The following is a 72089-nucleotide window of genomic DNA, read 5'->3' on the forward strand; positions in this document are numbered from 1 at the left end:
TTCAATAATTTTAATACATCCCCCCTTTCCATCATATTTTTAGTTACAATGTGAAATTATTCTCTGCAAATGTATGATCTGTGCTGAAAGCAATTTTATACAATTTTATTCATCATGTTCAAACATTATTTGAATAGGATAATAATTTAAAATAAAAAAAAATAAAACTACATGTATCAGACTCAAAAGTTACAAAAAAAAAGAAGATTTGGTTATGATCATGATGATTGCCAATGAGAAAATCACATGTACAGCTATCCTCCATATACACAACAGACCATACATGTCTCACTTTATTTATTATGCTTATCATTAATATGTACATGTCAGTAAGGTATGTTCATGTGCCAAAATGAATGTACATGTAGGCAAAATGCGACTACAACTGAATACATTTGCATGTACATGTACATGTAGAATAGATAAATGTATAAAAAGATGTGGCATGAGTGTCAATGATAGATCATGATACAACTCTCCATCCAAGTCACAATTTATAAAAGTAAAGACAATCCTACAGTTATCAGGATAGTCATATGTATGTTTATGTCAGATATACATGTAAACAGTAAGCTTAATTTGTTAAAAATCAGGAACGTCAAATTTAAATTTTCTGTAATTTTGATTACTACATATACAGTGTACCTATAATTTATGACATATGAAAGACACATATATATTGAAAAGTGGTTATCATGATTACATATATATATATTTATTTATAAAAATAAAACTTGTATATCAAATCTTAAGATAATTAGATTCTTAATCCACTATTTAGATGGGGTCTTTTGGGACAGCAATACCTTTGTTTCATAAAATTGTTGTTTATTGTCCTTCGTGTCCTTAGAAACTAAATTAGACATGTGATATATACATGATACAATTGCAAGGATTTCAAACTTTTCACATTTAGTTCAAAACTGAAAAAAATATTTTAAAATCAGCACATTTTGAGACATTGTCATTAGAATTTAGATACATTTGTACATGTACATGTGTGATCCTGAAGCGCATAACATATAAGGTTAATTTGACTCAAATCAAGTAAAGTTGTTTAGTAATAACTTAATCACAATTTACCTTTCTGCTTTAAAGTGTACATTTAGATCATTTTATACATTAACCTGTCCATTTAAAAATAGAATTAATCATACAAAAAAGTCTTGTAACTTTGAATGTTTTAATGTAGTAAGATGCTACAGCTCATTATATATTTTCCACTGGTTCTTAAGATAAGAAAATAACTAATTTGATTTTAAATACAATTTTCCAAATTCAATTCAAAGAATAATTGATCACCTTATAATCTGTTATTTCTTTAAACAGATAAAAGATACATCAGATGACAGACTTACATATAGAGGAGCCTATAATTAAAGAAATGGATCAACTTGATTTTGAAGTTAACCTACTGTATTAATATGAAAATTCATAAGTGAGTACCAGTATCTCTTAAAGTACATTTTTTACATGTTTATCTTTATTTTGATAAAGTACCATATGAGATAAAGTATGTGAAATCTTAAATCCTGTAAATATACTAGACATTACATCAGTACATAATGTAAATCAGAATAAGAATGCATAACAAATGAATTGTTAAACATTTTAATATGACCAGTGTCAGCTTAATTTAAGAACAAATTAAATCACAGACATGACAGATGACACACACATAAAAATTAATGAGACCAAGTGTGTATTTTCCAGATATGCAAGAAGGGTTTTTATCTCTCACTACAAATGTATTTGAAGTCCTGAATGTGAAATCTTCTAAAAAATTATACTAAACTTCAAATATGTGTACTGGAATATATGTATATAATATTAAAATTCATCTTATTTAATATAATTAATTTAAAACGTTTTCAAACAAAAAACTGATGTATAAATGTATAGCTTGACTATTCCTCCATTTGTTTTCAGGTGACTGAGCTTAAAGAAAATCACACATGAAACTGTAACCAGTTTGGGAGACTCATACAACAGAACATTTCAATACCTATTAAGTTTTTTATGTATATATTTGACTTTTGGTAATATTTTGGAAGTTACTTTAGTAATTGAGAGACCTCAATGTTGAAAATGACAATTTTGATAGAGGACAATTTTAAGAATATCAACTTAGTTGTTTATGGATCTTTATCTTTTAAAATATTACTGGGTGTCTAAAAGAATATTTCAAATTTTTCTGAAACTATTCAGATATTTATCATGTTTCATGTGTTTATATAGGCAAATATTTATACATGTCATTTATGTTATGCAAGGGTTTATATGAATTTCTAAAAAGATGTATATATGTGTTGATAAAATAAGATCCAAATTATTACAGAGTAACAGAAAATGGGATCAATTTATATTAAAACAAATCTGTTAAAAGGAAATGAAAAGTCAAAAATTGTATTTTTTAAAATGATTGTGTTAACATTTTTGTGCTATTTAGACATATGTACACCAAAAAAAATAAACTTTAATATAAGTATCAATGTAGTATGCCCTTGTTAGTTTTTGTTTTGTGCAGTACATGCATTTGAATCTTGATCAAAATTTATGGTTTGAATTAATAAACAGAATAAACTAATTATTATGTTAACACTGTAGCTAAGTATATCATGTAATGATGTATATATGTCAGGCCAAGTTATTCGTCTTATTAACAAATGAGATTTGATATGATTGCCAATTTCAAGGCTACATGTACCTATCACAGTTCTCTTTACTAAAGAGTCTTTAGGCCATAATCATTGTGACGTATAGGAATAATTCTCTGTTGTTATATTCTGACTTTTATACAAACCAAGTGATGAAGATAAAGGGTGCTTCTATTTCCAAAGGTTTTGAAGAAACTGCTATGGAACACAATAAAAATCAGAAGATGTAGTATAACAGTGGCGGATCCAGACATTTTCATAAGAGGGGGCCCACTGACTGACCTAAGGGGGCCCGCTCCAGTCACGCTTCAGTGATTCCCTATATGACCCCCCTGCCCCCCCCCCCCCCCTAAATCCGCCTCTGCATAATTGTAATCAGACAACTCCCCATTAAGAGACCATACAATGTTAAAGTTAATAGTAATAGGTACAGCCTTCAATGAAGAATTAAACCACTCTGCATAATCATATTTGATTTTGCAAAAACAAAGAGCATGCTTATTTATAGATTTTGTCACTATCAATTATATACGTGCATGTACTAATGTATTCATGTGGTGTCTGTCCTTGATTTGAACCCCCCCCCCCAAAAAAAAAATTATAAATGGACAAGATCCATGGTCATGATGGTCATGCCAGTTGGGAGTTCAAAATATATAAGGTTGAGAAATGAGGATCTAATCATTTATTATTCGACCGCAAACAATTTTTGGGAATGTATAATGGTATGATGTCGTCATTGTTGTTGTCTGAAGACACATTGGTTTCCGGACAATACCTTCAGTTTAAATTAATGGATATCTATGAAATTTTGTTATAAGGTTCAATTCCCCTAAAGGAAGGTTTGGATAAATTTGGGGATGATGGTCCTTGGAACACAACAGATTGTCTTGAGGTGCTGCACACATGTGCCAAATATCTAAAGATTTTGTCAAAGGGCAAACAGATAATGCTCCCGACACAAAATTGTAAACAAAAGTCATCTTTTTACTTTGAGGTCAAAGGTCAAAGTACAGCAAAAAATTGTATTATAGGTATGTGGCATTGACTTATGATCTAGATGCCAATTCAGTGAGAATTTTCTTGCATCTTCCAACTTAGTACTTTCATGGTGAAAATTTGTACAAAAAAGGCCTACAGGAAATGAAGTGTCCACTAAACATAGACAATGATAGTGCGAGTGGGGCATCCGTGTACTGTGTAAGTAGTAAGTCATAAATGTTGTTTTCCTCTGGTGATGGATAATTGAAAACGGTTAGAAACTGGCTTTTCTTAAATTTTCTCAATTTTTCTTATTTTAGCATTTTTTTACCTTATTTTTTTTTTAAATAAAAAAGATACCAAAAATTTCATTTATCATTTTTCACACCAAAATATTACTAGACTTGCATATAGGTAGTTGATTCATTAGTGTTGTTTTCCTCTGGTGATGGATAATTGAAAACGGTCAGAAAACGGCTTTACTCAAATTTTCTCAATTTTCCCTATTTTAGCATTTTTTTACCTTATTTCTTGAAAAAAATGAAAAAGATACCAAAAATTTTATTCTCATTATTTTTTACACCAACATAGTACAAGACTTCCATATAGGTAGTTAAGTCATAAAGGCTGTTTTTCTCCAATGGTTGATCATTGAAAACGGTTAGAAACTGGTATTTCTCAATTTTCCTTGGTTTGTTTGGCGGGTCACGCCACACATTTTTTAAACTAGATACCCCAATGATGATTGTGGCCAAGTTTGGTTTAATTTGGCCCAGTAGTTTCAGAGGAGAAGATTTTTGTAAAAGTTAACGACGACGGACGACGACGACGGACGACGACGGACGACGACGGACGACGGACGACGACGGACGACGGACGACGACGGACGACGGACGCCAAGTGATGAGAAAAGCTCACTTGGCCCTTCGGGCCAGGTGAGCTAAAAATGAAAATTATGAGGAGTATATAATTATGGATCCTAACTATCTGGAAATGCTGAATGGGGTTTATTGGTCAGATGATAATGATGATTTAAATCTGATAATAATGGAGGCAGATATCATTATTTTAGAACTTTTTGAAGATGAGGATGAGGGGTTCTATGAAATGAGCAAAGATGAAAGTGAGGAGGAGGAGGATATGGAACATGTGTGATTATCAGGTATGGTGAAATAATTAATCCTTAGTTTTTAGGAAACATGAACAGTTTTACTATTTAGATCTATACGATAATAAGTTCGGGAAGGCCCGTTTTAATGGGATATGTCTAGGACTTGGTGAACTAGATTTCATTTTATCAATCCGAAGAGATCTTGATTCCCTGAGCAGTGTCTTCCCGGCAGAAAAAGCAGCCCGTACGAGGTAAGTTATTGATTTGTTTAACTTCTAAACTTTTCTCCGTTCAATTGAAATCTTACGACCCTTTTTAATCTGTACAGAACCTTTCGCTCTTATATGTTTTTTTTTAATTAGGAGTATTCACATAGGATTCAGCAGCAGGACGCATCCAGTAAGGCGACAACTTATCAGCCTTCAAGTGCATTTGCCTACGCTTTTCCACCAGCACTTCTTCAGCCTCAAGCAGTTGCTTATAAACAATCAGCATCTTGTATACACCCTAGCCTGAATGGTTTCAGACAATCGCCGCCAAGTCCTGTTCATGTCAACGGATATATGAATGACTACGTCCAGCTGTTTCTTAAAATAAAACAGGAAGCCAGTGGTTTCCCCAACACTGTCGGACAGAGGAAGAAAACGAGAATACATTCGATGTTATAAAGAAAATGAAGGCATTAACTTAGATTACGACAGCATCAAGGTAAATCCAGGAGTAGTGTTGTAATGGGAGTTAGAGCATTGATGTTGCAATATAGTGCAATGAAATGTTTGGAATGTGTGATGTCACTTAAGTATGTGGTATTTTAGGAATGTGTGTCATCATTTTAAAATATGAAAGAAATGTGGTATTTCAGAAAGGTCATATAAGGTTTAATTATATTGCGTATCATATTCTACATAAACCATATCTTCCAACAACTACACATTATTCAACATGCCTTCAGAGAACTGTCAACAACTAGACCGTCTAGCAAGTGTAAGATCGGGTCTGAGTTCCATATACCGAAATTATGATTTCCATTTGAGTTTAGTAAAAATGACTGGGAGTGTGGTTCTCTTATCACTATTAAGTGCAAGTTTGGTACTGACAAATTCTATTAATCAAAAAGAGAAGGCAAATGTACGCAATAGATCAGAATGCATCACATCACAAGCACCAGAGGATACCCAAACACAATCGAATAATACATTATGCAGCTACCTGAAACCATTTCAACTCCCAGGAGAGTATTTTGTTACTGTTTGTTTGTATCAGAAAATAGTGAGACTTGATTTTCGGAAATTTTTAAATGGTAAACCAACAATACAAGGACTTTATTTAGATGTGAATCAGTGGAACTATCTAAAGAGACTTCAGAATCACATTGACACCTCAATTGAATTTGCATGGAAGAGAAACATTTAAAGTTGTATGTCAATTTTGTATCCATCATGACTGAATAAATATATATTTCCAACAAGTTAATTCATTTAAACTACACCTCACATTTGACGATACTGTCATTAAAAGGTAGTTTTCTAATAATTGAACAATTATTACATTTAAGTAAATGATGATGGTCAATTGACCATCTGCCATTAAATGGTTATTTTCAGATAATGGGTTATCAATCATTACATTAAAGCAAATGATGATGGTAATCTTTTAAACAGATGTGATTTTAAGAATTAAATTTCCCCCAAGCAATTTTTAGCTATAATTGAGCAATTGTTGCATTTCTTAGCGATGATGAAAGTAAAGCTGTGAATTTCACACGCCTGCAAATAGTTTGAACTTTGAAAATAATAACCTATACAACAAAACAAAGACATTATTTAGTTAACGAATTTTATTATCATTCAACAAAAAAACAGAATCAGAACAGTGTAATAAAAAGTACCTGTATGTAAAATTGAGGTATTTTGAAGGCTTGGTTAATAAGTGTCAATACTGTTACAAAAACATAAAAACATTTTAGACTTTTTACTTCAGATCAAATGCACACTTTCAGAAATGAAAAAAGCAGAGGAAAATAATTTTGATATATAACTGCAGTACAAATTGAATGAATTGCTAAGAACAGTAAAAACAACTACATATAACAGACTCTATTTTAAAAGAGTAAAATCCATTTTATTCCTTTTTCTAATCTTTTTCAATGTTAACCATAAATTGAATGCAAATTTCATAAAGAAACACACATTTTTTACAATATTCCATGTTTTTATTCTTAAAACTGATAAAATTTACATTTAATGCTCAGGAAATTTCCCAAAATATATGAAAGTTTCAAAATATTTGTAGTGAAGCTGTATGTGACAACTATTTTTTCGGGAAATATCCCGAAATCATTTTCAACATTATTATTTATAACACATATGTTGGCAGAGCGTTTCAACAAAAATATCTGAAACACGTTTCGGGAAATATCCCGACAAAAATTAACTAACTACAAAATATGTACACAGATGTCTTCAAATATTTCGGGATTTATCCCGAAAAATCAAGTGTTATGACTAATAATTTCTTTTCACATTTCGGGAAAAATCCCGAAATATTAATTTAATATCAGGCACTCACTTGTTACATAGATTTTTGTTACCCATTTCGGGAAAAATCCCGAAATAAAATCTACAAGCAGAAATAATGCATTTTGATTTCTTAAACATATTGGGGAAAAATCCCGAAAAACAAAATCTTTAAGATTTTACAACACAAAATGTTGATACATCTAAAAAAAGTTTTTACATAAATTAATTTTTTAAAATTTTAATTCATAAAAATTTTGATTCATAAAAATTTTGATTCATAAAAATTTTGATTCATAAAAAAATGTTTCTAACTGAAAAAAAAATGTATTTCATTTGTTTATGACCACATTTTTCCTTACTTTTCTTAGAAATATTAAGGTTGCTCTCTATTGCATCCCTTTTGTCATGCTTCGGTAATTTTCTAAATATAATATCAGGCCAATTTGTCCCACAAAAAGGGGGTAATTAGGCCTCCTCTAAATCCTATTTATAAGAGGTTGATTTTAAACTGGCCTAAGCATAAACTTTAACATGTAAACTTCAAAAGATTGCAAGTTATAAAACTATGATTTAAGGTTCAGGATTATTAAAATCCCCAAGCACATGTATTGTCCAAAAGCTTATTTAACTGCATATAAAATACCCCTGGGTCTCCTAAAACTGAACTAACCCGGTTATCACAAATATTTCAGTGTAAACTAAGGAAATTTTCAAAGTCAAAATTCCATTACTGAGAGGCTGGTGAGGAGGGCAATTGAGATATGCGTCCATAACACATTGTACCCTTCTTCCACAATCAGATTTCCATGTTCAGTAACTTATTTGTAATTGTTTAAAAAATACTGACTACATAATGAACACTTGAAAGTACAAAGTTTCAAATGTATTTGAGTGACCATAACATCATAGTAAACTATTGTACAAAAAACCTTTACCTACTGTACTGTTGTACATCTTGAAAACGAAATAATTGATAAAAACTAGTTTCAACTCATTCAAATGCTAATGAAATTTTAAAATAGGAATGAATAAAAACCCTCAAACTCAAACTAAAAAATATTCAATAATGTAGCCTCATTTCATTTTCCTAATTGCACAATTTTTTTTTGTCACAGAAAACATGGAAGAAACTATCTTTAATTATATTTTTCTAAATTTCTTTGATATTCTCCACAGCAAAATATAAAAATACATGTAGCAGTACTTTATAATATTACAACAGCATACAATAAAAGATAACTACAAATCATAGTATACATAGGAATAAATCTTCATAGCATGTGCAATGTTTGTAACTTTGTTTGTTTCAGTTGGAATTATTACATATCATTATAAATTGGTCTGCTTCTTTACTGATGCCTTGTTTTCTCTTCCTTTCACTCCTGCCTATAAGAACAAAGTAAATTAACATTTAATAAAAAATAACAAAAACATTCTATTCCGCTGAACATGCTAAAAGTAAATATTAACTGTGAAATCAACAATTTTGATCATGTTGATAGGTTGAGACTATAACCATTTGACATTTTTAACAAAACTTCTTTGCCCCCTCTGACCATTTTGATTGCCTTAATTGTCTGATGTTTAACACAATCACAATGATCATAATGTACATAATGTTTCTGAAATTTTTTATCACAGTCTGCACTGTTAGCCACTAGTCCAAATGCCCCAGACTAGTAAATATTGATTCGGACAATTGAATATTTTCAAAATTTTATATAGTTATAAAGGCACAAGTTTTGATATTTAGTGTCCGTACTAGTAGATGAAAACATTTTTGGCTCAGTCTGTTATCAATAAAGATAGTATAGGCAATAAGTTTTCAAAATTATTTAGTGTAAAGTTGTGTTCTTTCCCTTTCTTCAATTGAATGTTCCTGACAACCTGCATTCTTTTATGTTTACTTTTTTTCTTTTTAAAAAGACTGATCGAGATTTACAAGGGGAGCAACATTGAGTTTGCATGTGGCTTTCCCAAGTCAAGACCATTACTGTCACCTAAAGTTGTATCTTAAGGATGCATGAGGGTATAAAAATTCAGCAAAAATTTAAACATTTTTTTTTTTCATTACAAATTTTATTTCTTATACTATTAGAGGTAAATATATGATATATGGTACAAACATCAACTAAAAAATCTATTTGTTTTGGCCCCAGATGATATTTGAAATGTTTATACCACTGAAAAAGCTCTAAATTATATCCCTTAGATGAAAAAATGCCACTTTTTGGCATTAAAATTCAAACATCTTTTTCAACTCATGGGTGACTTATATTTTTCATTATTTTTTCTCAAAATAAGCTGTACTAAAACTCAACTATTGTAAAATTTAAGCAATTTCTGTAATTTAGTTTTTTATATTTTGAAATTACATTTTTTTCCTCTTACATTTTGTCCTATTACATGTTTTAGTTCTACAGTAAAAGGTACTTAGCAAAAAATACATGCTTCTTTCGAAGGCAGATTGTGAGCTTTAATGAACGGTGACCCTATACTTTTATTTAAGAAATAATTCCTGCATGTCATGCTCTATGCTCATTTTAACATGGGTAGGCATTATATTTGTCAATATTTTACACTGAGCGTTAGCTAGATGTAAAATGTGGTCAAATATAATGCCTACCCATGTTAAAATGAGCATAGAGCATGACATGAAGGAATTATTTCGATTCTAATAGGACAAATACAGTATTTTTATAGGTCGAAGCGTGCGAAATTACCGTAAAAATGTGTGGCTGTTCTCGTTTCCTCCTCAAGGCGTCTGTGTATTGCAGTTCATATTTGATAAGTTTAAAAACTACGAGCAGGGTAAATATGTGTAAAAATATATAATAATATATATTTTAAAGGATAACGATGGAAATAAAGTAAATACAAACAGTAAGTTTGTGCGCATGTGTCAAACATATTTTGTGCTCATTAGAACACGGCTTTGTTTACAAAGTGTAATAAGGACGTCATATTAGAATTTCTATTTAAGTATAGGATATATGAAGTTTATTTCTAGAAAAAAAATAGCAAAATTCTATGTTTAAAAACAAAAATTGTTTTATGCCTGCGATCCCCCTTAAAGCTTTTGTTTTGGGGAATTTGGTGTTGACAGTAGATGTTTGTGTGTTTTTGGTTATTCAATTCTACAATCACTTGTTGATCATTTCAAGACAGTTGACCTATACAAATATGATGAAACCTTTTCAACTGATTTTTATAGTTTGTTCTTATGTTGTGCTGTAACACCACTGTCTCAGGTTAGGGGAGGTTTGAGCAACCAAAAATTTGTTTAACCTGCCACATTCTTTGTGTGCCTGTCCCAAGTCAGGAGCCAGTAATTCCATAAGTTGTTGGTTTACTTATGTTATACATTTGATTTTCGCTACTTGTTTTGTTGTAAATTATATAAATTAGGCCTTTAGTTTTCTCAAATGTTTTTGTTCATATTTTTTCTTGTCGGGACCTTTTACAGCGGACTATATGTACAGTACAGGTTTTTATCATTCATAAGGATGTACAGTTACCTAAAACTGCTTATATCCACTTTATTCAAACTTTGGTGGATAGTTGTCTCATTGGCAATCATCATTATTGTTATATAAATATACATAATATAGGTCAAAACTGCATCTATGCTATTTAGTTATTTTTTGTGTTGTTCATGTTGTTAGAGTTTCGTTTCATCTGTAATAAACAGATAAAAATTCTTGAAACCATATGTTTTATCTATATGAACATCATGGATTATTTATTCCTTTCAAAATTCTGTGAATAAATAAATGGTGAATGGGTCCATGGGACACAGATTATGCCCCTGCTTGCATATAACATTTTAAGGGGTCGTAAATTAAGAATGGTAAAAGTGACACACAGTACCCAAATGAGTACTTGATCTGAGTTTTGTGGTTATAAGCATTGTGTATAAGTTTCAGTACATTTGGTTAAGCAAACTTAAGTTTATACATGTTTATAGTGAACTTAAACAAATAAACAGATTCCCCATGTGCACATGATACCTCCATCACATTTTCAAAGAATAAAGTTCAATAACTTCTTAATAAAATTGAGAATGGAAATGCGGGAAATATGTCAACAACCCGACCAAAGTGCAGACAACAACCAAAGTCCACCAATGGGTCTTCAACAAAGTGAGAAAATCATGCACTATAAGGGTTTCTCTTTTCTCTTTTTTATATAGAATAAACCTTTGGTTTAATGTTTCAAAGCTGGTTGCACACTAGTAATTTTTTGGGTCCTTAAATTAATAATAGCTTACTGTTGGGTGTGATCCAAGGCTCTGTACATGTGTTGAAGACTCTACTTTGACCTATTTATAATGGTTTTTCTTTTACAAATTGTGACTTGGATGGAGAGTTGTCTCATTGGGAGTCATACCACATCTTCTTAAATCTAATATTATGTACAAACATACAAGGATAAAACTAAATGCCCCACCGCTATGACGGGGCATAACAAAATGCATATACATTTGTATATATATAGAGCATCAGGACTCTTATAAAGACTGAACATGACAGTACCTTATTCTGTATTCTTTCATCTTATCCACTGATTGCTGACATGAATTTTGGCTCTTTATTTCTTTTACTTCCAGGCAATTTTGGTATGAAAGCACTATCTTTCAAGCTAAGTGTACCCATGGTTTGTCCTGGGCGTATTTTGATAAAAATGATAAATGTTGACTGCATCTTTTGGTGTCTTTCTTGTAAAACAATAATGCCAGCCTCTGTGTGTTGTTTAAATTTACACATGTTACAAATCATAGAAATTAACCAGTAACATACATGTATATTGTATTATAATTGCACTTCTGAAATAATCCTGACCAGTGACTGTACAGTTTCGGCATTTTTTCCTTTGTTCTTGATTTTTCTGATATTTAGCTGACTGCAGGATCAATGAGAGTATTCATGTGTGTGGCCAACAGGTACTTACAATCAGAGAACCTGAAAAAAAAATTATCTGTTGAGTTCTTGACTAGTTTCATTTATTTATCCATTAAAGAGATAGAGCTTTCTTAGAATTTTGAAAGGTCGAAGCAGTATAATTACTTTAATACACTAAAATATGTAATAAACAAGAAGTAATTGTAACAGGATGCTGTTACAAAATCTCCCAAACAAAGCTCCCATAATAAGCCATTTCCATGGTCCCATATTTTATTAGATTTGTTTTATTATCCCATACAAGAATATATAAGGTTTAGAGGTGGGGATCTCTACTGTTTACAAGTTTTCTAACAAAAGGGTGTGGGGTAACCCCATAGACTCCCCCTCTATTTGGTTTGATTTGTTAAATTGTCCCATTCAAGAATATATATGGTTTAGGGGTAGGGATCTGAACCGTTTACAAGTTCTCAAACAAGAGGGGGTGGGGTAAACCTGAAGGACTCCCCTTTTATTTCATTTGATTTGTTTAATTGTCCCATACGAGAATATATATGGTTTAGGTGTGGGGTTCTGGATGGTTAACAAGTTTTCAAACAAGGGTGGTGGGGGTGAACCCCAGAGAAATTCCTTTTATTTCATTTTATTTGTTTAATTGCCCCTTGCAAGAATATATATGGTTTAGGGGTGGGGATCTGGACCGTTTACAAGTTTTCAAACAAGAGGGGGTGGGGATGACCCCTAGGGAATTCCCATTTCTTTCATTTGATTTGTTTTATTGTCCCATGCAAGGATATATATGGTTTAGGGGTGGGGATTTTGATCATTTACAAGTTCTCAAACAAGAGGGGTTGATGGTGACCCCTAGGGACTTCCCTTTTATTTTATATTTGTTTTATTGTCCCATACAGGAATATATATGGTTTAGGGGTGGGGGTCTGGACGGTTTACAAGATAATAGCACATTCTCAAATTGAAGGGGGTGGGGGTTTCCCCCAGGGACTCACCCTATATTTCATTTGATTTGTTTTATTATCCTGTGATCATTTCTGAAGACTGCATGGGTTTATAATTATCACTTATAGTTTTCAAGTCATTTGATTTTTTTTTTAAATAAAACCCCAGTGTTCTAATGTTAACCCCTCCCCTCTTTATGCCCTTTAACAGAAGGGAAGCTTCTATAAAAATGCTTGTTTTGGCCCCTTTTTGGCCCTGAATTCCTAAACTTTGGCCCCATAACCCCTCAAATGAATCATAACCTTCTACGTGTGGTCTCAACATTGAGGTATAATTTCAGAGCAATTTAAATACTTGTACACTAAGTTATTATCCTGAAACTAGAAAAATGCTTGATTTGGGCCCTAATCCCTAAACAGTTGGGACCATCATCCACAAAATTGATCCCAACCTTCCTTTTGTGGTACTTTGAACCTTCTGAGAAAATTTCATAAAGATCTAATTACTTAAACTAAAGTTATTATCCGGAAAACAATGTGTCTTCTGACGATGACGACCACGACATCATACCATTATACAATCAAAAAAAAAAATTTGGGTCGTACAAAAACATAATAGATTTTATACCAATATATGTGAATTAAAATATTAAGGTACAATGTAATGTATGTGCCTGTTCCAAGTCAGGAGCCTTTAATGCAGTGGTTGTCATTTGTTGATGTGTTACATACATGACATATATTTGTTTTTGTTCATTTTTTGTACATAAATTAGGCAGTTAGTTTTTTGTTTTCTTGTTTTACATTTGTCATTTGGAGGCCTTTTATATGTGGTATGGGCTTTCCTCATTGTTGAAGGCAGTACAGTGACCTTCAGTTGTTAATTTCTGTGTCATTTGGTCTCTTGTCGAGAGTTGTCTGATTGACAATCATACTACATCTTCTTACAGGCCATTCATTAGGAGGCGGTACCCGGTACTTTTACCCTCCTATGCTATTGACAAGTACCGCCTAAATGTAGGAATTTTTATATAAGATATTCATGGAATAAATTGAAAAGTACCACCTAGAAACGTGGAAAGTACCAGTCATCATGAAAGATAATGAAACCCCTGAACTTCTTTGTATAAGCATAAATCAAATAAAGTTAAATACAACTTTTAAAAGTGTTGACAATGGTCGATGTTAATTACATTTCTGATATACATGTATCAGATTTTGTTGAGAATATCTAAAATACATGATTTTATGAGGGCTTGGATCCCGCTGACATGTTTAATCCTGCCATCTTCTGTGCTTGTCCCAAGTCAGGATTCTGGACAATCAGTGGTTGTTGTATGTTGCTGTGTTGCATATATTTGTTTTGAGTTATTTTATTTGTATATTAATATTAAGGTCATTAGTTCTGAATTGTTTTACAATTGTAATTTCAGGGCTTATATATATATGACTATGCAGTATGAGCTTTGCTCATTGTTGAAGGCTGTACTTTGACCTATAGCTAACTGACCGACGGAGGGACAGGTGTAAAATAATATGTCTGTCAACTTTTTCTTACAATTTCATAAATTTCCAATATCATTGACTATTTTATCATTACTTACATCTGTCCATTATTATACTGTCTTTTAGGTCACATTGCATTTCAAGCTGATGTTCAATACTTGCACAGTTGTACACCTAGATAAAAAATCTGTAAAATTAAGATAAAACAGTCTTGTGCAACTGTCACACTAATTTAGATAGACAGTCAAGTGAGTTTCTAACAGAAAATTTACATCACATCAATGAGAAATTGAAAAAAGTAAATAAAATTATACATTTGTCGCTGTCGTTGTTGAGGTTACATGAGTGATTTATCTGCCTTATTTTTACATGTTCACAAATCAGTATCAAGGAGAATGGTAAATATATAGAAGCTCTGCATCCTCCCCCTGAAAGTTTCTGCTCTTAAGGAAACCAGGTGCTTTTTCTAAGTAAGGAAAGAGTTTATAAATTACCCATCATGTCCTCACATCTAATTTATAAAAGATATATATGATTTTATTGATCTTTGAAATGTGTATCAGAGTGAGAACTTTTCAGTGTTCATTTTTTGGGGGAATATTATATTACCCTAATTTTATATTTTTATTGTCTTTAAGTAAGTAACTGAGACAGTACTGAGAATAAAAGTTGTATATCTCTTCATTTATATCCTGGGGGATTAAAACCCATGAAATTGAAATGTTTCACACATAATTGACTAATAGTAGTATTTGGGAATGTAAACATGTAATAATGTTTTCCCAGTAGGCAGTTTAATCAAACTTAAGATAGACAAGACATAATAAATCTATTATACTATATACACAGCATGCACAGGACATGTGCTCCTATCATAATGATGCACTGAGTCCATACTGTCACTGAGTGTCCCTTTAACAAATAATGCAAAGTTACAATTTTTCTATTTAGATTCTGTGACTTTTTAAAATTCTTAACATTCTTATAGTTTCCTTGAAATAGATATAATTGTTTTATACTTAATCATCTGTAAATTTTTTTATTAATGAAAAAAACAAAAAATTTAGCTTAACTGATGAATCAATATTTAGGTCACAAGGCTTTTTACCTTGATGATAGAAGCATGTCTAGAAATTGCTTCAGATTACTTTTAAGCAAATAGAACAGTTTTGAACATTAAAAAGGTCCCAAGTACATGTAAATATTAATGACACACATTTTTGATGATCTATAATGTATTAAGAAATTTTCAAAGAACATATATATATATATATAGCCAGTGGCAGATCCAGAACTTTTCCTAAGGGGGGCCCGCTGACTGACATAAGAGGGGGCCCTCTCCAGTAATGCTTCAGTGATTCCCTATATAATCAACCAAATTTTTCCCATGAAAGGGGGGGGGGGGGGGTCCGGGCACACGCTGAAATGTCTCGCCTTCTTTACTAATCATTGATATTATGTTGATAGACCTAAATATAAAGCTTTATTACAACTGTCACATAAACTCAACATTAACCAAAAAAACGAAACATTGATCAATGAACCACGAAAATGAGGTCAAGGTCAGATGAACCATGCCAGGCAGACATGTACAGCTAACAATTCTTCAATACAACCAATATAGTTGACTTATTGCTTACAAATTAAGAAAAACAGACCAAAACGCAAACACTTAACACTTAGCAATGGACCGTGAAAATGAGGTCAAGGTCAAATAAAACCTGTGTAACAAACATATAGATCATAAAATATTTCCATACACCAAATATAGTTGACCTAATGCATAAAGTATTAGACAAATAGACCAAAACTCAAAAACTCAACTTTGACCACTGAACCATAAAAATGAAGTCAAGGTCAGATGACACCTGTCAGCTAGACATGTACACCTTACAATCATTCCATACACCAAATATAGTAGACCTATTGCATATAGTATAAGAAAAACAGACCAAAACACAAAAACTTAACTATAAACACTGAACCATGAAAATGAGGTCAAGGTCAGATGACACCTGCCAGTTGGACTTGTACACCTTACAGTCCTGCCATACACTGAATATACTAGACCTATTGCTTATAGTATCTGAGATATGGACTTGACCGCCAAAACTTAACCTTGTTCACTGATCCATGAAATGAGGTCAAGGTCAAGGGAAAACTGTCTGACGGGCATGAGGAACTTGCAAGGTACACACATACCAAAAATAGTTATCCAATTACTTATAATACTTAGAAGTTAGAGAGAATTTAACATTACAAAAAATCTTAACTTTTTTTTCAAGTAGTCACTGAACCATGAAAATGAGGTCAAGGACATTGGACATGTGACTGACGGAAAGTTCGTAACATGAGGCATCTATATACAAAGTATGAAGCATCCAGGTCTTTTACCTTTTAAAATATAAAGCTTTTAAGAAGTTAGCTAATGCCGCCGCCGCCGGATCACTATCTCTATGTCGAGCTTTCTGCAACAAAAGCATGAAAAGTTGCAGGCTTGACAAAAATCACTTTATAAATCAAACATTATTTCTGTTAGCACTTTCACCGCATCTCCTAGAGTTCATCAGACAGAACTGTTATCGTTACTAGTAACAGCTTGTGACGTTACCTAATAGTAACATCATGTGGTAGTTTGTATATATTACCAGTCAGGGGACTTACTGAAATAAGTGATTTTTAAATCACTTATTTGAGTAGCAAATTTGAGGTTTTGTCACAAATTGAGATTTTGTAGTTTTTTTCAAAATTTTAAACAAATAGGTTTAAAAAATATCTTTTAATTGGTAAAATTAAAAAATATGAACTTTTTGCTTCTTTTTTAAAAGTAGCAAGGTTTATGCCTTTGATGCTATCATTTAGCTGAAAAATCTATTTTAGTTGAAAAAATGCTATAATAATGGCTTTTCATAATGCACTGATACTTTCTTAAAAGATTTTTCACAGCAGTGGGAGTATTTTTCCTGTGAAGTTCAAGGTTTCATCTTTCAGATTATGTAATAAAATTCTACTGTTCTCAATAAAAATTTCACTGTTTGGGGGGTGTTGAAATTAGTGGGAGTTATTAAAAGAATGATACTTAAAGAAGTGATTTTTGGGAAGGAAATTGAGGTGTGATACTTAAACAAGTGATTTTTATGTCATTATCCTAGATTCAGTACAAGGTCATCACCTGAAATGACCTGGTCATCCTAGACAACACAGATCTTGGTTCTGAATTCCGGTAAGTTTAGAAACATAATTAGTCCCTGGATCATTAGTATTCTATATTTAAAGCTACAATAAAATTAAATCACTTCTTCTAGCGATTAATTTGTACTACTTAAATAGGTGATTATTAAAGAAAGACAACTCTAACTTCCAACCTTTATGGAAATAATGTTACTTGAATCAGTTATTTAGAAAATCACTTGTTTAAGTAAGTCCCCTGACTGATTACGGAATCTTATTTACGGACCGAATTTCACTTCCTATTTAAAGTCAGCTTATACAGTTCAAGAAAATAGGGTTCCTTGGCTTCACATGGAATTTTATCTTCGGTCCACATCTTAAACTAGAGGCTCTAAAGAGCCTGTGTCGCCCACCTTGATCTATGTGCATAACATTATAAACAAAGGACACAGATGGATTCATGACAAAATTTTGTTTTGATGATGGTGATGTGTTTGCAGATCTTACTCTACTGAACATTCTTGCTGCTTACAATTGTCTCTATCTATAATGAACCCATGAATCTATCCCAGTAGTTAAAATATTTTGTAAAATTTTACAAGATTTCGTTACAAAATTTAGGAAAATTGTAAAAAATTGACTATAAAGGACAATACATGTAACTCCTTAAGGGGTCAAATGACCATTTTCATCATGATGTTGACTTATTTGTAGGTCTTATTTAAAAATTAGCTTTACATTATTGCTGTATACAGTTTATCTCTATCTATAATAATATTCAAGATAATAACCAAAAGCTGCAAAATTTTCTTAAAATTACCAATTCAGTGGCAGCAACCCAACAACAGGTTGCCTGATTAGTCTGGCAATTTCAAGGCAGATAGACCTTGACCCTAATGAACGATGAACAAATTGAACTCGTCAGATTTGCTTTAAATGCTTTGGTTTTTGAGATTTTAGCTAAAAACTGCATTTCACCCTATGTACTATTTTTAGCCATCTTGGTTCCCCGGGCCAGGTCATCGGACACATTTTTAAAACAGATACCCTAATGATAATTGTGGACAAGTTTGGTTAAATTTGTCTTAAAAGTTTCAGAAGAGATTTTTGTAAAAATTACAATTAAAAATTTATGAAAAAATTGACAAAAGTTGACTATAAAGGGCAGTCACTCGTTAAGGGGTCAACTGACCAATTTGGTCATGCAGACTTTTTTGTAGATCTTACTTTGCTGAACATTATTGCTGTTTACAGTTTATCACTATCCATAATAATGTTCAAGATAATAACCAACAACTGCAAAATTTCCTTAAATTTAACAATTCAGGGGCAGCTCAACGACGGCACAGACGATGAGAAAAGTACTCCATTCCAGGACCTTTTGTTTTCCAAATAATTAATATTACCAATAATTGATAAGTTCCAATTCGACGGGTTCAAACAGAAAGATTTGAAAGCAGAGAAAACTGTGTATCTTATAATCGGCATGACTTTATCAGATGACAATACTATTAATACTAAAATAAGGCTTGCACATATATACTTTAATTCAGGCATGGACCCACGATATCACAGGTGTGTTCTTGTTTAATTTAAAGTTCTGTAGGACTCTTTGTAAACAATAAATGCTGGCATAATTAACATAATACTTATTTTAGTGACTTAATCACAATGAAAATCTGTAAAAGATCAACCTAATTAAAAGTCTCTGGTTTTTTTTTACAAAAAACTAAGCTTTACTTGCATACAACCCCTATTTTCTATTCGTTTTTTTTTCTTTTTTTTCTACTCTATTCTACCATATAGTAACCGCCTTCAACAAAAGTAAGATGTCGTAATTGAGTTAATATTGATGCTTTGAAATTGAAGATTTGAAAGAGTCTACTGAAGTGCAATTTACAATGTTATCCGGTAGTTTAGATCAGACAAATTGAAAACTGTACCTACAATGTATACACCTTATTTTTAGTCCAGATTTTTAGTATTCGTATTGTTATCTTAGAAAGTCTTACTGATTAAAATACTACAATAGGTAACAATTTGACAATTTAGTAGTGTCAACCCTGTGATTATGACCTGTGTATATAGGTGGGGGGGTAGGAGGGGTCCTGATCCCGGAAATCCCGGACAAGTTAAAAAAACGAAATCCCGAGGTCCCGAATTTAAATAAAGTAAATCCTGACGTCCCGAAATCATAAAAAAAGGATTCCCGGATCCCGAAAGGATCAATCCCAAGCTTAAAAACACCCGATCCCGGAGTCCCGATAAAGGTCCTATCCCCCCTCTATATAGCATATTAATCCTGAATACACCGTTTGGTGGTGCACCTGTCAGATGCGGAAAGTACAGATAAGGTAATAGGTAACAGGTGAATATACTATTGGTATCAGTATCTGACTTGACCCGGAACTTCTTAATTAAGCCAAAGGTGTACTTGAATAGGTCTATATTTGGTAGTTTTAATGAATAACTTTATTTCTGAATTTTAAATTGTTTTTTTTTTAACTGTGTAAGAGAAATTATTGTTCTATTTAATAAGCATTGAACAGTTGACATTATTGTGGTCAAGCAAATGACAAAAAATATTCTGAATCCAGATTTTCCTCATACCTGTCACTGTCAGGTATTCGTAACCTGAGGATTTCCAAACCGAAGTGGTTCGTCTGAGAAAGGTGGAATTTACAGAATAGGTAACGGGTACCAGCTGGTCTGTGGATGAAACAAACATCCTCACCTTCAAACTGTTTTTTTAGTTCAAATTCTACAACTTACAGTCAGTGATCAACACATGCAACTTTGAAAACTTTGAAATGCAGTGCGATAGAAGAAAGTCTGTTATCCAAATGCAATCAGGGAACCAGTTCAGGTAAGACAAACTGGTTGTGACCTTGAACTTGAAGATGCAGAGCTTAAAATTCTGAATGAAAACTTGACAGTACGGCGGTAGCCTGTTGTTGAAATGATTTCAATATATATATGGTCCTACATGGTAAACATTTAGTTAAAACAAGTGTGAGAGTATAATTTACGTTAAACTTTAAAGAGGGACTAGTTTTTTTGGTTTTTGTTCTTTAGGGGGGGGGCTTACCTCCCACTTCACACTTAATGACCCCCCCCCCCCCCCAAAAAAAAACCAAACTGTTAGGGTGGTGGTGCTTGCACTGAATAAGCATGAAATAAGACATAATTTCACGTTAAAAGTGTTCTGTCATGAACGTTGCACGAAAAAAAAAATACTTTGGTGTGAACCTTTTTCTGACTGAGTCGCTGCTTCTTGTATATATTAACTTTACGTTTGACTTGATATTCCCCATTTAGTATACACATTTATGATTTAATTGGTTTACAGCTTTTAAAAAAGTATTTCTTGACAATCCGGCCCTGCCAATTTAAGCGTTTGAATTTTACAGGAGATTTAATTATGCAAAATTTATAAGCATTTGAAAATCTTGTAAGACAGAACGTCAAATAAAAAAGTTAAAACACAACATAGAAACTAAAATAAAACCGCGACAATCACTTCGCACAAAAATAACCATTTACAATCCTCTGTCTCAGAAAGGTATAGATAAGCGACCTAGCTACCAATTGGTTTTATGGGGGTCTAGGATGAAAAACTTTGTCTTGCATTCTATTAGTTGTTATGTATTTTTCACTCTATTCGGTCCTGCCTTTTTTGTATGAAAATTGAGAATGGAAATGGGGAATGTGTAAAAAAGACAGCAACCCGGCTACCAGAAGAGCAAAAACCATCAGAAGGCAACTAATAGGTCTTCAACATAACGAAAAACGAACGATGGTACACCTATATTCGTGTGGTCGGACCATATGTGTATGGTCACACCAATATTTATGAGTGTACTCGTACAGTCTAGTTAGGACTAACTGGCCCCTTTATGTATTTGGACCATAGGTATTAATTTTAGACAAACATTTATCCAGAAAAGTGCTTTGGACGCAATAAATTATTAAACATGTTGTTTTCAATTTTTTACATCACTGCATGGGTCGATACCTCTGCTGGTGGACTATCAGTCCCCGAGGGTATCATCAGCTCAGAAGTCAGTATTTCGGAACTGACATGATTTAACAAACTTTACTAAAATTGTCGGTCTACAAATTTTGAAATTATTAAGAAACTTAGGTTTTAACTCCCTCAGGCAAAGTTGGCTTTAGACATGTTAGATGAATTTGCCTACTAGTATAAATTTTAGGAATTTTTGACATATATAGCTCTTCGATGGTTTTGGTACTTATACATCTTCGGAGTTCAAATGTTTGGCTTTGAGTGTTCCTGATGAAGGTAAATCCAGAAAAGTGTTTTGGACGCAATAAATTATTAAAGGTGTTAATTGTTTTCAATTTTTTTTTATCAAAATCTGTTATTGAATATATAAACACACAAATTAATATTATGACAATTAGATGAATAAAGTGAAATATATCATCATATCACCAACCCTAATAATCTGGAAACAACTATTTAATATTTGAGTAACAAAGCTACCTTTATTTATTCTTGCACTAGTTTTTGATGCATTTTATTATATTTTCTTTATGTGTTTTCAAGGGATTTTGTATAGTTATTGACCAGTATCTGTGACGTTTTTGAAAAGTTCTTCTAAAATATTTTCTTCCAACTTTATGTTTATTCTGATAACTACAATTTCAGCCAGCATAATTAAACTGACATGCTAAATGCACAGGAGCTTAACAGAATAAAGCTGTGATTTATAATGATACTGTTCCTCAACATTTTAGGGTCAGACAAATTTAATGCTTGATTGGGAGCAATTATTTGTGGTCACTTAAACTGGAGAAATTTATTGGCTTTAATTGATTGACCATGTGCAGCTGGTAAGCACATAATCAGCTGATTTACTAAAACAACATTGATTACCTTGAATATTATTATGGATAGAGATAAATTTTAAACAGCAATAAGGTTCAGCAAAGTAAGATCTACAATTAAGTCAACATGACCAGAGTTATAGTCTATTTAAATATTTTTTTGGTAAATTTTTGTAATCTGAAACTACTGGTCCAAATACATGAAATACAATACAATACAATATACAATATGGAATCAAAGGAGTACATGTAGGGGCAATGAAGGTCATTTTTTTTTCGATCAAATTTTGCCTATTATCTTGAAAACTAAAATAGATAGAGAGAAACTTTAAAAAATGCAAAAATGATCAGAAAAAAATACTCTTTTGTGTTTGGATCAAGAGCTAAATAAGATCATGAAGATAGAGAGAAACTAAACAGACTTCATTGATCAGCAATATATTTATGATACATTTTTTTTTTTTATTAAAGATCTATTAAAAAACATACACATGTAAGATCATTTAAATCATCTGGAGAAGGTATGCACATGTATATATACAACTCCTCTAAATTTAACCCAACACTGTATCTGTGATAAAAAAGTTAAAGGATAAAATCGTGCATTCTTGATATCAATAAATCGAATGTTCAATGTTGACAAATCGTTATATTTGATCTGTCAACCTATAAATATTTAGGTATACTACATTTTGTACTAAGCAGGAAAAGGAAAAGAGAAATAAAATAATATTAGAAAATTTGCAAAATTGATATTAAAATGAGTGAAAGTTGTATAAATAAATGTACAACTATCCTAAGACCATCATAAGACACCTCTCGTGTAGTCCTAACTTTATGACCAATATAAAGAGATGTCCCAATTTAGGACCGCTTTGTGAAACCCACATAGGACTAATATATGTCGTAAGACCATCCTTAGACATGTCTTAGTCCTAAGACAGCTTCGTGAAACTGGCCCCTGCACTTTATCATGTTTATCTGACGCATTAGACCACTTGACCACCTGGGCTTCTCAAAAATAAAGCTTTCCGATGGCCGGGTCCCTGTGTTTCCTTTCCTCCTCAGTTTTTATTTAACGTTGTAATACAGTACATGATATATAATGCATGAACATGGGATATATATTTGTATTTTCTGTTAGTCAAATGGGTTTTGTTAAAATATACTTTTTCACTTTTTGGGTCTTTTGGAAAATGTTGTTTGTGCTTCTACAACAAAATTTGTTTTACATGCACACATATAAAAATTGCAGTTTTTATCCAACGCAATCATAGGTTTGAACGTAGTTTTCAATTTTGATTTGTATATACATGTCCATGTCCATGTATATATATGTCAAAATATTCACTTCAAACTATCCTGAACCATGCAGTTATTTCAAGACAGCATTACATTTCTATATAATATATAGTCATAATATGCATTAATTAGGGAATAATGAATTACTGTTAAACTTCAAACCCACTGTTGTTGAACTTTTAAAGAAATATTCGATAGAGAATTGTTGACATTATCTTTTTATATTATATTACTGTAACTAAACTTCAAAGTGAAATTAATTAACTTGCCATTTTATTCTTTGAACTGTTTTCCTCCACTGCATAATCAGGTTCTTCACAAAATCACCACCAAAACAATATTGTAATAAATTGAAGCGTTATAAGAGTAGCACAACTGTGTGTGATTTTCAACATAAATTTATTTTGCTCTACACATTTTATGATGTCCAAGTAATGAGGTCATGACATCAATATAAATCCATATAGTAACCAATGAGATAGAAGAGAAATTTATTTAATGTCTTCCTAAAATCTTTGGATAAAAACAGGTCACATTTACTTGTACATATTGTGTGTATGCTGTACTTAAATATAAAAACACAAGTAAATGTTATACATATATATATATATATATACTCTCACCACATTCAATGTCATCGATTCAATGGACTTAATTAAGAATAATGGGAATAGGTCTATTTAAGTGTAAATAAAAGTGAAATAATTAGAAGGATTAGAATACACATGCAGTATATGTTCCAATGACATACAGGGATAGAATTTTGAGAAAAAATTTATTGTAAGTAATAATTTCATACTTAATGCCAATAATTGTTTATTTCTATGTTTTGTGTATGGTCTCCATAAAGTTTTATTATGAGGAGGATTAAGGAGGTGGGGCTAATGGGTAATGGGCCCCCCTTTTAAAAAAAATAATTGTTTGATTAATTTATTTCGGGATCAAATCACTGAAGCATGATGATTTTAGCGGGTCCCTTTAAAAAAATTCTGGATCTCCCACTGCAGTACCACAGACATAGATACAGAATAAGGATGTTTTATAATTTAAAAAAATTCTAATATATCTATCAATTAAAAAAATATTTATATTGATATATGCATGCATGCATTAGTGATAAATTTAATAATCTGTCACCTAAGGATATTTGCCTATAGATGTTTTATGTCTCACTGTTGGGCATCTAAGGCTTTCAGTATCAAATTAGAGTTTTGCCCCCAATTTCATGGTCCACTGAACATAATTATAAAAATGATAGTGCTAGCTATAGTGGGTCATCTGTTTACTATGGAAACATTATTGTTATTGATTTAAGGTGGTACCTGACACTACAGGGAGATAACTCTGTAAAGTCAGCTATTGGACTTATCATTTTTTACCTGGGAGGGGGGGGGGGAGCTGGTCATTTTGAAATCAAACATACAAAATTTCTTGATCCCCCCTATTATATTTCATTTTTTTTATTTGATCCCCCCAGTAAAAACATTTAAAAAAAATGATCCCCCCCCCCTAATCAAACATGCCAAAATTTTAACATGCAAAACACTTAAATTATCATATTATTTCATGAAAATATTGAAAATGATATATTCTCAGTGGATTGAATCAAAAACATATTTGAGGGAAAATTGTCTTGAAATAGGGCACTTCCATGAGGCCTCTTCCATGAATATAAGCATGAGAGGTAGCGCAAGCCAGTGCTTTGAGTAAGTTTTTCTTGATTTTTTTTTCTAATTTCCTGTATTGTGCTATTGAAGAAAACTTGATTCTAGAAGTTACTCTAAAAGATAACTTTTTGAAACAGTAACAACACATTATTTACTAAATGGAATCTATTATATGGCCTTCTCTTGAACACTGCTTAAACTTGAGTTTTATGTAAGGCCTTATTTAGTTGCTAAACTTTTATATGGAGATTATAAGTTACTCATTTATTGTCACATTTCATTCATATTATGTGTGATAGTACATGTAACATTTTGATTTATTAGCCTAAAAGTACAAATTTTGCGGGAGTAAGAGGTATAAATAAATTAATGGACCCAAAGAGATCTTGTAATGAAATCAAAAAGTTACATTAGTAGTGTTCATCATCTTAAAATCATTTTGTATTCATACAACTGTTTGTATGCAGATTCTAAGATGAATATTCAATCATTTATTGGAGAATTAATTACTCTACACATTATTCTTTCATGATGCGGCATACTTCATTTTTTACTTTGTGTTTTGGGACAAAATTTTGCACAAATCGCTGTAGATTTCTCCTTAATTTATACTTAATTTCTCTCAAACTATTAAGCTGATTAAAACAAAATTTGGCAGTTATGCTTGTTAATTTAGTGATCAAAGTGAGTGAAATACATGTATAACGACTGAATTATTTGGATTATTAAGCACCTACATCACCAAATTCTTGTGGTGTCTTAATTAACTGTATACTGAATGGTGTTGAAAAAATATATTTCTATTTGACTGTTGCAATGTTCTTCTTGATGATGTTCATGATGTTGTTTCTTGAAGTATGTGAAATACTTATTTCCATGTGTAAAAAATATTGATCCCCCCACTTTGAATTTATAAAAAAATATGAACCCCCCTTTTCCACACACAGAAAAAAACTTGATCCCCCCTGTATTTTGACCACCCAACCCTCCCAGATAAATAATGACAAGTCCCTTTAAAAAAAGTGTTATAATTACGTTGTGTTGTCAAAAGAATTATCTAAGCTTCTTAATGATCAAAATTAGTGTTAAATGTCAAACTGCTATATAACCAGTGTAATTTTTCTGGCAAAACGGTTGGTTCAAAATTTTTTATATTTTTGTCAAATACTTTGAGAAATTTTATGAAAATTAAACGAGCTAAATAATGTTTAGTAAAAGTGTTGGGTACCACCTTAAATGATCTTAAATGCAAAGTATTAAGAATTAAGTTTCTGAATTTCACGAGTTGATAATTGCCTACAATTTAAAATTCAAGAATTTTGCATACAAGTATGCTACTTGAAAGTATATACAGTATTTGACCTGGATGAGAGTTTAGATGAGGTTTACAAAATAGAGAATAACAGGCAAAATGTACAGAATAAAGGGGAAAAAAATAATAAATAGGGAAAAGAAGGAAAACTAAAACTAAATAAATATTAGAGAATAAGTGCTGAAATGAAATTTATGTAAAGAATAGAGATTAAAGAAAAACAATCTAATATACATGTATTAAAGAATAAAGATACATGTAAAATTTGTATACATAACAGGCCCTTAGCCAGGAATTTCCAATGGGGGGTTATTTGGACTCATGAACTCAACTTTAACAGTCACAATTTGAACAGAACGTTGACTTTAACAGTGCTTATTTGGTTTCAACGGGGTTCATCTGAACCCCCCTTGCTACGGGTATGCATAACCCCTATCTAGACCTTAATAAATCAAGCCATGTTAACACATAAATGACAAATATTCTGATAATTGTGTTTAGGTCAGACAGGTATTTGTCTGCAAAAGACTCATAAGTAACTCGATCGATCTCCAATAAAAAAAAAATTAAAGGCCAAATAATTTACAAAATTTAAAACTTTGTCTTTGATAATCAAGAGAAAAATTGAGAAAGACTGAGAAAGACATGCATGATTCATACATAAAATACAAAACTTAGAACCTCAAATTAAAAAATTAGAAACAGACAGGGGTATTACTTAAACAAGTAATATTTTTAAGTTACTTATATATTTAAGTAATTTTTGTTTTTGAAAATAATAAAATTACTTAATAGAGTTATTTTAAATTCTAATAGAAGCATTATAGATTAAATGTAGTTTGAATAAGTTATTGTATCATTTTCTATCCAAAAAAAAGAATTTAGAAGATTTTAGAAGGAGTATGGAGATAAAGGTTTAAATTAAAAATAATGACAAATTACTTGAATACGGTAAGTTGTTTTATACATTTTTGAAAAAAATATAGTAATAACACTTATTTATGGAACACATCATGTAGTTGATTTGGGTTAGCATTTAAAAGAACTTGAAATCTTAATAAATTCACAAGTATGTATCTATTTATATCAGTCATTGTGTCAGTCTATCTTCAAGATTTTGGAGGAAAATGATAATTTAATAGTCCCAAGAGACCAACTTTGACCCAAAAGCATCCATGGGTATGAAAGATTTATAAGTGATAAGTGTGTCAGTACTGGTATGTTAATTAGTGTTTCAGAAGGATTATATTTCATGGGGAAAAATAACCAGATGACTGTGAAAATTTGTTAAAGCTAGTAAAATCTGCATTATTGGACATCTATAAAAATAATATTTAGAAAAGTTACATATATTAAAAGTAATATTTAAAATAGCCTTGTTTTCAACATAACTTGTATAGGTAATTTTAATTGTTACTTGTTTAAGTAATGCCCCTGACTGATAAATGAAACTGGTTAATGTTATAATAGAGCAAAAAAGTTAGATTGTGTGTACAGTACATTATTAGACTTGCTACATGTTCCTTCCTAATTATTTTTTTCTTCAATTTTGCCCCTTTAACATTTCACTGCTATAACTAGGAGATTACCATTATACTGATATCTGCAGGGGCAATCTGTAGATGGGCAGTTATCAGCAGACATATAAATTAGTAAAAAAAAAAGATAGGGAATTGTAGCAAGTCTAAGTACATTATATAAACACTGTTTTAGAGATGAATTTTATTTCATTTATTTTCAAAGAATTAATACAGACCCATTGTATGGTGGCCTTTGGCTTTTGTCTGCTCTATGGTCGGGTTGTTGTCGCTTTGACACATTCCCCATTTCCTTTCACAATTTTATCATTATAGAAAGAGGACAATAATATACATAAAATTAAGAATTGAAATGGGAAATGTATCAAAGACACAACAACCGGACCATAGAACAAACAACAGCAGAAGGTCACCAACAGGTCTTCAATGCAGCAAGAAATTCCCACACCCAGAGGTGTCCTTCAGCTTGCCCCTAAACAATATATATATACTAGTTTAGTGACAATTAATGAACACCATATTAAACAATTGCACTCAAGAAACTAAAATTAAAAATAATACAAGACTACATGTAACAAAGACCAGAGGCTCCTGACTTGGGACTTGGGGACTCTTGTATGCATACATATATTTTGTCAATCAACCATTATAGAATCCTGGCATTTACATTAACAGAGTGCTTCAATATATATGTCAATACCCAACTTATGATTTTTTTTTCTGTTTGTCAAAAGTTTTTTTTTCTTTTTAGCTCACCTGACCTAAGAAAGAGGCCATCTGAGCTTTTGCCATCCCTTGGCATTAATTGTTGAATCATCCATTGTCTGGTGTACACGTTTTCACAGATCTTCTCTTCTGAAACTACTGAATTAATTCATTTTAACCAAACTTAGGCTAAATGGGTATATATTTTGTAATAATTAACTCACAGGGATCCTTCAAGGGCCCCCTGTGAGCTTATGCCATCACTTGGAATCTGTCTTCGTAAACTATTTAAAAAATCTTCTCCTTTGAAACTACTTTAAACTTTAAACTTTAACTAAATGTTCCTTAGGGTATCAAGTTTATAAATTGTATCCGAAGTTTTGATCCAACAACAAACATGGCTACCATGGCTAAAAATAGAACATAGGGGTCAAATGCAGTTTTTGGCTTATATCTCAAAAACTGAAGCTTTTAGAGCAAATCTGACATTGGGTAAAATCGTTCAATTGGTCAAGGTCTATCAGCCCTGAAATTTTCAGACGAATCAAACATTCCATTGTTGGGTTGCTGCCACTGAAATTGGTAGTTATAACAAAATTTTGCAGTTTTTTGTTATTATCTTGAATATTATTATAGATAGATGTAAACTGTATAAGCAGCAATAATGATCTACAAAAAAGTTGATATGACCAAAAAAGTCAATTGACTCCTTAAGGAGTTATTGCCCTTTAAAGTTAAATGTTAGAAGGAACTTTTTAGTTCATACTAATTATTTTATAGCTGTTTAACTAATTCATCAATGTTTCTATTTCTTTTGAATCCTATTGATAGGTTTTTATTGATTTTGTCACCAATTGTAGAATCTGATTTGATAAGATTCCGGTATTTCTTGAATACTGTTTGAAGTTTTCTGCTGAAGAATTCGATTTATTATTCGTACCGATTGATATATTGTATCTATTTTCAACTTTGTTCTTTTTCTAGACATAAATTTATAGAAATTGATCCAATATCCACCTATCTAAATAAGGTGAAAATCATAACTCTGTCGACAGAATTATATAGAAATTAATATCCATTAGTGCAAATCACAATTTAAAATTAATGTGCCTTTTAGCAGTTCATGTGTAAAACAATGCTAAGGATGTTACTGTGGATTCATTTATTTTCATGGGTATCAATTAAAGATTAAAGAATTTTTTGTATATTTTGCCGATTTTTGTTTTTTTTGTTTTGTCAAAGTATTTTTACAACCCGATGGCAAATTTTTAATTCGTTTAACATTTAACATTTAAATTCGTGGTTCAGCTGTTTCCACCAAAACGCCAAAACTGGTATCCCATGAATAATAATTAATCCACAGTAAATATTTTCAGCATGAATGATGAAGTTTTATGCCATTCTGTTCTTATTTCAGATTGACATATCCATAGGACATGCAGTTACCCTAGACCATGTAGACAAACAGGAAGAGAAAGGTCTCTGATTCAGTTCTCTGTGAAGTTCAAGGTCTTTCTTAGTCTAGGGAAGATGTGAAAGGTAAGTTTGAAAGTTTGCAAGTGTGCAAAAATATGTTATTTCTAACAAAATGTGCTGTTTCACAAATAAAATACTCTGTGTCTTAGACACTTATGTAGCAATTGCAATAAGGCCACTATATTGGTGGATGAAATGATTGTAAGCTGTATTTGCCTGACCAGTTAAACTCACCAATGCCTTCATTTTCATGCATGGATCATTTATGGATCAAGTTTATCTGATAATTGAAAATAGCGTCAAATTTTCAGACAAGTAAAGCTGGCTTAAATGTTTATTTCTGTCATTTGGGCTCTTGCCGAGAGTTGTCTCATTGGCAATTATACCACATCTACTTTTTTAATTGACATTTGAATGTTGCATTTTATATATATATATACATATTACAATCACACAATAGCTGGCCAATTGTTAATAAGCATCCATGTTCAAAAATAACTTCATTTGTGCAATTAAGGGACATGCTAAGGAAAACTTTTTTTTATGCCCCTGCAGTAGTTTTACCCTTGACCGTCTGTATGTACGTCCTTCCATACCTCCCAAAGTTTGTTACCGTTTTATTGTGTTGATATTTTTGGTAATGGTGTATATGTACGTTGTACCCAACAATTGTAATACCTTTTGGTACAATCTAGGGGGAGGCTCACGGTAGGAGGCCGGAATCAACAACGGAAAGAAAACCAAACTAGAAAATCAAGAAATACGCTATTAATTTAATAAAGAGAACGTCATTATAATTATAATACAATTTCACAGTACAAATATTATAGTCAAAAATAAATTGAAAACAATAATTAAATATCACAATTCAAATTAAATATAATATAATAACAATAATAATTACCATTAAATTAAACCTTTTTTTTAAATTAAAATATAAATTATTTATAAACTTTGTCTTATTTTTCCAAAGTAAAATAAAATAAAAATAATTTTTAATCTAAATTAATTCGAACACCAAGAGACTCACCTAGAAAATCAAGAAATACGCTATTAATGTTTTAGCGACTTGATTTCCTTATATACCAATTTCTAAGTGTCATAGAGGCCATGAAGCTGTTATTGTTAGTCCACAATAAATTAAAATAAGAGTGACCAAATATAGTTATGGTCCAGAACTAGGACATAATTATCATTTATGTAAAAGATGAGTTTTCTTTAATTTCTGTAATTTCTACTTTTGAAATTACCAAAATATGTTTCAAAATATATTCATTAATATTTTCTTAACCTTAATATAAAACAATACACAACTTAGAATCTATATAAAAAATAATATAAAATAACATTATAAATTTTAATTAAGATATTGATGATACTAAGGTACTAGTTTGTGCCCTATAGTTTATCAAAGTTAATTTATGGACGTAAGTTGACCATGTCACTACTTGAACCATTGTCCGAAGTTTATGACTTGTTTGTTCATCCTTCACTTTCAAACAAAGATTTAAGTAGTATTTGTTCTATCAGAAAGTTATTTGACCCAAAGAAAGTTAGTTTGACCATCGTGAAGTTTATTTGAACTAAAAACTGGACATGAAAATTTGGCCTTTACAGTATAACAGTTAAACAATATTTTGTTATAAAATATTTTTCACATTAAATTTTATATGCATTAAATATTGAACTATATGAAATCAAAAATAAAGTGCATTTTTCTATTACAATAATCGCTCTCCCTTTGAAAAGGAGATTGTTCCATCAATCTAAAAACATAAGTCATATACAAAAAAAAAAAAAATAACTCACAATAATAAACAAGATATATATAATTTTTTTTTTTTTTTTTTTTTTTTTTTCATAATATTTTTTTCCATTTTTTCTTTTCTTTTTAAACATGATGCAATGAAATACACAAATACACAAAAAGCACACATAATATACCTATACAAAAAAAATACAATAATTATAACACATACATTGAAGATTTAAAGGCCTTTAATATTTACAGATGTACATAATGCTATCAATTAAATGACAAAATACAATAACTATTGTATTGTAAGTGTCATAAAATTAAGATCTAGTTAACTTTTGATTTTCGTTAACGATTTTTTTTTTCATGAAAATACAAGTGACTTATTTTTTTCCATTGTTTGGATATAGTGGGTAATACCACATTGAATTCTTTTATAATATGTCTATTTTTGATAATGGCATTGAGCTAATACATTTTTTTGTATTATACAAGTTTTCGCGTTTATCCGCGCACTTGAATTTATTGTAGGCGATTTAGGAATTAACAATTAATGGGGATTTTACTGAAATAGTCTTAATCCTTTGTAATAATGATAAACTAAACATGAATAAAGAATAAATGAAAGTCGCATAATATGATATTAAAAATGACAGATTTTATAATTTAACGCAAGTAGTTATTTATCTGTCTAATATAAGATTTGTTTAATTGTTCGAAATAGTCTATGTGTAAAGACATAGAAGAGGGCAAACTATTGTAAGGTATATCTACCTCATTTTCAATAATATTTATAATACAGTTAACATAAAGGGTGTCATAAACAAAAGGGTCGAAATTATACGACAGGAGATAATTTACGGCATCACAATAGTCCAAATCTTCAGAATGATTGGACAACATGGACCAGACTTGTTCTGGAGACATACTGAACATGTCCATGTTTGGTAAATCTAAGGAATAGAAGAAAAAAAAATATTAATATAAGGTAGAATTGTATACAGTATTTTTACGGTTGTTTGCTTGATCTGGATTATCAGTATTTGTCGCGAGAATATTTACATTGTCAATAGGACATTTAATATTATGATGAAGTAATAGGATATAAACAGAAAAAGGGTGTTTAAGTATTGTCCTAAGTGCGCATGCTTGAAAAATATTAAGATCGATAATTTCAGGTATTTGAATGGATTGAGAAGTATTTTTGTTTCGAACTGTAAAATTTGGATACGAAATGTGTAATTTAGGCCTTAAGTAATTTACAACTGTCAAATTATCAATAATGGTTGGATATTGAACATCCCAGTATGTTGGGCATAAAGGCATTGAAAAAATAGGAATACAAACACAATTAAAACCAGTTGTTATTTCTAAGCATAATTTAGTATTCATATTTGTTCTTTTGAAGGATTTAATTAACAAAATAATAGTCATTACAAAGGAAATAAAAGCTAATGTGAAAACAGCATGATCCCAGGTTATATTGGAATTTAATACATTTATCCATGTATTAGGTGCTTGAGTTATTGCAGGTTCAAATTTAAAATTTGGGAGCGTTGTGGCAGATGTTTGTACCGGTTGATATATAGCTATTGCAGCAGCAATAATTTTGAATTTATAAAATAACCAGATAAGAACAAGTGTGTTTAGTGAAGTAATAATAATGGCAACCAATGACAATATATCATTTGTAGTAGGCCATTTGTCGAAGTTTAGATCAATTTGTCCATCTACCATAGAATCAGCCAAAGTGGAATATATAGTATTTTGTTTCTTTACTCTTGTGACCAATTTCTTTAAATTGAGGTGATATTTTTCATCTTTAGCAAAAATATGATTCATTTTATTTTTGTATATCGTGAAATTAGGTAAGGAAATAGAAACAGGATTAGTGAAAGTTGTGCTAGCAAGAATATTCCCAATTTTTGTATCATCAAAGAAATGTTGTAAAATTGCTAAATTGACTGGATGAAGTTTTGTAAAATCCTGTGTTCCATTTTCACAAATTGATAATTTTGTTGCAAAGTGTGATATTTTAGAAATTAAAATACAGTGACACGGAATATTAAAAATACAAAAGGAACAACCTGTTACCGTTATGTTTTTGTCATTACACCTCAAGAATAAATTATCATATTGATAAACTAGAACTGAATCATCTGATATTTGTTCAATATGTGGTAAAATAGAGTTGGGCAAAAATTTAAAATCACAAAAGTGTTTAATTTTCTGTTTGTCATTGTTAAAAATATGAAAAGCACAATCTGTAGTATTGGATGATTCAAATAAAGGATTAAAATTGCAATGCTTTGGAGTTATACCTTTGCACATACTCATTTGTTCAAAGGTAAGAGTTGTGAAAAATTTACGATCATGTGTGATTAGCATATACTTAGGTAAATCAAAAAGTTGAGTTGCATGAGAAGTATTAGTAGTAATTGGAACAGGAAAAGATGTTATCTTGTATACTTCAAATAGTTTGCCATGAGTTGTTAAAGGAAATTGAACAGCTAAATACAATTTTGTATTGTTTTGTAAAACAATAAAATTAGCATAATTATAATAATAATGTGAATTTGAAGATAAAATTTTGTATCCAGTGTAGTTAGCATTTAAAATGTTTTGAATATCCAATACAGTTTGTTGAATTACATTCGGTGTTAATAGAAGAGGAGATAATTTTCCTTCTACCAAATTGACAATAGCTGTTTTTAAATCCATTATATAATTTTGAAGAGTATTAGTATCTTGAGTTTGATCCGTTAGTATTTGAAAATAATCCGTATAATGGTCTTCTAGATTTTGATAATCTCTCTGAATAAGGGTATTTAGAAAGGATAAAGCTTGATAATTTCTTTCAATTCCTTGCATTGCATTATCAAGCCTTTTCTCTGTTTGTGAAACAAAAGATGCTAAACTACCTCCATATTGTTTTAAAGCATTTGAAATCTTATTGTTTTCGGATGTTAAGGTATTTATATGGGAAACTATTTTTCTCATGGATGATTGTGTAACTAAACCGAATAACCCCGAGGCTATTGTTCCTACAAATGGAAGAATCGCTCTCTTTGATTTGCCAATTAAAGTCATATTTAGTTTTGGTACCAATTTATCTATTAATGATTTTGTGCCTTGAACCTGTGCGTTCATATATTCTTTCATATAATTTACTTGTGAAACAATTTTGTTATAAGATTGACATTGACGACCTGCCGCCTTTGGACATTTAGTGACCAACTTATGTTGTAAGTTCAAATACATTGGGATTTCATAAATATGTGTCCAATAATCTGTAGCAAAGTCAATATTAGGCTGATTTTTGAATATAACTCCATAATTTATTCTTTGTTCATCTGCTTTTGACGTTGGCAAAAGTAAGGCAAAAAGCAAAAATGGCAAAATCACTAATCCGAATCTCAACATGCCTACAATATAAAAACAAAGAATTAATTTGATTTCTGGTGATCGAAAGATTGGGGATAAATTTTTCCAGTGTTCTAAATAAGGGACAATTTGGATATAGGCAGTTAAGAGGATTCCTGTGAATGTCATATGCATGCCACTTTTGTAAAATAGTTTAGTATTTTTTTAACGTCTTCTTTTAAATTTTTTTCGCGCTTTTTCTGAATGAAATGCTATCTTTAAAGCTTCACTAACGTTTTCTTGTGGTTCCCATGTTGGGTTGGAGTCATCTTTCCATTGGACTAAATAATATTTCTTTCCAGAAGTCCATTTTAATTTTAATAATTTAATAGCTTCATACCATTCATCATTTTTATTTTGACCTTGATTTGATGTTGGTTTATTAACATCAGTTTGAGAGTTGTTTTCTTGATTTTCTCTTTGATTATCTTCATTTTCATTTTCAGGATTTATATTACCAGGTTCATCATTTAAAATTTCATTATTTTTTAAAAGATTAGGAGGTGGTCTGAAATCGTTTGGATCTTTATAAGCTTTAAGTCTGTTTGCATGAATGAATGACTTAAGTGGCCTAAGAGTTTTTAAATTAAGAAGCTTATAAATTAAATCATGTCGATTTTCAAGTATAGAAAATGGCCCAGTCCATTTAGGTTCTAATTTCTTTTTCTTACCTATTTGTACTTTTTCTTGTTTAAGTAAAACTTGATCTCCTACTTTAAAATTTGGTATTTTAGTAGTTTTATCATAATATGTTTTGCTTTTAAGTTGAGCATCTTCCAAATTTGATTTAGCAAGATCATGAATAATTTTAACTCTGTTTATCAATTGATCTATATATTTCTCCGGAGATTGAGTAATTAATTCTTCAGGAATTAAGGCTATATCTATTGGTAAAGGCATTTCTCTTCCAAATATCATATAGTAAGGTGAAAATCCTGTTGATTGAGTACATGGACTCATTCTAAAAGCCATCATGATACTAGGTAAAATTTGCGGCCAACTTGCCTGTTGTTCAGAGCAATACGCTCTTAAAGATTGAGCTAATGTGGAATTTGTTCTTTCACATGCTACATTGCTTTGCGGGTGATATGAACTAGTGAAGTGTTGTGTGACATTAAACATTTTGCATAAAAGATTGACAAGTTTGCCTAAATTACTTGCATGTCTATCAGATACCAAATATCGACAAGCTCCATATCTTGTGAAAATTTCCGAATATAAAATGTTTGCAATTTCTTCAGCTTCTTGAGTTTTCATTGGAAAACTTTCACACCAATGTGAGAAAGAATCTGTTACTAACAAAATATATTTGTATTTATCTTTTGAAGTTGGTAATCCCCCTAAAACATCCATGTGAAGTCGAACAAAAGGTCCTTGAACTGGCAATGATTTTAAAGGTGCTTTTTTAGCAGTACTGTCTTTTTTCACAGTTTGGCAAATTTGACAACTAGTGACATAATCATACACATTTTGATACATTTTTGGCCAAAAATATCTTTGTTTAATAGCTTCATAAGTTCTTTGAACACCTAAATGTGAACCACCTGCTTTTTGATCATGGAATGATAATAAAATATCATTGCGTAATGGTTGTGGAATTGCTATTTGCTTTATCAATTGATGTTTTGATGTCCTAGTTTTGGTACGGGGCTGAAAGAAATGATACAAAGTATCATTTAGAAGCTCATATTGACTAGTCTCATACGGTATAGCTTGTGCTCTTTTCTTATCATTTGGTAAAGTACCGTCTTGTAAGAAGGAGATTATTGGTCCAAAATATGGGCATTGTTTTTGTAAAGAAGAAATATCTTGTACGGAAAAGATCGGAACTTTTTCTTTAGATTTAGTAACTTGTTCTAAAGTTTCCCCTGGATAAATGAAAGTAATTTCAGTTAAAACTTGTGTTGATTCTGATTGTTTTTCATAATCGCGTCTGGAAAGGGCATCACAATGTTGATTTCGTGATCCCAAACGATGTATAACGTCAAATTTGTATTCCTGTAGTTTTAACGCCCATCTTATCAATCTTGAATTTGTGTGTTTAATAGTTTGTAACCAAGTCAAAGCTTTATGGTCTGTGTAAATAGTAAATTTATTAGTAGCTAGATACACGTGAAAATACGCGACTGCTGATACTAATGCTAACATTTCTTGTTCTGTAACGGTATAATTTTTTTCTGCTGGGGACAATGCTCTACCCCCATATCCAATGACATGTTCTTTTTCATCATCCCCTACTTGTGATAAAATATAACCTATTGCGGAACCAGATGCGTCACAAGATACTATAAACGGTTTATTGAAATCTGGAAAATTTAAAACTGGAGTTGATGTTAAAGATTCCTTTAACGTATCAAAAGCATTTTGACAATCTGTAGTCCATTTAAAAGGAGTATCTTTAGTAAGAAGTCTATTCAGAGGTGATGCAATTTTGGCATAACCCTTAACAAACTTCCTATAGTAATTGCATAAACCTAAGAAACTGCGGACATCATGTTGATTGTTTGGAATCGGAAAAGTTTCAACAGCTTTTGTTTTAGAAGTGTCTACTTTAATACCTTCTTTAGAAATGATGTGTCCCAAATAAAGAATTTCTGATTGAGCAAAATCACATTTGTTAGGTCTCAATTTTAAATTTGCTTGTTTTAGCCTTTGAAAAATTAAATCTAAATGTTGTAAATGTGATTCAAAATCTTTTGACCAAATAATAACATCGTCAACGTACACTAAACAATGTTTCCATGTTAAACCTCTTAAAACTTGTGTCATTAAAGATTGAAAACTTTGACAAGCGTTGTTCAAACCATAAGGCATTCTCTTAAATTGATATAGATTATCATGAGTTATAAACGCTGTTTTATGTTTTGAGTGTTCGTCCATTGGCATTTGATAATAGGCTGTTGTCAAATCAAGTCTTGAATAAATTTTAGCATTTGATTGGCCTATAGCATCAAAGACATCGTCTAAACGAGGCAAAGGATGTTGTTGAAGAATTGATTGTTTGTTAAGTGAGCGAAAATCAATACAGAGCCGCCAGGTATTATCTTTTTTCTTAACAAGGACTATTGGTGAACTATATTCGCTAGTTGAAGGTTCTATTATATCATGTTTAAGAAGCTCTTCCACTTGCCTTTTAATTTCTTGTTTCGCTGCTGGCGATGTCCTATAAGGACGAGATTTTACGGGTGGAGCATTTCCGGTGTTAATTTTATGCTTATAAACATCAGTTTTCCCTAATTCTTGTAAATTGGTTGCAAAAACATTTCTATTTTGTGTTAAAAATGATCTCAATTGTTGTTTTTGTTGATCTGTTAAATCAGCTTTTGATAAATCAAATTGAATATCAGCTTGGCTTGATTGAGGTTGTACTGAATTCATATATGTACTTGTGGATTTATTTGTAGACTTATCTTCGTCTAAAGTAAATATATTACCTTGGTCTACCTCGTTAAGAGTAGCTAAAATTAAACCAGACTTTAAAGTAATGACCTCATTAGTTGGATTTAAAACCTGAAGGTAACATTTGTTGTTACGATTTTTAATTAAACATCTAGCTGTCAAAAAATTGTACTTTAAATTTTTGAATGGCTCTAATAAGTAATTTTGTTGCGGCAAAGCTTGAGACAATCTAACACAAACGTTCATAATTGTATTTGGAGGGATGGTTGATTTCCAATAAACTCTAGCATAACCTGGTGTTACTCTTACAACATTGATTGTAACTGAATCTCTAATTAAAGATAATTTATTAGTGTTCCAATTTAAACAAACACTTTTTTCTTTGCAAAAATCTGTGCCTAAGATCATAGAATGTCTTAAAGCTGGTATAATATAAAATTTTTTTGAAAGAACTACTCCGCTTATTGTAAAATTTAAATTAATTTGACCTTTAACTGGGTAAGTAGCTCCACCTGCTTTAACTATTTGCTTAATATCTGAGTGTAATAAACGAGTATTTGCAAATTTGGTTTTCAAGAATGTTTTTTCATTGATAGCAGATATTGTTGAACCAGTGTCCAAAAGTGCTTTAATATGAATACCGCCAAAATTTACTGGAATAAGACATTGATGCATGTCTGTTACAAATTCTTTTGATTGAGATTTTGAGTTTTCATGAGTTGAACAATTGTGTTTAACCTGGTTAAACTTTGTACGCCTGTCCAAAGTAAAAATTCTTCGAACAGGCCTTGATTGCTATTGTTGTTGCGTTCTTCTAGTAGATAGACAAGCTTGAGAAAAATGTCCAATTTTGTTACAAAGATGGCACATGACATTGCTAGCGGGACAGTGGGATCTATTATGAAAATACCCATTGCAGTATGGACATCTATCCGATGGTGCTTGCGGTTGATTTTGATATCTAAATGGTTGTCGGAAATTTTGATTGACTGGATAGCGAGGAGGCATTCTATTGAACCGTTGACGTTGATGTTGAGGTTGTGGTGCCCTATACCTATTCGAAGGATACATAGTGTGATATGGTGTTCTTGGGGTATGATAAATTGGCTGTTGTACATAAACAGAGTGTTGAGGAGGTTGATAAGATTGAGAAGGTTGGTAAGATTGATGTTGGGTAGTATCTGGAGATGTACTATTTACATAAATAGATTGGATATGCTCCTTCAATGAATGAATTTCATTTAAAACAGTTTGATTCATGGAATTTACAGAATTTACATTTGAATCAATAGCTTTTTCTGCCAAAGTTGCAGCATGCCTAAATTCTTCAATATTTTTAGGTTCCTTTGTCATCACAATTGTTTTTAAATCGGCCTTTAAACCATTCATTGCTACCGCCAGCAATATATCATCAGATATATTCCTGTTTGTAGCCAATTTCAACAATCTTGACAAGAAATCAAGCACAGACTCATTTCTTCCCTGATGCGTTTGTAAAATAGTTATATCTAAAAGATGTTGCTTATCTTTAAAACGATCTTTAAAAGCAGCAATTAAAAAATCAAAATGGTGTTTCTTTGAATCAGAAACAGTGTCATACCAAATTTTGGCATGACCTTCCAGATGGAAAGGAAATGATTCTGCACTTTTTTTCTTTGTTAAATCATAAAAACTACAATATTGATTAAAATTAGTTAACCAAGTCTCAGGATTTTGAGTATTGTCACCTTTAAATTTCTCAATTTTCAAAATAGATGACATGTTAAAAATGTTTGTAGGAGGTTGTACTGTCCTACCTGATGAAATTGTAGAGGTGGATGAAGTTGGTGCGGTTGTTATTTGTCCTGTAACTGTTCCTATTGTTGATCCAGTGCTTGTAGTCGTTGTAGTTGATCCAGTGCTTGTAGTCGTTGTAGAGGCTGGTATTGATGTTGATACGGCTGTGGATATGGTAGATGTTACGGTATGTCCAGTTGATATTGAAGTGGCACTGGAACTTGCAGATGGTGTCGATGTCTGTAAAGAAGGATATATTAAAGAAAAGTGCTGAGGCGTTTGAAGACTAGTTGTTGGAGGTGGTGGTCTTGTGTTAAAAGAAGATGGAATCGTTGGTCTACGAATAATGGAAGGTCTCAAAGGTGTGATGTGAGTTGGTGCTACTGGATATCCGGTCCACGATGAGAGAAAATGGTTGCTGCTGCCTTGATGAATTGGCGATGATTGCAAAAAGAGTTGATCGTCGTAAGGAATAGTTGTATTGTTGTCACAATCTTCAACAGGATAAGATGATGGTTTGTCTGTTTTGAAGGTGACAACGTTGTCTGTTTTATCGAAAATATCCAAATTATCAAATGCTGAGTCAAGTTTCTCCTGAATTTGTCGATGGTGGCTATAATTGGATGGTGTCTTTCCTGGCTTTTGTGGTTTTTTTCCGTTGCTATACATAGTCCTCTACCATTATATTGTGTTGATATTTTTGGTAATGGTGTATATGTACGTTGTACCCAACAATTGTAATACCTTTTGGTACAATCTAGGGGGAGGCTCACGGTAGGAGGCCGGAATCAACAACGGAAAGAAAACCAAACTAGAAAATCAAGAAATACGCTATTAATTTAATAAAGAGAACGTCATTATAATTATAATACAATTTCACAGTACAAATATTATAGTCAAAAATAAATTGAAAACAATAATTAAATATCACAATTCAAATTAAATATAATATAATAACAATAATAATTACCATTAAATTAAACCTTTTTTTTAAATTAAAATATAAATTATTTATAAACTTTGTCTTATTTTTCCAAAGTAAAATAAAATAAAAATAATTTTTAATCTAAATTAATTCGAACACCAAGAGACTCACCTAGAAAATCAAGAAATACGCTATTAATGTTTTAGCGACTTGATTTCCTTATATACCAATTTCTAAGTGTCATAGAGGCCATGAAGCTGTTATTGTTAGTCCACAATAAATTAAAATAAGAGTGACCAAATATAGTTATGGTCCAGAACTAGGACATAATTATCATTTATGTAAAAGATGAGTTTTCTTTAATTTCTGTAATTTCTACTTTTGAAATTACCAAAATATGTTTCAAAATATATTCATTAATATTTTCTTAACCTTAATATAAAACAATACACAACTTAGAATCTATATAAAAAATAATATAAAATAACATTATAAATTTTAATTAAGATATTGATGATACTAAGGTACTAGTTTGTGCCCTATAGTTTATCAAAGTTAATTTATGGACGTAAGTTGACCATGTCACTACTTGAACCATTGTCCGAAGTTTATGACTTGTTTGTTCATCCTTCACTTTCAAACAAAGATTTAAGTAGTATTTGTTCTATCAGAAAGTTATTTGACCCAAAGAAAGTTAGTTTGACCATCGTGAAGTTTATTTGAACTAAAAACTGGACATGAAAATTTGGCCTTTACAGTATAACAGTTAAACAATATTTTGTTATAAAATATTTTTCACATTAAATTTTATATGCATTAAATATTGAACTATATGAAATCAAAAATAAAGTGCATTTTTCTATTACAATAGTTTCCTAACTTCAGTTTGCCTCAACCAAATGTTATGAAACTGATATACAATGCTTATTACCACAAAACACAGATCAAGTTTGAATTTTGGTTGCATCATGTACTTTAACCGTTCAAGAGTTATGCCTCTTTACAAAAAAAATTGCTGAATTTTTCTATTCGTTTTCTAACTTTAGTTTGCCTCTTAACCACATGCTATGAAACTAATACACGGCAATGCTTATTTCCACAAAATACAGATCAAGTATGAATTAAGGGACAGGGTCACTTACCTGTTGTTCAGTTATGCCCCTTAACAAATGAAAAAAGATGCTTATATTTGTAGTTTCCATTCTCTAACATTGGTTTGCCTCAACTAAATGCAATGAAACTTATACACAATGCTTGTTACCACAAAATACAGATCAAGGTTGAATTTTAAGGGGGTCACTTTAACTTTTCTAGAATTATGCCTCTTCACAAATTGAATGATTGCTGAAATTTTCATTTCCATTCATTAACTTTAGTTTGCCTCAACCAAATGCTATGATATTTTAAATAATACTTATTACCACAAAATACAAATCAAGTTTGAATTTTGAGGTTGTCACTAAATTTTCTAGAGTTATGCCCCTTTGAAAATGGAAAAATTGCTGAATTTTTGTTTCCAATCTCTAAATTAAGTTTGCATAAACCAAGTTTTATGGAACTTATACACAATACATATTACCACTAAATCAGATCAAGTGTTTTTAGTAGAGTCACTTTTACTGTTCTTCAGTTATGTCCTTTTATAACTTTATATGATATATGCAAGCGGGGGCATCAACTGTGATCCATAATTGATACATTCCCCATTTAATTTTTTGTTTAACATCAATTTTTTGGGGGGTGTCCAAGCCGATAAATTAGAGTTGAGAGGGCAATCAAAACGCATCTTTTTTGTTGTTAGCCCTATTGAAAACTATTGTACAGCATTTTGTACAGAGAGGGAAACTTTGTATAGTAAAAATGATCAACACCATAAGATCTACTAATAAGTCACATCCTTTTCTTTTTAGGATACATAGAAATCTTGAAGGACAAATTGGTGCGAGTCTTAAAAGGCACAGATTTGAAGATAAACAAGAGAAAAAGAATGACAAACATGGTTTAAAGGACTGCAGACTTCCTGATATCTAACGAACTGTTCTTTTTGGTATAAATGTAATAATGCAAAATCAACTTATTTGTATAGGCATACATCCTGTAAATCTTGTTGGTGCCTTTTAAGCTCCTTAAATGCAATCACTATTAAGTAAAAATTATCATGATTGTAGTTCTTTATTTGAGTTTATTAGTTGACTAGCACGTAGTAATTGCATATGTATGCATTATCATATACCATACCTTTCAGCAGTCTTAGTCTTTTTAATTTAGAAATAAATTTAAAAACAAGTTATTCTTATTGAATTTTATTTTCTATGTTTAACCTGTTATATGCATGTAGCAACCTTTATATTTCTTAAAAAATACTTTTTTCTGAACTATAATGAAAAGTAAGGTTATAATCAAAATACTTTTTTTTAAGTGAGACATATTTTTTATGAATCATAATAATTCAATAAATGTTAGAAACAAGTTTACATACAAATTTTCTTATGTATCAAAATTCTGTGTTGTGAAAAGATTTTGGTTTTTTTTCAGGATTTTTCCCAATATTGTTTCAAGAAATCAAAATGCATAATTTTTGCTTGTAGATTTTTATTCGGGATTTTTCCCGAAATGGGTAAAAAGAAATCAAAATGCACAATTTTTGCTTGTAGATTTTATTTCGGGATTTTTCCCGAAATGGGTAAAAAGAAATCAAAATGCATAATTTTTGCTTGTAGATTTAATTTTCGGGATTTTTCCCGAAGTGGGTAAATAAAATCTATGCACCAAGTGTGTGTCTGATATTAGTTTTATATTTTCGGGATTTTTCCCGAAATGTGAAAAGAAATAATTAGTCATGAGATCTAGCATATACATTTCATATTTTCGGGATAAATCCCGAAATATTTGAAGACATCTGTGTTATACATTTTGTACTTAGTTTATTTTTGTCGGGATATTTTCCCAAAATGTGTTTCAGGTTAAAATGCTTTGCCAACATATATATGTCATAAAATTTAATGTTGAAAATGATTTCGGGACATTTTCCAAATAAATAGCTGTCATATACATTTTTACCACAAATATTTTAAAACTATCATATATTTTGGGAAATTTCCCCAACATTTATTGTAAGTTTTATCAATTATGAGAATAAAAACATGGAATATTGTAAAAGTTGTGTATTTCTTAATGAAATCTGTATTCATTTATAGTAAACATTGAAAAAGATCATAAAAAGGAATAAAATGGATTTTACTCTTTTAAAATAGAGTCTGTTATATCTACTATATATATACATTCAACACAACCAGTAACAAATCAGTGGAAAAAGACCATAATCTTGATGTCACATAAAACTTCCTGACTTAAATTTAGTATAAAAACTACATGTATATAAATGTAAAGCAACACATATTATAAAATATAAACTTCACCTATATAGAAACATTTAACCTGAAATTTGATAAAAAAATGAGGAATGAATCTTGTGAAAGAAGGGACTGAGGTGAAAGTTGAATGACTTAATAAAAATACAACTATAAACTACTATATATATATAGATACATTCAACACGACCAGTAACAAATCAGTTGGAAAAGGCCATAATCTGGATATCACATAAAACTCCCTGACTTAAAAATAATATAAAAAACTGTGCTTATAAAAAGGTAATGCAACACATATTATAAAATATAAACTTAAACCTATATAGAAACATTTTTACCTTAAGATATATAAAAAAATGAAGAATGAAACCTGTAAATATGGGTCTGAGGTGAAAGTTGAATGACTTAATAAAAACACTAATACTATAAAATCACAGATATTCAATTGATTGATGTAACACATATATTCAATTGATTGATGTAACACAAATAAAAGCAATTATAATAACATCAACAGCAAATAGTCAAGTTACAGATATGAAAACAATGAATAATGTAAATAAAATTGAAGTAGATGTTTGGTGGAAATAAATGTATTTAATTTGCACTTTGTAACATATTACAAAAATTTCAGTTCAATTTAATATATGAAGGATTCATTTGAAATAAGAATCAGTGATTACTAAACAGTGACAAATTTGGATTAAAGTGTTGTTAATGGTAAAAACCAACAAAATAAAAACATGATTTCATATTACTGCTCAAGACAGATTTGAACACATGTGTTGTAAATGATGACACATTCTAGACATTTAAATATATATATATTTTTTTTCCAGTTCTTTGCAAGAAAATTCTTACTATATTTAGCAAAAGGGGGATATATGTTTATCATTCAAAATTTAATACTTGGCCATGATGCAATCACAAATAATACTGTTGATAAAAACATCAAAAACAATATCAAAATATTTACATTGTAAGGGTTAATTATATACCCAACAACTAAAAAATTTCCATAAGCACCATTACTAATATAACATTCATAGAGGATGGTTTATCAACCATAGTTCAAGCATAAAGCTGCCATTAAAGTATCTCCATATTGATAAAAGATAAAAAAGATTGAAAATTAATAATCACTGGTTTAAGTATGGTTAGGCAAATGAGGTATATACAGTTAAAACAACTGTACATAAAACGTGTGAAATAAAAACTTATCTGCATTGAGAATGTAAATCTATAGTAAACATTTAAAAAAAATCACTAAACAAGTGGAAATATTAATAATGTGGGATGCCAGATATATAATGAATAAAAAAGGATGCTTGTGGAACAATATTGTAAATATAAACTACAATGATTTCTTTCTTTGAATATGCATTCTAAAATATTTCACAAACTCATACAAAACTGAACTTATAATGAACTGCTGAAATTGACCAGTTTCTTAATTTTATGTTATTATTTGGTAACCTTTTCACGAAGCAGATTTAAACCATATACTAATAGTTGAACTGTTCATATAATTTTTGAAATAAAGGACTTAAACGTTGCACTACCCATATAATTTAAAATAGGACAATGGGGGAGAATTTTGGTATTTTATTTGGTTACACTTCTTCACTAGCAATTATCTCCAAAGACTATATATATTGAGAAAACCATGCTTATTTCATACTTGCAAACATTTTTAAATTAAGAAAATGGAATCTATAGTGTACAGGTTAAAATATCATAAAGAAGAAATTTTAGACATGGTGGTCTGCCACCAACCGTGTATAATATGCATTTTAGACGACACGAGTAAAACTGAAGTTTTAACCATGCTATCTTGCTTAGATAGATTGGAAGATTATGATATAGACTTGGCTTCATTATATCATACTTTGGTGCATTCAACTCCGAAACAGGGGTTAATGTTTCTGTATTATACTAGAAGTGATATTTTAGTGTGGTTATTTGAATTAATCCAAGCAATGAGGGAGAAAAAGGATGGCGTAGGCAGGAAGATATTGGAGATGGTAATACTCACCATACAAGAAAGGTAACAGTCAATTTTGTTTAAATTTTAAACAACTTCTTCAAAGACAACCTTTGCACTGGTCGTTTTATACGATCAGATCTTCTTAACCTCTGAGGTGGGATAGGTTGATTAACATTTTGATTAACATTTTGAATAACATTTTGTTGATTATTTTGTCCGTCTTGGTTATTGTGCTGAGGTTCTGGTTGATTATTTTGTCTGTTCCCGTTAATGCCACGAGCTATAGCTGGTATACGCCTTACAAGTTGGTTTAATTGAATGACAAATTCATTTTCTGGAAACAGTTGATGTTATATAAGCAGAGTCAGCAAAATCATATACTGAAAGTAACCTGTAAGAATCAATATATTTGAAATTCAGAATAATGACTTCCACATGACTTAGAAAATGTTAGAATGCATATTCAAAAAATTAATTTCTAAAAATTAATCTATCTTAATGGCTTCAGGTACTTCAAAATGTATGTCAGATGAAAGTTCGAACAGGTTGGTTTTCTTTGATGAATTGCGGGCTCTGGCTTTAAAGCATCTGTAACAGCAGAAAATCAGGGCGATAGCAATGACTGGAAAAAAAAACAAGGGGAAAAATGAGTTATTTCCTGTTAATCATGAAGTTTGTTAGAAACCTTAAAAGGTGGATTGCTATCATTTAATATGATCATTTATGTATGTAATACTTGTATTTTAATATCAGGATATGGTGTGGAACTAGTGTTTTTTAAAAACAAATTGGTATACCAAATAAATGTTTGCTTGGCATTTTCACACATTTCTATGATCACACTATGTAATTTTAAAAATATTTACCAATAATCAAGCTTACAGTTGAATACAACCATGCCAATCTTTCATCATCCAAGCCTAAGGATTGATTATCAGTCTGAAAATGGAAACAGAAATGCATTGTTAAGAATTTTACAATTTAAAAAAAGAAATATATTTTATAATTGTAGGGAGAAGGTGAACAGAACAATTCAGCTATCACAGATTCATTTTGATGAGGAAGATATTCTGGATAGTCAAAGTACCTCATCACGATCAAATTCTCCTATATTGAATCCACCACCGTCATATTCAGAGCTAGTAACAGAAGTACATGTAGATCAAGTAACAGATGTAAATGAGCAAACAGAAGAAGGTATTTAAGGTACGCATATTTGCTTAATTACTTACATAAGTATACGTAGCAGTCTTGTCTGCTGCCTTTGAAGAAGACACCTGTGCTTCCGATACCTGTAAGAAAAAAGTATTTACACTGTTTTGTTGAAGAAAAAATTATTTGCTACGTAAAATGATCAGCATATAAAAGCTGAATTTTAAACAACATTTCTATCACACTTTCAGTTTATTTGAGGGTTGCTACATGTATCTTATTACTGGTAACTATATATCCATGATTGTGAATATTAACATTCCTTTGTGTGTGTGTGTGTCTATACACACAATATAGTTCTAAGATTTAAATTGTACTTACTGTAAAGGTCATTGTTTCTGTCATGGTTTCCATGGTTTGAGTGGCAGTTTGAATCATGGTTAATTTGTCTGCCGTAGATGTTATGGAGGATACATCATGATCAGTTGCCTGTAAGGATAAATAAAATGTTTTCTAGTTAAATATTTGAACTGATGAAGATGTATAAAATATATTAAAAAAAAAATACTAAGGCATGCACTAGAGATAATACACACCTACACATTTAAGACAATTTGTGCAACAGGCTAAAGATTGAGGATTACCCTCTATTAAATTCTACAAATACATTTAACAATTTTTCTTTCTTATACAAATTGTTTTTGGTATTAAAATTTATTTGTGAAGATTTTTTATTCAGTAATTAATTGCTATAACTTTTTTTCAGATATGGAAACCATTTGACTGTTCGAGCTCTAGGAAGGACAATGGAAAAATAGTGCCAATTATAAACATTCAAAATTTAAGAAAACTATCAAATACATATATAATACCAATTGATGTATCATTTTGAGAGAAAAATTTAGATTAAAGAGTAAATATTTTCTTGTTTTTTAATTGAAATCAATGTGATGCAATGTAGTCAGTAAATGTTTTTTCAGTGTGAACAGAAAACAACACAAACAAGTTCAGATTGAACAGAAAACATACAAGAAAAGTTTTTAAACAGAAATTTTAGGTCAAAATTTTTCTATTGCAAACCAATTTATTGATTTTAAACACAAGAAGCCGTGGTATGATTGCTAATGAAACAACTCTCCAGACATAATGTTGTTGATGTAAGCAATTATACAGTTATAGGTCACAGTATGGGACTTCAACACAGAGCATAATAATTTGACTCACACTGCAAAGTATAAAAGCTTTACGACTCCAAAAGACCAGTTAAAATTCAAATGACAGAAAACCAACGATCAGTTCACTAAAATTAGAGACTCTTGACTTGGGACATGCATGGATAGTAAAGCTTTAAAACATCCCTTAGCTAACAAATACCCGTTCATAAATATAGAAAAAGAAAAGAAATTATTTGAACATTCTTTTTTGGAGGGAACACGCTTTCGTTCGGGTGTACGCACAATTTGTTTATGTGAGGAGACATACTTACCCATTCCTGTCCGTTAACAGTTATAAGAATTCCTCTGTTGGTAGTAAAAATGTTTGAACACAGTTCCATAACCCCTCGTCGAATTTCCAGTTTTCTGATTGGTGTTTGAATTAAAACAAAAGTTTGTATATTGATCATATCAAAGCTTATGGTTGCATCACCAGACTCAGAGTGCCCCTGATCCTTGAAAATGTATGTCCCCTCTCCTCGGAAAGAACATACATACCCTATGAACTTAAAGTTTAAGTCAAATTCCTTTTCACATACTTCCGTTATATCGTATCGAACTGCACAAGCACTTTGGAAATATATGATTAATAAGCACAGAAAATATGAGACAGCCATTTTTTCAGACATTGTCATATGGTTAAAATCCGCGGGAAATCTTGACCTCTCTAGGGGCTTTGATGAATCTATTAAAATCTAGGTTCCGAATGGTATTTTAACTATAGAGTTGTCTACCATGTAAGATTAGCCACAACTCAATTAACAGGATCATTTAGCCCCCACCCCTCTATATTTCGTTGAACACAAAAGAGTTTGGTTGTTGCATAAAATGACAGTTTTTTTTATCTGTTCATTATATGGAATGAGTTTGTTTGTCACACTATGTTATTTGTTGTGTTAGTCAATCGTTTGTGTTTAGAGAGAGACAACTCGTGATATATGACTATATCCTATGATGAAATTTATAAAACAATAAATGACTTTCAATGGCTAAGGTAGTTTTTGTTAAATGTTCTGTTATCCCACGTGGTTTTTCTGTTCGTTTTATATCAACATAGTGCGATTTTGATAATTTTTAATCTTTTCATATGTTTTGTGTATGATTTTCTTTTTCTGCGCAAATTGACATTGTGTTATCCAGTAAATGAGGGATTAATAGAATAAAAAATGGAAACGGGGAATGTGTCAAAGAGACAAATTGATTTGGAAAAAAGTCTAAATGAAAAGAAATGTTTGGTAAGCATAGTATAAATAGATGTGTTTATGTAATCCAAGTTATGTCAATTTAATGACAATATCCCACGCGAAAATACCTGACCTCATTTCATCAGTTCATATCGTGAGAATTTTGAGAAAAATCTTTTTGAATTGTTTGCTTATGCAATATTTTTTACATTAAATGAATCATCAGTTTTCCCTTTTGTATAATGAAGAAATCGTAACTATTATAAAGTTAGTGTACCTTAACAAAGTACTAAGTAACCGTGCTTTTACTTCTTCGTATTTCCTTCCAATTTAGGAACACCTAGTAAAAAGTTACCAATTTGTTTTCACTTGTAGTGGGGGTGGGGCCTTCAGTTTAAAATATATACATCTTGCAGATAATGTAGATTTGCTCCATACATTTGTAGCATGTGTTTGCATGCAATAATTCTGGATATGACTACTGTTATTGATGGTTAATTAACACTCATACTAGTCACCATAAAGCTTCGAACAAATACAATTTTTTTTTTCATATACATTGTACCAGTTGTAGTGTCTGTACAAGCTAAACATATAAAATGTTACGAAAAACTTGGAAGTGGACACAAACTTTCACATTTTTCCTCATTCCATACTCTTTTTAAAATATCACATTCAGAAGCATGTTAAAAGTTGTAATAAATTTATTATTCATGTTTTTAGAAATCCCAGTCAGTGCAGAGTAGTACAAGTCATGATCATGAAATTTTTTTTATGTACATATACTTTTTTCTTTTGCAAATGTTTACATGTTATTTTAGGGTTATCATTACCTGCAAAAATGGCGACTTGTTTCATAATACTCGTTTGCTGCACATTGTTTATAAGCGTATGTTACATGACAGAGGTGGAGATAAAATGTCCAACAAAAAGGATCTGTGGCTCTGTGTGGTCGCCTCAAGAAGGGGACATATGTCCTCTCAACAGATGCCCCAATTTGGGTGTTTGCAAGGATGGACAAAGATGTAGTCCTGATTGTAGACAAACTCATCAACCGCATTAAAATTGAAAGTGGATTCTGTCCCAAGGTGAAAAACGGACACCGTGATTTGGATATTCTTGACGTGACATTTTCACTTCAGCGAAATCTTTAGAATGATCATTATGCAATTCAATTGAGTGTATATTAATAGGTCACAGTCGAGTAAACAAACAACTGGTACGTATTGGAAACGTTGTTTTGCGGATACATTTTCTGTCTAACGTTAAACGAAGGGCGAAAATTGTTGTAACAATCCTAATTTTACCCTACTTTTGTTGTAAATCAAATACAATTATGTATTTAATATTCGAAACTTGAATATTTAGTTGCTATTTGTTTTTGTGTTCTTATTGGATAAACCTGATCTTATTATATTTTGTCATTATTTTTCTTTCTTTATTGATACACTTATTTAGCAATGACAATGCAACAATCACTTTTTTCAATTTCCATGGAAACACTTTATCGGACGAGTAGAACAATCCTCAGAAGTCATTACAGATTTCTAGGTAACATTTCCCACTTTGATTTTAAGGCAATTTGTAGATTATTGCAATGAACAATTTATAATATGTTCTACGTTTTAGATAAAAAAAAATTTGTTGGAGAAGAGTGATTGATCAGCGTACCATCGATTTTAACAACATATATTCTTCATGTCTTTTACATATTGCAAAAACATTGTGGGTATTTACGAGAACAGGAAATGTTACCATACTTACAACATTTACATGTATTAGTAGGGGTCCTTTAAAAGAGAAATGTGACATTTTATTATATGCAAAGCTGTACTGAGAACATGTAGAAACTAGCAAATTTCATATATAAGAACCGATATGTTAATAGGCTTAGGCCTAGAGTAAAAAGACCTTATTAGTACAGACCTGTTACGGTCCTTATGTAATCATGATCCAAATAGTTATCAAAAGTACCAGGATTATAACCAAAAACTGTTTTCGAACCAAACAAATCACACTCCTGTCGTCAATACACCTTATCGCTATTTAGTCCATTCCTGGAAAAACAGTCATTTATACAACTTCCTGTTTAGGTCACGCGGGCCGAAAATGGGGGTCATCAGCAGTGAGCTGAGGGAGGAAAAACTTTAGAAAGTGATCATCAAGAAACTTTGATATAGTATGATTCACTTTTTTCGAAATTAAAAATGAAGTAAAAAAATATTTCGTTTGAAGTACTTACAGTAGTTTAAACAGGTCTCATTAAATAGTATCATGCATGGTGAATTGTTTAAACAGGGTCCAATATAGCTTCTACTGGATGAAAAAGTTGTGTAATTTTAGAACTTTTCCGGAATGGAATAAATAGCGATTAGGTGTATACGATCAGATCTGCTGTAATTCATGTCTTGACATAAATATGCATTTTAACGAATGTACCATATGAAAATACTGCTTTAATGAATAATCTAAGAAATGTGAATTAAAATATACTGCCAGATTACTTCGTACACTTTGAATGGCCACGAAAGACACCTTTGTTTGGATGTCAACTTACATTTCCCTTGTTTGTGTCACACAGGTAATAGAAAAAAATTGTCATTTCATGTCGCTGTCAAAGAGATCAATATACAAATATTTTTATATTTTAAAAAGAAGTATTTTTAAATTAATAAAGACAAGTACATAATTTAGATACTTGCAAACAACTGCACTTTTAGTAACAGTATTTCAATTAATGTCGCCAAACCATTATGGTAACCATCGCGTGGTTTAACTTGTACCGTAACCATGCCAGTTTTTTTGTAATTCATACATTTTCTTTGTTATTGGCGTCACACAGGTAAATGGAAAAAAAACATGACATTTCATGTCCATGTCAAATGATATCGTACAGGTCAAATTACGAACAGAACGCACTTTTAATTTTAGTAACGACCAGTTCAAACATACAGAGCTCGGTGAAGATGTGCATTTATAATATAATCTTAACTTATGTTCACAAAGCAATAAAGGCAAACAGTCACATGGTTTAACTTGTACCACGAACGTGCAAGTATTTTTCATTTACAGGTAAATAAAAAAAACTTTGACGTTAACAGTACCGGTATCTCATTTGAACTTCAATGGTGTTAAAAAGTAATAACTAGTTCAATTAATAGCTAAAACAAAACAACTACTCCATTTATAGCTCACTATTCCTAAAGGGAAAAAAGATTGAAAATTAATAATCACTGGTTTAAGTATGGTTAGGCAAATGAGGTATATACAGTTAAAACAACTGTACATAAAACGTGTGAAATAAAAACTTATCTGCATTGAGAATGTAAATCTATAGTAAACATTTAAAAAAAATCACTAAACAAGTGGAAATATTAATAATGTGGGATGCCAGATATATAATGAATAAAAAAGGATGCTTGTGGAACAATATTGTAAATATAAACTACAATGATTTCTTTCTTTGAATATGCATTCTAAAATATTTCACAAACTCATACAAAACTGAACTTATAATGAACTGCTGAAATTGACCAGTTTCTTAATTTTATGTTATTATTTGGTAACCTTTTCACGAAGCAGATTTAAACCATATACTAATAGTTGAACTGTTCATATAATTTTTGAAATAAAGGACTTAAACGTTGCACTACCCATATAATTTAAAATAGGACAATGGGGGAGAATTTTGGTATTTTATTTGGTTACACTTCTTCACTAGCAATTATCTCCAAAGACTATATATATTGAGAAAACCATGCTTATTTCATACTTGCAAACATTTTTAAATTAAGAAAATGGAATTTATAGTGTACAGGTTAAAATATCATAAAGAAGAAATTTTAGACATGGTGGTCTGCCACCAACCGTGTATAATATGCATTTTAGACGACACGAGTAAAACTGAAGTTTTAACCATGCTATCTTGCTTAGATAGATTGGAAGATTATGATATAGACTTGGCTTCATTATATCATACTTTGGTGCATTCAACTCCGAAACAGGGGTTAATGTTTCTGTATTATACTAGAAGTGATATTTTAGTGTGGTTATTTGAATTAATCCAAGCAATGAGGGAGAAAAAGGATGGCGTAGGCAGGAAGATATTGGAGATGGTAATACTCACCATACAAGAAAGGTAACATTCAATTTTGTTTAAATTTTAAACAACTTCTACAAAGACAACCTTTGCACTGGTCGTTTTATACGATCAGATCTTCTTAACCTCTGAGGTGGGATAGGTTGATTAACATTTTGATTAACATTTTGAATAACATTTTGTTGATTATTTTGTCCGTCTTGGTTATTGTGCTGAGGTTCTGGTTGATTATTTTGTCTGTTCCCGTTAATGCCACGAGCTATAGCTGGTATACGCCTTACAAGTTGGTTTAATTGAATGACAAATTCATTTTCTGGAAACAGTTGATGTTATATAAGCAGAGTCAGCAAAATCATATACTGAAAGTAACCTGTAAGAATCAATATATTTGAAATTCAGAATAATGACTTCCACATGACTTAGAAAATGTTAGAATGCATATTCAAAAAATTAATTTCTAAAAATTAATCTATCTTAATGGCTTCAGGTACTTCAAAATGTATGTCAGATGAAAGTTCGAACAGGTTGGTTTTCTTTGATGAATTGCGGGCTCTGGCTTTAAAGCATCTGTAACAGCAGAAAATCAGGGCGATAGCAATGACTGGAAAAAAAAACAAGGGGAAAAATGAGTTATTTCCTGTTAATCATGAAGTTTGTTAGAAACCTTAAAAGGTGGATTGCTATCATTTAATATGATCATTTATGTATGTAATACTTGTATTTTAATATCAGGATATGGTGTGGAACTAGTGTTTTTTAAAAACAAATTGGTATACCAAATAAATGTTTGCTTGGCATTTTCACACATTTCTATGATCACACTATGTAATTTTAAAAATATTTACCAATAATCAAGCTTACAGTTGAATACAACCATGCCAATCTTTCATCATCCAAGCCTAAGGATTGATTATCAGTCTGAAAATGGAAACAGAAATGCATTGTTAAGAATTTTACAATTTAAAAAAAGAAATATATTTTATAATTGTAGGGAGAAGGTGAACAGAACAATTCAGCTATCACAGATTCATTTTGATGAGGAAGATATTCTGGATAGTCAAAGTACCTCATCACGATCAAATTCTCCTATATTGAATCCACCACCGTCATATTCAGAGCTAGTAACAGAAGTACATGTAGATCAAGTAACAGATGTAAATGAGCAAACAGAAGAAGGTATTTAAGGTACGCATATTTGCTTAATTACTTACATAAGTATACGTAGCAGTCTTGTCTGCTGCCTTTGAAGAAGACACCTGTGCTTCCGATACCTGTAAGAAAAAAGTATTTACACTGTTTTGTTGAAGAAAAATTATTTGCTACGTAAAATGATCAGCATATAAAAGCTGAATTTTAAACAACATTTCTATCACACTTTCAGTTTATTTGAGGGTTGCTACATGTATCTTATTACTGGTAACTATATATCCATGATTGTGAATATTAACATTCCTTTGTGTGTGTGTGTGTCTATACACACAATATAGTTCTAAGATTTAAATTGTACTTACTGTAAAGGTCATTGTTTCTGTCATGGTTTCCATGGTTTGAGTGGCAGTTTGAATCATGGTTAATTTGTCTGCCGTAGATGTTATGGAGGATACATCATGATCAGTTGCCTGTAAGGATAAATAAAATGTTTTCTAGTTAAATATTTGAACTGATGAAGATGTATAAAATATATTAAAAAAAAAATACTAAGGCATGCACTAGAGATAATACACACCTACACATTTAAGACAATTTGTGCAACAGGCTAAAGATTGAGGATTATCCTCTATTAAATTCTACAAATACATTTAACAATTTTTCTTTCTTATACAAATTGTTTTTGGTATTAAAATTTATTTGTGAAGATTTTTTATTCAGTAATTAATTGCTATAACTTTTTTTCAGATATGGAAACCATTTGACTGTTCGAGCTCTAGGAAGGACAATGGAAAAATAGTGCCAATTATAAACATTCAAAATTTAAGAAAACTATCAAATACATATATAATACCAATTGATGTATCATTTTGAGAGAAAAATTTAGATTAAAGAGTAAATATTTTCTTGTTTTTTAATTGAAATCAATGTGATGCAATGTAGTCAGTAAATGTTTTTTCAGTGTGAACAGAAAACAACACAAACAAGTTCAGATTGAACAGAAAACATACAAGAAAAGTTTTTAAACAGAAATTTTAGGTCAAAATTTTTCTATTGCAAACCAATTTATTGATTTTAAACACAAGAAGCCGTGGTATGATTGCTAATGAAACAACTCTCCAGACATAATGTTGTTGATGTAAGCAATTATACAGTTATAGGTCACAGTATGGGACTTCAACACAGAGCATAATAATTTGACTCACACTGCAAAGTATAAAAGCTTTACGACTCCAAAAGACCAGTTAAAATTCAAATGACAGAAAACCAACGATCAGTTCACTAAAATTAGAGACTCTTGACTTGGGACATGCATGGATAATAAAGCTTTAAAACATCCCTTAGCTAACAAATACCCGTTCATAAATATAGAAAAAGAAAAGAAATTATTTGAACATTCTTTTTTGGAGGGAACACGCTTTCGTTCGGGTGTACGCACAATTTGTTTATGTGAGGAGACATACTTACACATTCCTGTCCGTTAACAGTTATAAGAATTCCTCTGTTGGTAGTAAAAATGTTTGAACACAGTTCCATAACCCCTCGTCGAATTTCCAGTTTTCTGATTGGTGTTTGAATTAAAACAAAAGTTTGTATATTGATCATATCAAAGCTTATGGTTGCATCACCAGACTCAGAGTGCCCCTGATCCTTGAAAATGTATGTCCCCTCTCCTCGGAAAGAACATACATACCCTATGAACTTAAAGTTTAAGTCAAATTCCTTTTCACATACTTCCGTTATATCGTATCGAACTGCACAAGCACTTTGGAAATATATGATTAATAAGCACAGAAAATATGAGACAGACATTGTCATATGGTTAAAATCCGCGGGAAATCTTGACCTCTCTAGGGGCTTTGATGAATCTATTAAAATCTAGGTTCCGAATGGTATTTTAACTATAGAGTTGTCTACCATGTAAGATTAGCCACAACTCAATTAACAGGATTATTTAGCCCCCCCCCCCCCCCCCACCCCTCTATATTTCGTTGAACACAAAAGAGTTTGGTTGTTGCATAAAATGACAGTTTTTTTTATCTGTTCATTATATGGAATGAGTTTGTTTGTCACACTATGTTATTTGTTGTGTTAGTCAATCGTTTGTGTTTAGAGAGAGACAACTCGTGATATATGACTATATCCTATGATGAAATTTATAAAACAATAAATGACTTTCAATGGCTAAGGTAGTTTTTGTTAAATGTTCTGTTATCCCACGTGGTTTTTCTGTTCGTTTTATATCAACATGTAACTCTGAGACATTTCAATATGATTAAACACATGCTATTTCGGAGTAATGGATAAAAATGTCAGTAACTGCAGGTATAAACTTTTGCTAAGTCTATATTTTTTCGCGAAAATAAAAAATATTGGATGTATATATATATATGCATTTTCTATCTTTTATGTGAAACTACAATATTATATCTTCACAAAACTGGGAATGTGCTGTAAACATTTATGTAAAAACCTACTTTTTTAGTTCATTTTCATTCCAAGAATAAACATAAAAATTAACCATTCGTTGATATTCAGAACTTGACGATTAATTTTGTAGTGGTGTAAAGAGATTCTATGAAGTGGACTCTTCAAGAGAGAGTTTACTTTTGTCACCTGAAGAAAAAAAGAAATCACCTGGGTAAGTTTTAGATATGTGAATTTTCGGTATATGATGTACAAATTTGCAGTTACGTCCAGTCAGAATAGGGCCGATTAATATGATGTCTCGTGTAAATAAAGTGTTACGCTTATTGCACGTTAAGAAACCTTGCAACAGCTCTTCCAGGGGATCCGTAGGTGACCTGTTGCAAGGCTGAATTTCTGTCCCTATGCAATATACTCTCCGATTTCCCGTGGTAGTCTAAATTTCTCCGACCTTGATCTCCCGCGGACCACCTTATTACAAAACCTATCTATTGTGTTTATTGTTAATTTATTTTTTACCTAATATACATGAAATATTTGTCAACAACCAATGAATCAATTTTGTATATATTGTATATGATTTTTTTTTATTCAGCAAAAAGGGGTAAAACGACGGTTGATAACAGAGGATAAAGAAAATGACCAGAAGATGAAAAGGTAAGTTGCTTTTTTATTGTTTTTTCTTTTTCTTTTGTTTACAAACCAAAAATCAAGATTTCATGTCATAACGTAGTATATTTATTAAACATGAAACTAACACGAGATATGACCTTAATCATTATTACAAGTAAAAAAATGGGGTAGGATACTTTAAGATTAAGCGCTGAACAAACAAAAAAAAACCTCTCTGGCTGATAATCAATGATTATCTTTGAACGTTGTTAGATTGTAACAGTGAGAAAAATAGAGAAAGAAGCATTAAAAGGAAAAGATATTGTAACCATCAACGATACAGATACACACAACTACATTGTTTATAGGAAAAAAACATCGAGTTATCTCTCTTTATACAGTCTCAATTATATATAAAAAGCATTTTTTTTTATAACGGTGTTATTTCTTCAATATGCGTTTTCTGTCTTAAATTAATAGACAATGATATAACTGTTTTGTTGGATCAGTGTTTGTTTTATATATGTCTGCTTTGTTCTTTTTATTTGTATAATATTCGTTTTTCAGAGAACACCTGGATAGACATTCAGACGGTATTAGACCAATGTGTTGGGGGGAAATCCTCCCAGATAAAACAATTACAAGACGTGATAAGGAAAATGGAGGAAAATCATTCTTATACTATTCACATCTTAAAGGGTATGATAACCCAGTTGGAGAAAGAAAAGCCAAGAAGGCAGAACATTATTACATTATGAATTAAGTATTTGTACTTGTATTTGTATTGTTTTTTTTAATAACACATTCAGTACTAGAAATGTATTGCTCAAAGATTACATTACGTTAATTTCAATAAGTCATTTGCTCATACTGGAAAATATCGAACGTAAACAACAACTAGACACATTACAAAATCATACTTACATTATAGTTTAGTCGCTACACGATTTTATTTGTTTTCTTAAATAGAACCCAAAACTATTTATACTTCTTAGTATATAAGGATGGGCCAACTTCAGGTGTTGAATCATTTAAAATGAGTGGGTTACACAGATGTTTAAACACCTGTAGTATATTTAAGGAGTGGTTGCTTAGGTGTTAAAAGACACCTGTTTATATGATTTAAACGTGTGCTTTTACACTGGTTTCTGACAGTGTATTTAGGTTGATTGATTGATTGTTGGTTGCTTTACGCCGCATTAGCACAAAAAGGCTATATCGCGGCGAGAGCTAATTCGAATATTTTTACAATTTAAAGCATATTTTTAAAATAAGACAAAAGGTCCTTCAATATACTAAAATTCTTGACTAAAGCAAATTGAGTATATACAAATAAAAATCAACAGTAAAATAACGTGATAAAAATTAAAATCGATTTAAATATAATAACAATTTTATATTCTATAATAAATTCCAATTTCTTTTAAAAAAAACAACAATATTTGTAAATGGAACATTATTAAGGTTAACAGTATTTACTTGAAGAGATAATTAAATGTGTAATAGGAATGGTAATCCAACTTCTGCTTGTTGAGGAGTAGCCTTTGACATGATTAAAATAAAATTCAAGAAGCTTTAAAAGGATAATAAAAATGACAAATATAGCTGCCCGTCTCCGATGTGTATTTTAAGTAATAAATGGCAAAATCTTTTTTATTAGTTTTTAAAATATATATATAAAAAAAATATCATTTTTATCAAATATCATATTAAATCAAAACATAGTAAACATGGAAAATCAGAATGAAAATTATGAGGAGTATATACTTATGGATCCTGAATATCTGGAAATGCTGAATGAGGTTTATTGGTCAGATGATGATGATGATTTAAATCTGATAATAATGGAGGAAGATATCATTATTTTAGAACTTTTTGAAGATGAGGATGAGGGGTTCTATGAAATGAGCAAAGATGAAAGTGGGGATGAGGAGGAGGAGGAGGATATGGAACATGTGTGATTATAAGGTATAGTGAAATTTTTATTCAATAATTTTAATAATACATCAGACGGTCTGGTTGGTTTCTGGCTCTAGGTGGTTGATTTCTAATTCTTCTAGGTTGATGTTGTATTCTTCTCCTTCTTTGGTTAATGTTGATGATGGGGTGATGTAATGGTTGATTTGGGAAAAAAAGTTTATAAAATCTTTGAATGTGATTTGCTAGTTGCGGTCTGATCAAATAAATGCCATAGAGAAGAATTTCTACAAAATAAAGTTATTCGGATTTTTTAACACTGTCTATCTTTTCAAAATTAAATAGTTCTATGCTGAAGTTTGAAGAATTAACAAAATTCGAGATCACAACTTGGTCTAGTGGATAATGTGTCCTTGTTGATTTTTTTTATAAATATTTTCTTAAAAGTTGAATGGCAAAAAGGATCCCAATGAATATAGCTATGGAAGCTGCAATACAAAAAAAAAGAAACATTTTTAATTTCTTTTTTTACTATACTATAAAAGTCGAAAAAAGCAGAACGTTTATCAAAGTAGTACTTGGATTATGTGCTGTTGTTGGGGTTTTAAGTAAAGTTATTCCTAACACAAACATTTGTGAAAGTCAAGAAGGGATAATGAGTATTCTTATAGTGGCAATGGACAATATTTATCTCTCCAGCAGCTGGATAATTGCCGGGAAATCCATTAGACAAGATTTTATCATCCATCAACACTATTTGTAGATAATACTTAAAAAGGATTATTATTCAATCAGGATCTGTTCGGTGCGAGGACATAACAACCAACAATCCAGAAGTTTTGGTTCCAATAGCCGGCATCCCTTGTAAGGTAAGTTGTTATGATCAATTCATGTTCCGAAGGTTATCGAATTACGGACTCCTCCGAATCGGATTTCGAATGAGATTATATACATGTATAGTTATTGTAATAGAAAAATGTAGTTTATTTTATTTCATATGGTTTATTAGTTAATGTATGCGGGTTCTACTTTGTAAACTATTTTACATAGAATTATTGTTTAAATGTTCTATACATTTTTCAAGCGTTGAATATTTCAAATATGTCAAACAAGCATTTTTATAAACTATTCAATTTGTCTGGACAATGAGACTGCAGCAGTTACCAAATTATATATATGTCTAGTAAAGTTATAAAGAGCATCTTAAAAGTTCGGACAACGGTCAAGCGACGTCTGCAACTTTATTTGTGTATTATACATGTTGTCGATAACTCATAAATCATACATTCTTTTGTTTTTTACTTGCTAGGACATTCAGAACTTAGTATATAAACGTATCAAGCCGCTATGAAATCAATAGCGAGTTTCGTGATATTCTAGGTGAGTCTCTTGTTTTTGAAAATAATTTAAATTTAAAACTATTTTTCTTTTAATTTTATTTTGGAAAAAATAAATAAAGTTTCTAAGTAACTAATATTTTAATTCAGAGGTTTATTTAAACAGTAATCTTTATTGTTATTATTTAATAGGAAATCTGAATTGTTGTACTATTTTATCATTGTTTTAACTTACTTTGACTTCAAAATGTGTACTTTGAAATTATATTGTATTTATCTTAATGTTTTCTTTATTAAATTAATAGCGAGTTTCTTGATATTCTAGTTTGGTTTTCTTTCTCGTTGCTGATTCCAGCCTCCTACCGTGAGCCTCCCCCTAGATTGTGCCATAGCGCTTTACAATTGTTGGGACACCAAAACACCACAAAACATCAACACAATATAATGGTAGAGGATCATGTTTAGTAACGAAAAGAAAACCGCGAAACCTGGAAAGACCCCTGATAACTATAAACAGCAGGTTCATTACAAACTAGACTCTGCATTTGAAGGCCTTGGTATATTTGCAGACCAGCAGGACGATATTATTAGTTTCAAGAAGAGCTATCCAATTAAACACCAAGTTGCCGAGTGTGACAACGATACCACAATCCCTTACGGAGACGACCAGCCTTTTTCTCAGTCTTCGCCTATAAAATCTAATCCTTTCGTTTCATCGTGGACAGGACCGCCAACTCTTCCATCAAGTATCACGCCAGTACGACCATCTATCATACACCGGCCAATAATTCCTTCCACGCTTTCTAAAACACTGATATCTGTTGCAGGAAATTCCCGGTTACAGACGCCACAACATTTTGCTGCGTTATATCCAAGTTTGACTACAACCGCAACTGCCACAACAGCTATCGCTACTGCTGCGTCGAGTGTCTCAACAACCACACAATAAGTTACAACAACAACAACGTCAGGAACAGGAGCAGGACCAGGAGCAACAACAGGACAAACAACATTACCATCAACAAATTCTTCAGAGTTACCAGATATGGATCTATTTAAACTTTCGCCACATCAAGTATGGAACAAATTAATAAACAATCATGATGACATAGATTATTAAGATGCGATTAATTATTTAGTTTCCTACGTGTTTGACCCCTTTTCTTATTCAACTCTACAGTCATCTTGTTTAAATACTCTTCTTAACAATCCAGAAATAGAAATTCCACATAATGATTTACCCCCTTTTATTAGTTTATATATCGATTATTTTGAAAGATTGCAAAAATCCTATCAGAGACAAGTCAGAAACTATTTGCGTTAAATAGAAAATTTACATTTACCATTTATTTATCATTTAATAAAATTTTAATTTCCACAATTTTGCCAAAGATGACCCATTCAAGTTAGACTTCCTTCTTATATTATCAGATAATCCCCAAATCGCCTAACTTAGATTCAAGTGCGCGTATAAACGCGAAAAACTTGTATTAGCTCATAGCCAAAGGTTAATTGTAATGTATTTATAAAATATATAAGAATTTTAATGAAAAAGGACCCACTTCTTCTGTCCATTGAGGAAAATTAAGTATCGTGGGAAAATCGTTAACGTAAATAAAAGTTTACTGCATTTTAATGATATTTACAATACGACGTGTATAATCTCAGAATAATCATTAGAATCAGTATCTTACGGTACATCTGTAAATAGTTAAAGGCCTTTAGATCATTAGATATATGATATTCATTTTTATATATACCAATATTTAAATTGTACTATATATATGTTTTATTATTCATTGTGTATTTTATGATTCTTGAAAAAAAAAAGAAAAAAAAAGGTGTTTTTATTGAGTGTTTTTCTTTGTGTTTATATATTTTGATTGGTGGAACAATCTCTTTTTCAAAGGGAGAGCGATTATCGTAATAGAAAAATGTAGTTTATTTTATTTCATATGGTTTATTAGTTAATGTATGCGGGTTCTACTTTGTAAACTATTTTACATAGAATTATTGTTTAAATGTTCTATACATTTTTCAAGCGTTGAATATTTCAAATATGTCAAACAAGCATTTTTATAAACTATTCAATTTGTCTGGACAATGAGACTGCAGCAGTTACCAAATTATATATATGTCTAGTAAAGTTATAAAGAGCATCTTAAAAGTTCGGACAACGGTCAAGCGACGTCTGCAACTTTATTTGTGTATTATACATGTTGTCGATAACTCATAAATCATACATTCTTTTGTTTTTTACTTGCTAGGACATTCAGAACTTAGTATATAAACGTATCAAGCCGCTATGAAATCAATAGCGAGTTGCGTGATATTCTAGGTGAGTCTCTTGTTTTTGAAAATAATTTAAATTTAAAACTATTTTTCTTTTAATTTTATTTTGGAAAAAATAAATAAAGTTTCTAAGTAACTAATATTTAAATTCAGAGGTTTATTTAAACAGTAATCTTTATTGTTATTATTTAATAGGAAATCTGAATTGTTGTACTATTTTATCATTGTTTTAACTTACTTTGACTTCAAAATGTGTACTTTGAAATTATGTTGTATTTATCTTAATGTTTTCTTTATTAAATTAATAGCGAGTTTCTTGATATTCTAGTTTGGTTTTCTTTCTCGTGCTGATTCCGGCCTCCTACCGTGAGCCTCCCCATAGATTGTGCCATAGCGCTTTACAATTGTTGGGACACCAAAACACCACAAAACATCAACACAATATAATGGTAGAGGATCATGTTTAGCAACGAAAAGAAAACCGCGAAACCTGGAAAGACCCCTGATAACTATAAACAGCAGGTTCATTACAAACTAGACTCTGCATTTGAAGGCCTTGGTATATTTGCAGACCAGCAGGACGATATTATTAGTTTCAAGAAGAGCTATCCAATTAAACACCAAGTTGCCGAGTGTGACAACGATACCACAATCCCTTACGGAGACGATCAGCCTTTTTCTCAGTCTTCGCCTATAAAATCTAATCCTTTCGTTTCATCGTGGACAGGACCGCCAACTCTTCCATCAAGTATCACGCCAGTACGACCATCTATCATACACCGGCCAATAATTCCTTCCACGCTTTCTAAAACACTGATATACACTGCTAATTTTGCATAGGTACTTTTTCTGTACAAAAAATCTGTAGTACTGGAAAATTACTTTTAAAATATAGTACTTTTTTAGTACTTTAAATTTATAGTAATATTTAAGTACTTGTTTTTTACAGTACTTGATTTGTACTTCAAATTTTAAGTACTCAATTTGTACTTTAATTGTGTAGTACTAAATGTGTACCTCAAATATTAGGTACTCATTTTGTACCTTTATTTTGAAGTGCTTGATATGTACTTAAATTTTAAGTACAAATCAAGTACTGTAAAAAACAGGTACCTAAATATTACAATAAATTTAAAGTACTAAAAAAGTACTATATTTTAAAAGGAATTTTCCAGTACCACAGACTTTTTGTACAGAAAAAGTACCTATGCAAAAGTAGCAGTGTAGGAAGCGATTTTTACGGCATTGCCATTTCTTTTCTCTAGGAAAAGTCTTGAGAGATATCTGCACCACGTTGTTTTATGAACCTTTAGTACATGTATGCCCTGCTGACTGCTAATTTTGGGGTCGATTGAACTTGTAGTTTCAGAGTATAACTGATAAGAAGGATGTGGATTTTTTTTTCAGAAGAGATGAAAGAACAATATTGAAATTCAATTCTTCTTGAATAATTGATCATAGGTCTTTCCTTCCATATTGTTTTAATGAAACTGTCATAAATAAACGGTCATACATATTGATTGATTGCTTGGTTGGTTGGTTGGTTGGTTTGTTTATTACTTAAACACTTGGGATAGGGTCTCTTGAAGCAAGCGAAAAAAAACTGAGATCTTGGACCCCGTATTGAACACACGAGACGGAAACATGCACTGATTTTTCGATTGATTGATTGATCGGTTGGTTGGTTGGTTGGTTTGTTTGTTTATTACTTAAACACTTGGGATATGGTCTCTTGAAGCAAGCGGAAAAAAACTGAGATCTTGGATCCCGTATTGAACACACGACACGGAAACATGCACTGATTTTTTGATTGATTGATTGATTGGTTGGTTGGTTAAACATGTTGATTGGTTGATTAAACACGTTGGTTGGTTGGTTGGTTAAACACGTTGGAAAGTGTTTCTTGAAACAAGCGAGAAAGAAACAAATGAGATCGTGGACTCCATATTAAACACATGAGACGGAAACATGCACTGATTGGTTGATTAAACACGTTGGTTGGTTAAACACGTTGGATAGTGTTTCTTGAAACAAGCGAGAAAGAAACAAATGAGATCGTGGACTCCATATTAAACACATGAGACGGAAACATGCACTGATTGATTGATTGATTTACTGGTTGATTGGTTGATCAAACACATTCACTTGTAAGTGGGGGGTAAAACAAAAGGGGGGGGGGGGGTCCTAGGGATTTGTTTTTTTTATATAAACGGAACAGAATGGTTAAAATTGCCGTTTTACAATTTAAATCAATTGCTTCTAAAAAGCAATTGTAAACGGTCTCCCCCCCCCTTTGAAACATGATTGATTGTTATGTGAGTGTGTGTGTGTGCGTGTTTGTTTGTTTGTTTGTCTGTTTGTTTGTTTCTGTAAGGGGTCTATATTATTCCGGGGAAGTTTCATGTTTAGTTCGGAAAGTTTTTATTTTATTTCATATCCAGCGCGCGCGCCAGATTGAGGAGACATCACGTGACGCGGGTTGATAATAACGAAAACTCAGTCTTTTTATTTCTTTTCAGGTGGGGACGTTGAACAGACAACATCTATAGAGATGGAATGTACACAATGTAATTTCTTTTGTCATTGTAGGAAATTGACATTTCGGTCACAGTTCACCAGCAGTGCATGATTTGGATTTTATTGATCCGGTGTAACTTTAAAACACGCGTTGCATGATTATTTTCTTGTAATGTACATTTTTCAGCACCAGTTTGTAACACAGATAAGTATTTTAATCTAGGAGCGGACATTTTAATTTAGGATTTCACTGAGATTTACGGCCCTGCACTGCCAATTTTGCATAGGTACTTTTTCTGTACAAAAAATCTGTAGTACTGGAAAATTACTTTTAAAATATAGTACTTTTTTAGTACTTTAAATTTATTGTAATATTTAAGTACTTGTTTTTTACAGTACTTGATTTGTACTTCAAATTTTAAGTACTCAATTTGTACTTTAATTGTGTAGTACTAAATGTGTACCTCAAATATTAGGTACTCATTTTGTACCTTTATTTTGAAGTGCTTGATATGTACTTAAATTTTAAGTACAAATCAAGTACTGTAAAAAACAGGTACCTAAATATTACAATAAATTTAAAGTACTAAAAAAGTACTATATTTTAAAAGTAATTTTCCAGTACCACAGACTTTTTGTACAGAAAAAGTACCTATGCAAAAGTAGCAGTGTATGTTGCAGGAAATTCCCGGTTACAGACGCCACAACATTTTGCTGCGTTATATCCAAGTTTAACTACAACCGCAACTGCCACAACAGCTATCGCTACTGCTGCGTCGAGTGTCTCAACAACCACACAATCAGTTACAACAACAACAACGTCAGGAACAGGAGCAGGACCAGGAGCAACAACAGGACAAACAACATTACCATCAACAAATTCTTCAGAGTTACCAGATATGGATCTATTTAAACTTTCGCCACATCAAGTATGGAACAAATTAATAAACAATCATGATGACATAGATTATTTAGATGCGATTAATTATTTAGTTTCCTACGTGTTTGACCCCTTTTCTTATTCAACTCTACAGTCATCCTGTTTAAATACTCTTCTTAACAATCCAGAAATAGAAATTCCACATAATGATTTACCCCCTTTTATTAGTTTATATATCGATTATTTTGAAAGATTGCAAAAATCCTATCAGAGACAAGTCAGAAACTATTTGCGTTAAATAGAAAATTTACATTTACCATTTATTTATCATTTAATAAAATTTTAATTTCCACAATTTTGCCAAAGATGACCCATTCAAGTTAGACTTCCTTCTTATATTATCAGATAATCCCCAAATCGCCTAACTTAGATTCAAGTGCGCGTATAAACGCGAAAAACTTGTATTAGCTCATAGCCAAAGGTTAATTGTAATGTATTTATAAAATATATAAGAATTTTAATGAAAAAGGACCCACTACTTCTGTCCATTGAGGACAATTAAGTATCGTGGGAAAATCGTTAACGTAAATAAAAGTTTACTGCATTTTAATGATATTTACAATACGACGTGTATAATCTCAGAATAATCATTAGAATCAGCATCTTAAGGTACATCTGTAAATAGTTAAAGGCCTTTAGATCATTAGATATATGATATTCATTTTTATATATACCAATATTTAAATTGTACTATATATATGTTTTATTATTCATTGTGTATTTTATGATTCTTGAAAAAAAAAAAAAAAAAAAAAAGTGTTTTTATTGAGTGTTTTTCTTTGTGTTTGTATATTTTGATTGGTGGAACAATCTCTTTTTCAAAGGGAGATCGATTATTGTAATAGAAAAATGTAGTTTATTTTATTTCATATGGTTTATTAGTTAATGTATGCGGGTTCTACTTTGTAAACTATTTTACATAGAATTATTGTTTAAATGTTCTATACATATTTCAAGCGTTGAATATTTCAAATATGTCAAACAAGCATTTTTATAAACTATTCAATTTGTCTGGACAATGAGACTGCAGCAGTTACCAAATTATATATATGTCTAGTAAAGTTATAAAGAGCATCTTAAAAGTTCGGACAACGGTCAAGCGACGTCTGCAACTTTATTTGTGTATTATACATGTTGTCGATAACTCATAAATCATACATTCTTGTGTTTGTTACTTGCTAGGACATTCAGAACTTAGTATATAAACGTATCAAGCCGCTATGAAATCAATAGCGAGTTTCTTGATATTCTAGGTGAGTCTCTTGTTTTTGAAAATAATTTAAATTTAAAACTATTTTTCTTTTAATTTTATTTTGGAAAAAATAAATAAAGTTTCTAAGTAACTAATATTTTAATTCAGAGGTTTATTTAAACAGTAATCTTTATTGTTATTATTTAATAGGAAATCTGAATTGTTGTACTATTTCATCATTGTTTTAACTTACTTTGACTTCAAAATGTGTACTTTGAAATTATATTGTATTTATCTTAATGTTTTCTTTATTAAATTAATAGCGAGTTTCTTGATATTCTAGTTTGGTTTTCTTTCTCGTTGCTGATTCCGGCCTCCTACCGTGAGCCTCCCCCTAGATTGTGCCATAGCGCTTTCCAATTGTTGGGACACCAAAACACCACAAAACATCAACACAATATAGACATTGAAAGAAAAAACTTATGTGAACAATTTTGTTGTAAATATGTTTAAACATTTAGAGAAAATCCAATACCACAAAAAAGATCGAAGGTTATTGAAATAACGGACTCAGAATCGGATTTCGAATGAGAATACTATTCATGTCATTTTTAAACCTATTTCAAGTATGAATTAACCATTTAATTAGTTTAAAAGTACGACAAAAGAACAAAGCTTTGCATGAACTTTTTAGTTTTATTCTAAATTTTCGGATTTCTAATGAGGATTTTTTTATATATTTGATATTTATTTATTTATAGATAAGTAGAACATGTCAATCCTCAAAAGTCATTAGAGATTTCTTCAGAAACTTATAAAAGATATATATTTTTTGAAATAATTTTCACGTTCATAGTACATGTTCGTTCTCTAGAATAAGTAATGGCTAGTATTTTCAAGACCAAAAAGATTTTGTTGTTTCCATTTTATGAATTAGCTAGAAAGTGGATATGTGACTTAATCTGTAAATGTTATCACATTAAATATAGATCAAAATATATACAAATACAAATCAAATATTTTATTGGCACAAACACAATTACAATATTTGGCAAATTATTTTGTTTAAATTTTAGATATTATTTTTTTTGAAGAAGAGCTGATTGATCAGCGTAACATCGATTTGCCGTCACAAAAAGACAGAAGGTTATCGAAATAACAAATTCTGAATCGGATTTTTAATGAGGATTTTTTTTATATATTTGATATTTATTGATTTATAGATAAGTAGAACATGTCAATCCTCAGAAGTTATTAGAGATTTCTTGTGAACATTTCCAAATTTGATTTTAAAACAATTTCTAGATTATTGCTATGAACAATTTATACTATGTTCTAGCTACGATAATCTTTTTGTTGGAGAAGAGTTGATTAATCAGCGTAACATCGATTTTAATAACATATATTCTTCATATCTATCAAGTATTGTAAAACATTGCGGGTATTTACGAGAACAGGACATATTATCGTACTTACAACATTTAGATGTATTAGTATTTAGAGATTTTAGGGGGTGCTATAAAAGAGAAATGTGGCATTCTCTTATATGCAAAGCTGTACTGAGAACATGTAGAAACTCACTTATCTCCATATATGAGAACCGCTATGTTATTAGGCTTAGGCCTAAAGTAAATAGACCTTGTTAGTACAGACCTTTTATAGTCCTTCTATAAACATGATCCAAAATCTGTTTTCGAACCTAACAAATCACACTCATGTCGTCAATACGATCAGATCTGCTGTATTTCATGTCTTGACATAAATATTCCTTTTTAACGAATGTACCATGTGGAATTACTGCTTTAATGAATTATCTAAGAAATATCAATTTAAATATACTGCCATCTTACTTCATACATTTTGAATGGCCACGTATTCGTTCAAACGTTGCCTTTTGTCACAGAGCCCTTTGTTTAAATGTCAACTTACATTTCCTTTGTTAGTGACGTCACACAGGTAATGGAAAAAAAATTGTCATTTCATGTCGCTGTCTAGTATATGTAACAAAGAGACAATATACAAATATTTTTATATTATAAAAAGAAATATAATAGAATTAATGAAGACAAGTACTACATTTAGATACTTGCAAACAACTGCACTTTTAGTAACAGTATTTCAATTAATGTCGTCAAACCATTATGGTTAACATCACGTTGTTAAACTTGTACCGTAACCATGCAAGTTTTTTGTAAATCATACATTTTCTTTGTTCTTGACGTCACATAGGTAAATGAAAAAAAAATATGTCATTTCATGTCCCTGTCAAATGATATCAAACAGATCGATTTCCGAAAAGAACGAACATTTAATTTTAGTAACGATCAGTTAATGCATACATAACTCGGTGAAGATCTGATATCTGATCTTAACTTATGTTCACAAAGCAAAAAAGGCAAACAATCACATGGTTTAACATGTACCACAAACGTGCAAGTATTTTTCATTTACAGGTAATTAAAAAAAACTTTGACGTTAACAGTACCGGTATCTCATTTGAGCTTCAATGGTGTATACAAAAATAAGTAGCTCAATAAATAGCTAAAACAAAACAACTACTCCATTTGTTTTACTTCTTTTCAACACTGGATTAGGCACACAGTTATATGAAAAATATATGTTGGTGAAAGTATTTGTATCTGGATTCTTCGTGGGATTAAGTTCAGGCGAGTCCTGGAAATTGTCTAAAATGCAGGTTGCTAGTCCTACAACATATGACTTCGCATCCTTATTCAATTTTTAACGTTTTAATACTGATATTTTCATT

The 72089-nt window shown here is 31.0% G+C and overlaps 3 long non-coding RNA genes across 3 annotated transcripts in view; 2 read left to right on the plus strand and 1 right to left on the minus strand.

Moving 5' to 3' along the window:
* LOC143052794 (uncharacterized) overlaps positions 1–3236 on the plus strand; it is a 3819-nt gene extending 583 nt beyond the window's left edge. Inside the window, exons 2-3 of the long non-coding RNA XR_012971246.1 lie at positions 1330–1438; positions 1930–3236. This is a non-coding gene — a long non-coding RNA (uncharacterized LOC143052794). The remainder of the gene's footprint in view (positions 1–1329; positions 1439–1929) is intronic.
* A 4021-nt stretch (positions 3237–7257) lies between these two features.
* Positions 7258–14807, minus strand: LOC143052796 (uncharacterized). The gene is made up of 3 exons (XR_012971247.1): positions 14730–14807; positions 11804–12229; positions 7258–8654 (listed from the first exon to the last, which is right to left on the minus strand). It is a non-coding gene; the product is annotated as an uncharacterized LOC143052796 (long non-coding RNA).
* A 5887-nt stretch (positions 14808–20694) lies between these two features.
* Positions 20695–45091, plus strand: LOC143051391 (uncharacterized). The gene is made up of 3 exons (XR_012970738.1): positions 20695–20791; positions 30595–30716; positions 43843–45091. It is a non-coding gene; the product is annotated as an uncharacterized LOC143051391 (long non-coding RNA).
* The last annotated feature ends 26998 nt before the right edge of the window (positions 45092–72089 follow it).

This window comes from Mytilus galloprovincialis, chromosome 11, assembly GCF_965363235.1.
Source record: "Mytilus galloprovincialis chromosome 11, xbMytGall1.hap1.1, whole genome shotgun sequence".
Lineage (NCBI taxonomy): Eukaryota > Metazoa > Mollusca > Bivalvia > Mytilida > Mytilidae > Mytilus > Mytilus galloprovincialis.